A 72,089-nucleotide genomic window follows, 5' to 3' on the forward strand; every position below is an offset into this window, starting at 1 on the left:
TCACTTTGCATCCGTCTGTAGATGACGCAACAAAACCCGAGACTTCCGAGGGCAGAAGCCCCCAACGCGAGCTGTTCGACAACTATCGGTGGCAGACACTGCGTTGCCCGACCACACCCAGAAAAGGCCCGCAAAACACCTACCAACCAAAGAAGATTCGTCAGACGAAGACGATGAAGAGGTTTACGTAGTCTCCTTCGCGAAGGAACTCAAACAACACCGCAGGCCCCAACCCACCTGCGTAGTCCATGTTGCAGGGACCGAAGTGAAAGCGGTCATTGACACAGGAGCAACAGTAAACGTCATGGACCTACAACAATACCGAAGCCTATGCCCTCGTCCTTTGGTGGTGCCATCCAAAACCCGGATATATGCATATGGAGCAGACACGCCCCTGCCATTGAAAGGAAAAATCTCAGTACCCATCAAAGCTGATGACCTTGAGATAATGGCTCCAATCCACGTTATCGACAGGGAGGTGGATACCCTTCTGAGCAGCCACACTGCCGAAGACCTGAAACCAATCACTTTTGCCAGGTGGATCCGGGAGTACCAGGTAGAGGAGCTCCTTGGGCAATTCCCCGAACTGTTCAAAGGCCTCCGGTGCATCAAGGGCAAACCATCAAGCTACATATTGACAAATCTGTTGCCTCGGTCGCCCTGCAACATAGAAGGGTCCCGTTCCACCTGCGACCGCTTGTAGAGAAGGAGTTGGAGACCCTGGAAGAACAAGGGGTTATCGAAAAGGTATCGGGCCGACACCGGGGGTATCCCCGAGGGTCATCGCAGAAAAGCCCAAGCAGCCAGGAGCCATCCGCCTATGCATTGACATGCAGTTGCCCAATAAAGCAATCAAGAGGGAACGCCATATAACGCCAACAATGGATGACATCATCGCAGATGTAAATGGATCCAAGTATTTCTCAAAAATCGATTTAAATGCAGGGTACCACCAACTACCCCTGTTCGAAGATAGCCGGTTTATCACCACTTTCAGCACCCACCAAGGGCTCAGGAGGTACAAGCGGCTACATTTTGGGATATCCTCGGCGGCCGAAGTATTCCAAAACACAATACGGGAACTGCTGTCCGGACTACCAAGAGTGTTGAACGTGAGTGACGATATCCTCATCCACTCCTCGACTGCCGCCGACCACCACAAACACCTCCGGGACACTTTGAAACGCCTCAGCGCACATGGAGCCACTCTCCACAAGGACAAATCCCAGTTTTTCCAACCTTACCCTGAGTTCTTTGGCAATGTCTTGAATCAGGAAGGCATACAAGTAGACCTGAGGAAGTCGCAAGCCATCAAAGACACCCCCGCTCCAACGACACCAACGGAAGTAAGGAGCTTCCTGGAAATGGCCACCTACTGCGGGAGGTTCATACGAGGCTTAGCCACCCGAAGTGAACCACTACGAGCCCCCACGAATGTTGACTCAACCTGGCACTGGGGCAAAAAGGAGGAAGAAGCGTTCCAAGGGATAAAAGATGCCCTCCTAGGAGAGGCCACGCTGGCGTACTTCGAACCTGCGAAGCGGACAGAAGTACTGGTAGACACAAGCCCAGTAGGACTCGGGGCAGTGCTGGCTCAAGAGCGTGAACCAGGCCAGTGGGCCGCCCTAGCATTCACCAGCAAGTCTCTCACCCCGACAGAAGTAAGATATGCCCAGATTGAGCATGAGGCGCTCGCTATCAAGTGGGCCTGTAACCACTTTCATCTGAACCTCCAGGGGCACACGTTCACCATGGTCACTGACCATCAACCACTAGTTCCACTATTCAAAGGGACACTGCCACATCCACCCCCGCGCATCCAACGCTGGGCGGTCCAACTGCAACCGTATGAGATGGAAGTGATCTACCGCCTGGGGTCCAAGAACCCCGCCGACTTCCTTTCAAGATACCCCACTCAGGCAGAGATGCACGAAGAGGACGAAGACAATGAGGAGTTTGCTCACTGGGTGGCTTTTACATCATGCCCCCAGAGCATGACCCTAGACGAGGTGAAAGAAGTGGCCGCCACCGATGTTGTATATATCAAGACGCTGGGAGCTGTCCAAGAAGGCTTGTGGACAAACTATCTCCACCAGGCCAACTCGTGGACCCCGGAGGATCGGGAACTCCTCACAAAAATGTGGCGAGTCTGTCATGAACTGAGCGCCACCGGAGATGGCATCCTGCTAAGAGGACCCCGGCTAGTCATCCCTCAGAGCCTCAAGCAACGGACAGTCCAACTAGCCCACGGGGGACACCAAGGAACCACCACGATGAAGTCGCGAATGAGGGAAAAAGTCTGGTTCCCAGAACTGGAGGACATGGTGGAAGAGTATGTCAGAAGATGCTCATTGTGCCAGCTGACGAGTGGTCCAGAGAAGCCCTTCCCAGTCATCACTGAAGAAGCCTGTACCGTCCTATGCTCCAAAGTAAGCGTGGATTTCGGGAGCTTTCCAGGGGAAAAACACACACTTGTCATTATAGACGCCTACTCCAAGTATCCCGTGGTTGAACCCATTGTGTCGACAGCATTGAACCACGTCGGAACAGTGCTAGAAAAGGTCTTTGCCACATTTGGTTTCCCTCAAGAAGTGCGCAGCGACAATAGTCCCCCGTTTCAAGAGGTGGAGTTCGCCACTTTCCTCTAACAACGAGGCATATCGCATCGCCGCATCACCCCACAGTGACCCCAAGCCAACGGGGACGTAGAACGCTTCATGCGCACACTAAACAAGATGTTCCGCATAGCCGTCGTGGAACAAGAGGACCCAGAACAAAGGCTCCATGAGTTCCTGAGAGTGTATCAAAGTACCCCTCACTGTACGACACAGCGGAACCCGTGGGTCCTGATGCTCCATGGCCCCCGCCAAAACCTGCTCCCTACCTGTCCCGGGTGGTCACCACCTCCGCTAGACGCGGATGGAGTACAAGAGCGGAGAATGCAACAAACCCAGGAAGCGAGCATCCGACGTCGAGCCACCCCAAGAAGGCTCAGCCAGGGAGAGACTGTCATCCTACGAAACCGGTGCCAAGGAGGAAAATTCCAAACACGCTACGAACCTGGTGCCTGGACCGTCACTGCGAACCGTGGCACGATGGTAACTGCACGTAAAGGAACAGAAGAAGTCTCAAGGAACATATTGTGGTTCAAAGAGGTCCCGCCAGAACAATGCCGGGAGGCCTCGAACCAACCCCCAAGCCCTGTGGCCACGACAGTGGCCGATGAAGAAGTGGGAGAATCAGTGAGCAGCGAAGCCAGTGGGACCCCAGAATCATCCTGCTCCCCTCCACCCGAAGCTGACTCTGAGAGCCCGGGCCGGAACAGCATGGGAGGGCGTACCGGCACGCAACGATACAGCCTGAGGCCGAACCCCCACCCGAGCCAGCAGCTGAAAGACTATGCATGCTGACGAGGCCCAAGACTCGCTGACCAGGGCTCACGCAAGTACTGTGTGTTTATGTATGTGAAACTTAGAGACATTATTGAACTGTTTAATTTGTTGAAAGAACCAAGTTGGATAGGGATGTAATGGTGGGTAGTTGTCTGCACCCACGCACGCTGACATCCGCAGGCCAGGTGTGGCCTGCGGGGAGCAAATAAATGAAGGACTGCCGCTCGGGGACGTCACTTCCCATCTAGTAACTGGTGTGGCCTTGCGAGTCTGTGTTGTGCGTTCCTGCCCCCACGCTAGGCCACACGCTGTCTCGAGGTCACCCCACATAAGTAACCTCTATGGGGCACCGGGCAGCCACCAGGCAAGCGAGAACAAAAGACGAAAGTTGGCATGGGCTGCTCCCGGCACCACCGTTAGCCCCGGCAGTACCTCGTCCCGCCTCTCCAGATATGCACTAAGGGTCAGCCGGGCAGCAGCCATGAGGTAAGGTATTGGGTGAAGGCCCAGCGGGGTTTCGCAGCCCAAGTCTCAGGCTCGCACGCTGCCCTGTCGCAGCAGGGCCTCTGGGGCCGGTCGGGTCCGCTACCTCAGCCACAGATTTATGGGGTCGATATGAGCATCCGACGGCCCCAGACAGTCTAGTGGATATCCAGACTCTCAGATCCTCTCTGTGCCCACAAGAGGAGCGAGGATAACTGCCGCAACTAGCAGGATCAGAGCCGTTGGCTCCAGAGCTTCACAGCCACGATCAGCAGCCAAGCCACAGCCCTCCTTGATTTAAATACTTAATTCATTAAAATGTATTATATTAAATTACCTTTATTTTTCCAACATTTATATTACGAAACGTTTTTATTTATTGTGCTTAAAAAAATACAAAAAGTAGGTATAGAGTTAATATTAATTAATGTAATTTTTTTCACAATGAAAGTTACAAGTTTTATTTTTAAATTAAAAAATGGTATTACAATATTTTATCTGTAAGTTATTTGTATTTGTAGAATTTGGTGTCATTGCACTCCTCCTGGAAATCCTTTTGAAGGAGAATCTGCACTCCAGCCCACAGTGGAGAAGTGTGGCTCAATGGTTAGAGCAGCAGACCCTGATGCAGAGGTCTAGCCCAGGACCAGGGTTCCATTCCCTGCCTCGGCGGGTCTTGGGCTCAAAAATTCCATGGACCTGCCAATTCTCGCCTTGGTGCCTATTCCAATCATGGAGTCTCACTCTGTAATTCTGGGCAATAACTTGCTTAATCTCCACAACGCTAAGGATGCCTGGCCTCCACCTTGGGGGTGCCCAGGAGTGGACGCCTCACAGGGAAAGCCAGGATGGGTTCCACAGCAGTATTCGTACAAGCGCCTTGAGACCCTTGTGGGTGAGTAGTGCGCTATACAAGTATCAATTTACAGTGACGCCTGGCTCACAGGAAAATTTCATCAATATTGTTATCCTAATGGAGCATGTGTCAGCTGACCGTTTTCAGTAGGCTGGTCTACACTGATCTAATCTTCCCCAGTTTTGCTGATTTAGTGATGTTGAAAATGCAGCACACAAAGGGAAAGTGAAAGGACTGGCTGTGCTGAAGATGTCCAGAGCAGTCTATAGAATACCTAAGCGTGGTACACACTCCACTGTGCTGCAGGCATCCATAAGCTTTCTATCATGACTTAAAGCGGCCTGGCTGCCACCTAACACGTCTTTTAAATAATTGTTAAATTACTGTAGCAAACCAGAGTGCACGTTTTCTGTAAAATGTCTCTAACACTTGGTAAAAATCTAAAGGTTCTATAGGCAGTCCACGTCTTGACTTGCAACGGACTTAACAGATACTTTTTGCAAGAGCAAAATAAATGTTTCTTTACTGCTACCTGGTACTTTCTTTCACTTCCACAACATGTTCCTTCAAAGTTGATTCATGTTCACATTTTCTGATCAGGGTGGTTCAGTGAACATTTACACAAATCTCATAATCTCAGGAAATAGACAGCAGAGCTATCCTTCTACACTACAGGAAGGAGATGAAACCTAGTGACCACCGAGTAATGTCCACCCTTGAAGATGTCCCGCCCCATTCCCTTTCCATTCAACTTCATCTTCCAACTCGATTTTTGCCTCTTCCTCCTCTACTACTCAACCCATCTGTTACGCCACTCCCCATCACCCAAGCCCTCTCCGCTGTACCACTCTGCTCCTAATGCTTATCCATGTACACCCCTCTCCTCTCGCTCTTTGTCTGCACTACTGTAAACCCTCATCACATTGAGCATTATAGGTAGGTTCACAGTATGTAAACTGCTTTCATGCAACGATAGACTCTTGGAGGTAATCACCAGGTTAAACAGATCTCACAATAACCTAGACACCAGAGTTATCAAAGAGGTTACAATGACCTTTAAAGTTCAGACAACATGCATATCTCTTAGATTACATCGGTATTACACGCTGAGCCGCCTGGCAAGAGTGGTGATGATAAATTATGTCATAAACTGAAATATCAGTATATATCGTGCAGTGCTTCGAGGTGAGTCATTAACTAACAGCTACAGATACAAATGCTCTCGGTCAAAAACGAAATAACCATTGTAGCTAGGGACTTCAAGCAAGCATGAATCACCATGCACACATCAATGTTAAATGTAATAATGGAATTATAATCATTTTATTTTAAGCATCAACGTGCCATTTTGTTAAAATGGACCTATGTTGTCTTTACATTCCAATCTTTCGTTCTTTCTCCCTAGTCAGCTTAACATATGTTGAAAACAGACATTTTGCTCTTAACGAAATAACGGTAAGTAACAATGTATGCCCCCCACATACCAGCTTTTAATTATAAATTTGGTTACAAAGCATCAGCTTGACTCATCAAGTGATCACATGCACATATGCCCTAGTATGGACAAATTCTAACACACTTGCACATGTATGAAAATCTCATGCCAGGGACGCCTACCATGATGCTGAAGCAGCCAATCAAAGTTCATGCTTGCACATATCATGTTGTGCCCCTATGCCAGGGGTACCTTGCAGAATCTTACTGTGGTCATTATATTACATAAGGGCCACAACTATGCCAGGGCCCTCATTATGCCAAAGATAGCAACCAGCATGGCTGAGGTAGATGGCATTGTAATTGAGATGGCAATCATAAATATACAAGGATGCCCACAATATGCCAGGAGGGGCATAATACACCAACGACTGCCACAAAACGCAAGTGGCACCGTTATGCCTGCGGTGACCAACATAAATAGAAGGGCATTAACACAGATTGTGGTAGCACTCAAACAACGCATCTCAGAACTTAACACAAGTGTGTGTCTTCAGTAGGACTGTCTTCAGTAAGGCCCAGAGGATTTTGGTAGATGTAGCCCTGCATTTTTTCATTTCAGTTTTCATCCTTCATTTAATAGTATATTGCTGACCCGTTTTCACAGAGACAATCTCCTTTTATTTTAAAGTAAAAAACATTTTACATGTTATAGTGGGAGGAGGCCTGTCGGATTCCTGTCAGGCAGGTTTTTACCAGGGACAGAGAACTAAATTAATTGCCCCCTTGATGACCTTAGAAGGCTCAATGTCGGCATCGGATTGCGGGTCCTATGACACCATCGGCCACTCCGTCATCTCCAGGATGTCAGACCTCAGCTCAGGGGCGGCTCTAGGCTCATGGCGGCCCTGGGCAGGGAGCGTAGGTAGGGGGCCCCGGTAGAGGGGGTCCAGGTGGGGCGGAGCGCGGAGGCCAGTGAAGAAGGGGGGGGGGGGTCAGGGGGTTTGGAAGTGGAACAGAGCCGGAGGCCGCCAAATCCCTGACAGGGGCCGATACGCAAATATGTATCCATCCTCAGAGGATTAATATATTAAGGATATATATTGGCGCGGTGGCCCCTGGGGTTTGGTGGCCCTGTGGAGGTGCACAGCTTGCACATGCCTAAGGCCACCCCTGCTCAGCTTGGTTGTATGGCTGAAATGCTACATGAAAGAACAATGCCAGTCAGCAACGCCTTCCCCATTCAACTGTGAGCTAAAAATGATTAGCTACACTGCACCTCAGGGGTCCTTACTGTCTCCCCTCATGTTTAACACTTACATACGAGCCCTAAACAAACTGCTTCATCCGGCAGACTTCACTTTTACATGCACAGAGATGATACTTAGGTAAACTTTGGTCGGCAAAGTCACAACGAGCCATTTTGTGGGATATTAGTCCATATAACAATGGCAAACTGTTTCACCCTCAAACACTAGTAGATTGCAGCTGGCGTGTTTAAAGCAAATCCTGCAAGGACTCCGCTCTTTACACCAAGGGTGACCTCGGCTCCTGGAACAAACCCACATGGCCTTTCTTTGCCTTGTAAGGCCCAGATTACAAGCTGTACAGAATAGGGTCAGGCATTCACCACACCTAGTAAATATCCTTAATCTGTTGTGATGTAGTTACCAAGTGTAGTAAAGTCCCCATATTCTGAGTTTTGAATGTGGAGAGGAAGCATAACAGAGAATCGGTATTTAGCATACCTAATTCTGCATGCTTTGACTCTTTTTTTAGGGCCAATTCCACCATTAATGTTTAGAAGGTTTTGAAGTGCAAAGTCCCATCCCATCTGTGCAAAACAGCGGTGGTGTAACGATGATCTGTGTGCAAAAGTCTGTTTGTGCAGGGTTTAGAATTTAACCCCAAGCTTGTAATCAAGGTTTAATAATAGGCACAATCTGCATAGCCACTTTGATGCAATTCTCTCAGGCAAAGTCCAGGTTACCAAGATTTTCAACAGCTGCTTTATGTAAACAAGGTTATATAGAGGACTGGTGCCTTCTGTATAAGACTGCCAGAATGTACCAGTAGATACACTGAAGTGTAGCTGTCAGGGACCAATTTATTAAAAAAAACACCTTGTTGCACTGGGTGGCAGGGAAAGGGCAGCAATGTGCTGTATTTAACCCCTCCCACACTTGTGACGGAACCATTCCGTCATGCCCCTCGGGTGGACTGTGCTGGTGACGGAACAGCTCCGTCACGGCCCGCTCGCCGCGCCTGCCCGGCGCTGATTTTGCGCCTGCGTGGTGCGTTCAATTGAGCGGATCACAGCTCGAGGGGCGTGACGGAGCGGTTCCGTCACCAGCGCGGGAGTGCCGCGCGGCCCCCCGCCCCTTAGCACTGGGGTGGAATAGCCGCCACGGTGAAAGGGTTAACATAATACGATGCATTCCTGCCTTTTTCCAGCGAAGCCAGACAATTTGCTGCCTAGTGCCAACATAGGCCCTCTTCCACCATGGTGCAAGTGTGCCTGTGTTGTATGCAGGATTGAAAAGAAGGGACGATAAACCCCGCCTCTGAATGCACAATTTCCATCTTATTATTATCACAGGATTGGAGGAAGTTCAAGTAATCACATTGAGCCCTCCCAGCCTGTGACAATATGTGACAGAAGCGGCTCCTTATCAGGGGCTAAAGGGCGTTGCTTGCTTCCTCTGAGGCACCACTTTCTGCCCCTACCAGTGTTGCTAAAGATTTCACTGAGCAGTGTTCATAAAAATACAAGTTTTGTGTTTTCATGTACACTGTCCTAGAGTGCAGGTCAGCCCGCTCAGTCTCCTGCCCAGGCGCCAGATGACAGGAAGAGGAGGGGGTGGGGAAGGCTGAGCTGTGATCCTGCTAGAGTGTTGTTTGAGATTTATATACCACAAACTCATCTTGACGGTACTGGAGCGCTCTACATGAGCCCCAGTTATGTTACACAAAGAAACATTCATTTTTTGGTTGGCACAGGAAATTAAGTGATTTGCCCAGAATCACAGGAGGCTGAGCCGACGCCGAGGGTCAAACCTGGTTCCCCAGCTCCAAAGTCGGCAGCTCTTGCAGGAGGTCACATCCTTTCTCCATAGTTCAACTGCAATCCCCTCACACAGAGAAAATACATTTTTTATTTAATAGACTTTGGGCCTGATTGCGGGCAGGTCAGTTAACTCTAACACATGCGTAAACCCCTGTTTAGACACTGGTTGGAATTACGATTTGAAAGATGTTTAATGCATTTGATATTTATCAGCCGCATTTAGTACCTCAAGATTCGTTACATTTTTGTAGGTCAAACCTGCCAAAATTTAACAGGAGAAATGTGTACTGTATTTACCGCACCAAGCGGATTTTGTTGTGTTAAACACCAACATCTACATGTTATTCCATACAAACCCTTAATATGTGCTATTTATTGCACCCAATAAATAACGTACCCCGCATCTGAAACTATTAGTGGTGACTCAAGAAAGGATTTAAGAAAGATCAGGGAATAAAAAGCAAATGGGATGCACACCGCACAGTATGAAGGGTCCTTTAGGATCAAAGGTCACACAAACTGTGGCCAAAAAGCATGAGGATGACAGGAACAAAGGAAACATGATGGAAATGGCAGAGTAGTGCAGGGTAGTCTTGACTTTCATCCTTACACATCCACTTAGGCTGCCTATATGTCACCTATTCTGTGTGTGCGATGGAAACTGTACTGCTGATGCCAATGTGTTATTTTTCCTGAGTGTGCAACAGAAGCTTGCACCCTAATGCAACTGTGGCACAAATTCTCTGTAACAATTTTGGGTGCTTGCACTGTTGGTGCCCATGAGATACCTGCTTTGTGTGTGGAAAGGACACCTGCAGCTCTGACACATCTGTTGCATTGGCTCAGTGCATGTTAATGAAGCTGGCTGTGTGTGTGTGGGTGTGTGTGTGTGTGTGTGCGTCTGTGTGTGTTTGTGTGTCTGTGAACCTTGCACTATTACTTCTTTTGTTGAACTGGCCTGTTCGGGAAAACCTGCACTCCCCAATTGGAACAAGTGTTCCCATTGTTGCATACACTGCATCCCATCCACATCCCGTTGCATACACTGCATCCCATCCACATCCCACCCACCTTTGTGGAAATCAGTCACCTCCCTTCGCTCTAAGCTACCTCTACCTACTTGACAGGTACAACCTATTTGGTTCTCTTACAGTGACAAATGCAAAAAGAACAATTGATGGATAGAATGCAGAACAATGTCTTCCATTCACCCAAGTACAGAGATCTGGGCCTACATCCAGCATTATTTTGCTCACCATGCCATTCCAGTTTGGACCCAGCTATATGCAAATCAGTCTTGACTCTGCGCCCAATGGGAACAGTACAGCCCGAACTGCCAGGACAGGTCCTCCCTCGACTACGACTGGTTTTGGGCTTTCAACCATCATCAGCCAGGATAGCTTGACTCCAGTGGCATAGAGAGCACAGGACCCACGTCTGGGCATACCCGCCTAACTCGGGCTGACAAATGCAAAAAGAACAATTGATGGACAGAATGCAGAACAATGTCATACATTCACCCCAGTACAGAGATCTGGGCCTACATCCATAGTTTTTTTGCTCATCATGCCATTCCAGTTTGGACCCAGCTATATGCAAATCAGTCTTGGCTCTTCTCCCAATGGGAACAGTCCAGCCCTGTGATGACCAGGGCAGAGATGCCGGACACTAGGACCCTGTGGGTCACAGGGCGGTGACCAGGTCACCGGACACCACTTCCTGTGGGTGGACAGGAAAGGGGCATTATGCTGCAGGACGAGGACGAGGGCAGATGTGTGATGGCAGACTGAGAAGCAATTGTAATAAAGAAGAATCTGTTCACATACCCCATTGTGTCCAGAGTGATTATTGATCGTCGGGATCTGACAACTGGCGACGAAGGCGGATCCGGTCCCTGCGTGCAGAAACACAGAAGTCGCGATTTTAAAGCTAGGAGCCCACCCTGGATCGCGTTGCAGCCAAGAAGAAGAGGGAAGAGTGAAGCGCCGTCCAGCATTCAGCGGCGACGTGGGAGCCCATCCCAACCGCCGCAAAAGAAACGAGCAAGAAAGCTGGTAAGCGCTAAGCGCTAGCGCGAAGAGCGCGCGAAGTTTAAAGGAGTCCAGAGCCAGCGCGAGCACTCGCGAGAGTCTCGGCGGCCATCTTAAAGTCAGGCGCGAGAGCCAATAAGAAAGCAGGAAAGTTTGGGCGGCCATTTTAAAGGCAGGAAAAATCGAAAAACCGAAGGAGAAGCGCCGAATACAAAGTAAAGAAGGAATAAACGCAGACAAAGGCAATAACAAAGGGAACAAACACAAATAAAGTGGAAAAAAAGAAAGAAAGACTGTCTGAAATAGAAAGTAATAAAGAAAAGGAAACAATAACAAGGGGGACAAAGTATCACCCCACAAAGAAGAATAATAAAGAAGGAACATACGAGATATCAAACAAATCAATAAGTGACAAAAGAGTCAAAATGCCAGACACGAAATCGCAGAGTCAGAGTGCACAATTCCGCAGACCAGTGCCTTTCGTTGTATCGGAGCCACAGGTGGGCATCCGGTGGGAAAAGTGGATCATAAAATTTGAACGATACCTGAAGGCGACTGACGTTGTACCTGAGAAGAAGCTGGATCTACTGCTAAACTTAGTGGGGGATGAGGTGGAAGACCTCCTCATAACACTCCCACAAAGTGAATTAGAAACTTATGACAAGTTGAAAAAGTGTCTAATGGCTAAGTTTGACCCGAACTTATGCACAGAACTAACAGTAGACGCCAGCCCAGTAGGTTTGGGTGCAATACTCGCACAACACAAACCAGGAAAAGACTCACCTCGACAAGTAGTAGCATACGGAAGCAAAAGCTTGTCAGATGTTGAGAGAGCCTACTCTCAACCAGAGAAAGAGAGCCTGGCGGTGGTATGGGCATGTGAGCACTACCACATGTTCATATATGGAAAACCGTTCACAATAGTGACAGACCACCAAGCGCTAGTGACCATCTATGGCAACCCAAAAGCGAAAATACCGCCGAGAATAGAAAGGTGGGGAATAAGGTTGATGGACTACAACTTTAAGATAATACACAAGCCAGGCAAAGATCAAAATCCAGCAGACTATATGTCGCGACACCCGCTCCCGCACCGGAGTAATAGCACCACAATAGCAGAAGAATACCTCAACTTCATAGTGAAACAAAGCACCCCAGCGTCAATAACAAGTGAAGAACTGGAACTGGAGACAAAAAGAGATCCGACAATGAAGACAATAGGAACAATAGTGAGGCTACAAAGATGGAGACACATTAATAACAACACCATCACAGAAGAAGGAGTTGATAAAGAAGAACTATTGGCGTTCAAAAAGATAGGCGAAGAATTGTCGGAGACAGAAAACGGAGTTCTGATGAGAGGTTCAAGGGTTGTAATACCACTTCGCCTAAGAAAAAGAACAGTCAAAATAGCACACGAGTCACACAGAGGAATAGTAGCGACAAAGAGCCCGAACTGCCAGGCCAGGTCCTCCTTAGACTGGAAACAATCATCCTAGGACCGGTTTCAGTGTTTGAGCCATTATCAGCCAGGATAGCTTGACTCTAAGCACATTTTGGGCGGTCGCCTCGCAGGCACCCAAAGCCAAAACAATTGCCAATGCTTGCTCCCTTTGACACTGTGTTCCGAAGGAGAGTACACTTTGTTCATTGATTTTCAGCTCCACACACTTGTTTTCTCCCAGCAGAGCCCACACCCTTCTCCCTCATTTCTTCTACGTAGATTTCCACTTCAAAACAGCTGGGCTTTTTCTAACACTATCACGTGATCAGCATTACATCAGCCTGCTCCACTTCCTCAGTCTGCCCTGGAGGAAAACACAAGATTTGCCAGTGATAGCATTTTTTTAGCTGTGCAGATTGCTTCACTGCATGGAGAAAAACTTTGCTCAGACACTAGAGGCTGCTCGTGAAACTTGTTTCTATTTAGTCTGTTATTGCAGGAGTTGTTTTGCAAGTCGTCCAGTTGTGGAACCTCTTTATAGGTTATGATTTTCTTTTTACATGCCTTAAGAGCACACAGTGTGCTGAGGAGAGCTGTAAACACGGAAATGGCTTCCTTCCGACTGTGTAGTCATTGCAAGAAAGCAATAGGTACAATGGAGCCTGGGAAGCATGCTGCTGGGAAGTGATCAGAGATAGTGACTAAAATGAGGGCGATTCCTAGATTTTGGGTTTGGGTATTGAGTGCCAAATTTATCATGCATAGTGTGCTGAGGGGAGCTGTAAACACGGAAATGGCTTCTTTCCGTCTGTGTGGTCGTGGCAAGAAAGCAAAAGGTACAATGGAGCCTGGGGAGCATGCTGAGAAGTGATCAGAGATAGTGACTAAATTGAGGGAGACTCCTAGGTGTTGTGTTTGGGCATTAAGTGTCAAACTTATCAAAGACTTGTGTCGCTCTTGAGCCACGTATTGGGGCGGAAAAGTGATGCAACTCTTAAGTCAGATTTATCAAACTACGCAAGCCTGCCTTGCGTGGCCTTGAAAGACTTGATAATTTAGAGTAATGCAGCGCAAATCGCTGTGTTGCGTTAGTCTGCCCATGAAGGCATTCTATGGGTGGACCATTGGTGTTCCCACGCATCCACCATTGAATTTTGGCGAATTCCCAGATATACCATTGCTGGTTGGCCTGGCAATGCATCAGAAGGCTACGCCTCCATAGGTGAGGCGTAACGAGTAGAAATATCTTTATTTCTCCTTGTTACTTCCTCTATCCATGTGTTCTGCATGCCGCACACAGAGAAAGAGGAAAATACCTCTCAGAATTGTTTTTGTGCAGGAAGGTGTCCCTTTCTGCACAAAAACAATCCTGCTTAAAACTCAGGCACCCTTGCACCATGGTCCTGCCTTTTGCCTTTCATGCACCTTACTGTGCTGCATGATTATTTTAATAAATATGTACCTTAATTTAAAACAATTAGGCTCACATTCATAGTTACACTGTTACAGATTCCTGCACTTCTCCGTTTCATATGAGAAAACTCAAAGAGGCATATTTACAAGGCCCCTGCACCACCGGAGCGTCACTTTATTTGACGCTCTGGTGGCGCACAATGCTGAGCTATATTTACAAGGCCATGCAAAGCCACCCTGCATGGCTCTGCATGGCCTTGTAAATATGGCCCCCTTTCATGCATTATTCTGTGTGAAAGGGGCGTTCCGTGGGTGTTGCTGTAGGTGTTCCCATGCAGCACCCATGGATTCTGAAGCATTCCCAGATTTACAGGTTTTGTGAACATGGGAATGTATCAGATTCTAAAACCTCCACTGGGGAGGCATTAAAGTGGGGCAACGAGGAGAAATACCAATTAGGGTAAGAAAAAAGCTATTCACAAGATCTACAATAGTTAATTAATACAGAACATCAGGCCTAAATCTATATGAAAACAATGCATATCAGATAAACATGTACATATAACTGGAAGCAATTCCTTTTGATACAAAATTGTGTTTCTTTATTTTTATATATCAGTATTTTTCAATTATATCTTCTTTCATTTTCTTTTTTATGTTTTGATATTTTTGTTAATTATTTTTACACACAGATAGTACAATATTCATATTTCATAAACACAAACACATAAGTACAAAATGCACAAAGAAGATTTTCCCAGACAAAACATTACAGTGCTATACATAAAAAATTACAATATTTTAAAACCAAGAGGAGTTATGGTATGTTATGTTATGTTATAGATGATTTGTAGCATGCACTGATACTTAGGAGTGTCCTGGCGCGTAGGTAGGCCGAGGCTGTAAAAAAGGACGAGAGTGCTTAAGGAAGCTGGTTAAAAAGATGAGTTTTGAGCAATTTCTTAAAGATGCGGAGGTCCTGTGCATGACGCAGACTGTCAGGGAGGTTGTTCCAGAGATTAGGGGCTTTGGCCTAGAGAGACTGGCCCCCCCATCCTAGTGTGACAGAAGCGAGGCGTGACCATCCAACAATGAGAAGCTGAGCGTAGAGTGCGGCTGGCTTTATAGAAAGCGAAACGCTTCCTAATGTAAGAAGATCCCTGGTCGTGCAATGCTTTATGAGCTAAGGTGAGGACCTTGAACTGAACCCTCTGGGCCACGGGGAGCCAGTGCAGATCAGGGAGATGCGCTCTCACACTAGATCTCTTGGCGATATTAAATCAGAGCCTGGCCGCCGCATTCTGAATCAGCTGAAGTTTGTTCAGCAGATAGCCGGGGATGCCGATGAAAAGGGCATTGGCATAGTCCAGCCAAGAGAGAATGAGGACCCGCGCGACCATTTCCTTGGCGGGCATAGGAAGCAAAGGGAAGAATTTTCTTAGTGACTTCAGGGTGGCAAAACAGACGCCTGTAAGTTTATTTATGTGCTCGGAGAACCGGAGTTCTTCTCCGAACAGCACACCTAAGTTCTTTGCTGGGCCACCCTCAGAGGAGGGCTGTGGATAGAGTTGTTAAGTTGACAAACAATTCAAAGGCAGGGGGTCAATGAAAAACACAACGCGCGTTTCGGCGTTTAAGCCTTCGTCAGGAAAACCGTCTCAAATGTCTCTGTAACAAAGTGCAAAATAAACATAATAAGAAACACAAAAGCACTCTGGGCCTGGAACTTTGATACTGATATAAATATGAACACTTAGTGCTTCTTTCACTTTAATGTCTGTGCCCTTGTTAACAGAAGAACATCTATTACTCTAGATAAGTTCATGACAAAATTATGTCTAAAGACACATGTTCTTTATATCGTGAAGCTAACACCCCAAATATCTTCTAAAAAAGATAAAAGAGACGGGCATAGCGTTATGGCTCCTTAGAAAGAAAAGATTCCAGTGAGCTAAAAAACGGTGATGGATCAAGCCCTGATCTGTTGACTGGGTACGAGTGTTCTGTTTAATTCAGATACTCTGTCCATCACCACCCCCTTTTCTGAATCGTTTTGTCCACCATAAGCGTGGATGGGTATACTCAGAGGTGAGTCCCTGGCTCACTGCACCATCAGGATTCAAGCAAGCCGGGCCGAAGACGGCTGTAATGCCAGAAACCAGTCCCCGGAAGCTTGTTTCCTTTCCAGTATAAGAATTGGCTTGGTAGTTTGGTCTGCCCTGTTCCCATGATGCACTGGGCCAGGGACAGACTAGTTTGCATGTAGCCAGGTTCTGAGCTGGGATGGTGCAGTGAGCTAAAAAACGGTGATGGATCAAGCCCTGATCTGTTGACTGGGTACGAGTGTTCTGTTTTATTCAGATACTCTGTCCATCACCACCCCCTTTTCTGAATCGTTTTGTCCACCATAAGCGTGGAAGGGTATACTCAGATGTGAGTCCCTTGCTCACTGCACCATCAGGATTCAAGCAAGCCGGGCCGAAGACGGCTGTAATGCCAGAAACCGGTCCCCGGAAGCTTGTTTCCTTTCCAGTATAAGAATTGGCTTGGTAGTTTGGTCTGCCTTGTTCCCATGATGCACTGGGCCAGGGACAGACTAGTTTGCATGTAGCCAGGTTCTGAGCTGGGATGGTGCAGTGAGCTAAAAAACGGTGATGGATCAAGCCCTGATCTGTTGACTGGGTACAAGTGTTCTGTTTAATTCAGATACTCTGTCCATCACCACCCCCTTTTCTGAATCGTTTTGTCCACCACAAGCGTGGAAGGGTATACTCAGATGTGAGTCCCTTGCTCACTGCACCATCAGGATTCAAGCAAGCCGGGCCGAAGACGGCTGTAATGCCAGAAACCGGTCCCCGGAAGCTTGTTTCCTTTCCAGTATAAGAATTGGCTTGGTAGTTTGGTCTGCCCTGTTCCCATGATGCACTGGGCCAGGGACAGACTAATTTGCATGTAGCCAGGTTCTGAGCTGGGATGGTGCAGTGAGCTAAAAAACAGTGATGGATCAAGCCCTAATCTGTTGACTGGGTACGAGTGTACTGTTTAATTCAGATACTCTGTCCATCACCACCCCCTTTTCTGAATTGCAATGTTAAAAATGCGGGATGCAGCCGCCACTGTGGTGGGTGCATCCTAATTGAGGGCACGGTTCCTCCGCCCTTGTGGCGGACGGTACCGGCCCCCGACAGGATGGCGTACGGACTTTGTCCGTCCGCCATCCTAATGGAGCCCCTTGTCTATCCATAGTTTGATTGCAATAGTGGTACATTTAGAAGATACATAAGGGTAATTTCCTGTTATCTACCTTGATTCTAAAGGACCGCTGTATGTCACAAAATAGATACAAATATGATTTGTGCCTCCCAAAGGCTACTCAGTCTGTGAAGGCAAATAAGAAGTTTTTTAGTTGAAGCTAGAAAACAATACGTATTCCTATTTAGTTTTTTTTTTCATTTAATTTGTCAAGAAAATTCTACTCTGACTAACCATACAGAATGAAGATGGATTCATCAAGCTATAATACTTACAATTCATTTAAGTGGTGGCGTTCATTCTTTTTTTTAAGGTTTTAAAGTAAAATGTATTTAGTAGTCATCTTCACAGAAAAAGCAGCTGCCATATAGCGCTGTAAAAAATGAAAAATTGTGTACCTGTTTTTATTTGAGTGTTGACAAATGATATTCTATGTTGTCAGTCATCTGTGGCTGCTCACTTGTTACTTACTTGATGTTTATTGGAGGTGCACACACCGTCAGTAAAAGGTTATGAGGTGAATCAATGATATTTATTCTCTTTTCACCAATTGTGGCTGGGGGTATGAATATATACAGATGCAAATTAGTTTATACATTGCACCATCATATTCGTAAATTGTATCGACATTCTCGTATTGTACAAAATGGCAAAAAGAGCAATAGTGCATCAAAATGTTTGATGTTTCGAAACTTCAATGCCTGTAGTTCTATTGTGTATTGGGTGGGGTAACCGATTTGTTAAGGGGGGAAACAACATAGGGGGGAAACAACATTTCCCCTTAATCGTATGTACACCAAATATCAGTATAACTATCCCTTGTAAGGGATGCTGTTAAAAATTAATACTAATACAGTATAACACAATGAGCTTATAGTCAGTGGTAATTGTTTTGTTTTGTGATGGTGTCACCGTAATGGTAGCAGAATCTACCAACTGGCTATAGGTGCTGATAAAAGGTATTGGTTCTCACATTTCTTTAGATTGGGTGTTCACTTTATCCCCTTAATCTTAAACTGATCAGTTTTCCTATGTAGGTCGTTATCTATATGGACATAAGTTTTGGTGGGGTGCTATATCGACAACCTTCCCAGAATATTTTTATAAAGTAAAATTATATAAGGAAAGTAAGTTAATGTACGCCTATAGTTTAGTCTGGAGATCGCAGCTTCACTAACCGATAAAGAGGGATGAATCGCCAAAACGATCACTCGTCCTCTGTGCAAACCGCAGAGAAAAGTATGTGCAATGCTGAGTATTTTTACAGAGCCGGTTGCCGTGTGGCAATGGCATCTGACATCATCAAAGATGAGCCGATCATAGACCTGAACGTTACTTACTCGAGTCTGTTCATAAAGATAGAGGAGAGACTCAGTAGTAACTTGTAAACTGAATCCATCTTAAAGTGGATGGTTAATATACATGTCATTGCAAATCTATCGATATCAGAATAGTGACCAATATATGTAATGCGGTCACCCTCATTTAGAAGTAGAACATACTAGCTCGGCATTGCAGTTAAAGGGATTATGTTAATTCTCATTTACCGACGAAACATGATCAGTCCCATTGTGGTGTAGGGTATCATTAAGGGAATTAAATCTTATAGCTCATTTATTTATCCGTGAAGCCACACAATAGTCCATGATAGATTATATATGTTAGCAAATACACAAGGACAACATTTTCATAGTTCATTGTGATTGATATTATCAGGAGATCTGGATATAGTGTAATATTATAGGTTGGCTGTCCTATGATATTTTACTGATTGTATTCAATCACTTGAGCCCACGGTATATCCTGATTTAATCCTTTCTTGAAATTGTCCAGCGTGAATATCCAATATACCTCACGTTTTTTTCTTATTGGTTCACTGCTTTGGTTATTTTTAGGGAAAATCGTTTCAAAGATGAACCATTTAATATCATCCTCAGTGTGGTTTAATGTTACATAATGTTCCACTATTGGTGCTGACATCTTTTTGGTTAGAATCGCTGAGCGATGCTCACTGAGTCGTATGTTGAAGCTTTGTGATGTTTCATCGATATACCCTAATCCACAAGGACAGAATAGATGGTAGATAACATTTTTGGTTTTACAGTTCATCATATTTTTTACCTTTAGAGTTTGGCCAGTCAATTGTATTCTGTCAGTTTCTATTGCAGGAGGGCAGATTTTACAAGTGCCACATCTGAAATTGCCTACTTCCGGTGAAGCCCCCACATTACTTTTCTGTATTGGTTGTTTTGCTTGGGGTAACCGTGATCTTACAATTAGATCTTTCAGATTTTTGTTCTTAAGGTAGGCAAATAAAGGTTTAGGAATTTTCTCTTTCGGTTCTTTGTCAACATTCAAGATATGCCAACTTGAGGAAATAATTTGTCTTATTTGTGCATTCCTCATAGAGTGTCTGGTAACAAATACTAGTGCTGTGGTATTTTGTTTGTTGTTATTAGTAAATAAATGTTGTCTGTCATAAAACCTCCATCTCTTATATGAGTCTTTCACCAGTTTTCGTGGGTATCCTCGTGCTAAAAATGGGGATGTTGCTATAGAGGCTTTCTATATCTAGAGTTACTAGCCATTGTTGTTGTGAGTTAAATGGAACCTCCTCTATGAGATTTATTAAATGTTGCGTGTCTTAGACATATGCTGGAGTTTTGTTAACATGGGGGCGTAAGATTGCATCCAAATATTTAGACAATGGCTCTGTAACAGAGCCTATTGTCGAAACAATAGGTCTGTATGGTGGATCCTTCTCATTTTTGTGTATTTTGGGTACACCATACAAACAGGACATCTTTGGATTTTCCACATTAAGGTAGGCATATTCCTAGTCACAGATGTCACCATCTCTTAGTGCTTTGCTGGTAATGCGTTGAATTTTGCTTTTTATTTTGTCATTTTGATTTCAGCATAGAAGTTGGTATCTTTTAACATTTCCTCAATTATTTTTAAACATAGTTGGTAGTATTCATACTTGCAATACCCCCACCCTTATCACAACTTTTGATGGTAATTGCAAAATTATTTTTCAGGTTTAACAAAGCCTGATGTTCTTCCGGATGGATATTATAGGGGGTTTGCACATATTTGGGGCCGCTATCATTTTTTGATGTACCACCTGTTCAAATACAATAGCTTCTGGTGGTACTTGTTCAGCAGTAGGTGTGAAGTTGGATTTAGGCATTAAACCAGATTTATTAATTTCCGTCATGGAAGTGATTTGTTCTGCAAAGAACAGTTTTATTCGAATTTTCCGAGCAAATGCTGTTAAATCACTGAACTGTTCAAATTTATTCAGACCAGAATGTGGGACGAATGTAAGGCCTTTACAGAACAACAAATACATTGCAGGTGTCAAATCAGAGGTGCTTGAATTAAATACTGGAATTTCTTCTACTCTCTCCAGTATTGGGCATTGCGCTTTACCAGAAATTGATTCTGGTTTGTCTGATGATTTCCCCGGTAACAGGGTCGATATTGGGTCCGCCAAGTGCCTCTGTGTTGGTTGCGCCTCCCTAAAAAAGAAGACTGGGTAGCTTGATAAGGTCTAGGGGGCAGATTTACAAGTCCCTTGCACCACTTTTACGTCACTTTTCCAATGTTAAAAGTGATGCAAAAGTGGCGCAAGGGGCTTGTAAATCTGCCCCTAGATGTATACCGATTGTTTAAATTTTTGAACCGATTGGATGTACTGTCAATCTCCGAATCAGACGTCTCTGAAAAGGTTGTTTCTTTTCTGTTATATCGTCTGTAATCTTGTTAGTCTTGTGGCATGCCTTCCTGTTGTGTACAGTAATGTTCTGACATGTATTCACTGTCGGTGCCCATGAGATACATGCTTTGTGTGATCGCAAAGCACACTTGCAGCTCTGACACATCTGTTGCATTGGCTCAGTGCATGTTAATGAAGCTGGCCATGTGTGTGTGTGCGTGTGGGTGTGTGTGTGTATGTGAAGCTTGCACTATTGCTTCTTTTGCTGAGCTGGCCTGTTCGGAAAACCTGCACTCCCCAATTGGACCAAGTGTTCCCATTGTTGCATACAATGCATCCTCTCCCCATCCCACGCAATTTGCACTCTGTGAACTCACCTGTGCAGCCATCAGGTTCCTACCTTCGCCCTAAGCTACCTCCACCTACTTGACAGGGACAACCTCTTTGGTTCTCTTACAGTGAAGCATTAACACATCTGCGGTCCCCTCGCAGGCACCCTGTAAAACTAAGATCAGTTACAGGGCAGGTGACAGCAGCATATGGTTTGTCACCCACACATAACACATAAGAGATACATGTAAAGCAGTAGTGCAGGATTTCCTGTGTGTGGGAAATAAGTATTTGCTACTGCAATCCATGTGCTACCTCTTCTTTGCATTACTCTGGGTTTTAAGCAATCTTTCAACATACAAAGCCTAACGATTGCCAATGCTTGTTCCCTTTGACACTGTGTTCCGAAGGAGAGTACACTTTGTTCATTGATTTTCAGCTCCAGACACACTAGTTTTCTCCCAGCAGAGCACACACCCTCCCTCATTCCTGCTATGTAGATTTCCACTTCAAAACAGCTGGGCTTTTTCTAACACTATCACGTGATCAGCATTACACCAGCCTGCTCCACTTCCTCAGTCTGCACTGGAGGAAAACACAAGATTTGCCAGTGAAAGCATTTTTTTAGCTGTGCAGATTGCTTCACTGCATGGAGAAAAACTTTGCTCAAACACTGGAGGCTTCTCGTGGAACTTGTTTCCATTTAATCTCAGTTGTTACAGTTGTTTTGTAATTCGTTCAGTTGTGGAACGTCTTTATAAGTTATGATTTGCTTTTTACATGCATAGTGTGCTGAGGGGAGCTGTAAACACGGAAATGGCTTCTTTTCCGCCTGTGTGGTCGTGGCAAGAAAGCAGTAGGTACAATGGAGCCTGGGGAGCATGCTGCTGGGAAGTGATCAGAGATAGTGACTAAAATGAGGGAGATTCCTAGATTTTGGGTCTGGTATTAAGTGCCAAACTTATCAAAGACTTGTGTCGCCCTTGTGTCACGCAATGGGGCGGAAGAGCAATGCAACTCTTAAGTCAGATGTTCAAGCCACACAGGCCTAAGGCCATGCACGGAATGCATCAAAAAGCATAAAAATGCCATGCCTCCCCAGGAGGGCGTAACGAGGAGAAATATCTTTATTTCCCCTCGTTACTTCCTCTTTCCATGTGTGCTGCCTCCCCAGGTGAGGAATAACGAGGAGAAATATCTTTATTTCCCCTCGGTACTTCCTCTTTCCATGTGAGCTGCCTCCCCAGGTGAGGAATAACGAGGAGAAATATCTTTATTTCCCCTCGTTACTTCCTCTTTCCATGTGTGCTGCCTCCCCAGGTGAGGCATAACGAGGAGAAATATCTTTATTTCCCCTCGTTACTTCCTCTTTCCAAGTGAGCTGCCTCCCCAGGTGAGGAATAACGAGGAGAAATATCTTTATTTCCCCTTGTTACTTCCTCTTTCCATGTGAGCTGCCTCCCCAGGTGAGGAATAACGAGGAGAAATATCTTTATTTCCCCTCGTTACTTCCTCTTTCCATGTGTGCTGCCTCCCCAGGTGAGGAATAACGAGGAGAAATATCTTTATTTCCCCTCGTTACTTCCTCTTTCCATGTGAGCTGCCTCCCCAGGTGAGGAATAACGAGGAGAAATATCTTTATTTCCCCTCGTTACTTCCTCTTTCCATGTGTGCTGCCTCCCCAGGTGAGGAATAACGAGGAGAAATATCTTTATTTCCCCTCGTTACTTCCTCTTTCCATGTGTTCTTCATTCTGCCGCACACATAAAAAGAGGAAAATACCTCTCAGAATTGTTTTTCAGGAAGATGGCGGTTTGTGCACAAAAAACAATCCTGCCTAAAACTCAGGCACACAAAAAACAATCCTGCCTAAAACTCAGGCACCCTTGCACCATGGTCCTGCCTTTTGCCTTTCATGCACCATGCTGCGCTGCATGATTACTTAATGAATATGCACCTTACTTTAAAACAATTAGGCTCATATTCATAGTTACACTGTAACCGATTGGGTGGAAAATAGAGTTTCTGTCCAAATCAATATTACTAAAAAAACATTAGCATGGGTCATTACCACACCCTTCTTTCCAGAGTGCCGATTTCACCTGGGCAGATCTGGGGAAAAAACTTCACAGAAAAAAGCTCAGAGGTAGTGAAATGCTGGCAGAAATGTGTGCAGTAACCCCAATTTTTCCTGCACTTCTCCGTTTCATATGAGAAAACTCAGAGGGGCATATTTACAAGGCCCCTGCACCACCGGAGCGCCACTTTATTTGACTCTCTGGTGGCGCACAATGCTGAGTCATATTTACGAGGCCATGCAAGGCCACCCTGCATGGCTCTGCATGGCCTTGTAAATGCCCCCTTTCACGCATTATTCTGCGTGAAAGTGGCGTTCCATGGGTGTTGCTGTAGGTGTTCCCATGCAGCACCCATGGATTCTGACGCACTCCCAGATTTACAAAGTTTTGTAAACATGGGAATGTGTCAGATTCTAACGCTTCCACTGGGGAGGCATTAAAGTGGGGCAACGAGGAGAAATACCTTTATTCCTCCTTGTTTGGTGCTTTTTCTGCAGCATACATAAAAGGAAGAACATGCCATCAATAGTTGTTTTTGTGCAGGAAGGTGTCACAAATCTGCACAAAAACAATCATCCCTGCAGTGCAGACACCCTGGCACCTTAGTACAAAGGTGACTCTTTGGGCTGTAGGCAGCCAACTGTGCACTAGCACAGGGATGTCTTGTATTGCTGTAAATGCGACGCATCCCTGCACTTTCCTAATGATGCAGCTCCCCGCACCAAGATGGTTTGCAGCTGCATCATTTTCTAGTAAATATTCCCCATCATTTGAAGGTAATTTCTGGGTGCAAAATTACAGAATTATGCTTCCCAATATAATCAGGAGGATGATCTTCGTTTGAAAAGCATTTAAGGTAACACTTTTAGTTCGAAAAATGTGTGTTTTGAATACATATAGTTTGAGCAAACTAATAAATCTGATCTTTGACTTTTGCAACAATTAACCATCACGGCAACTGTACTAGCATCACACTGACTATTTTATATAATCTAAAATACATTCCTCGAATAAGTTAACTCTTGAATTATAATCTAAAATGTTGATCTAAGAAGCTGTGTTATTGAACAAACTCATCACAGCATCTAAGATAGTTAAGTATTATACCTTTTTGCCATCTTAGTTCATTTATTTTTCAAATTCGAAAAAACAATGCTTTTTCCTAGATGGTATTGGGGTAGATGTATCAACATACCCTTTTGCGATTTCTAAATAGCGATTTTTAAGGAATCACTATTTAGAAAACGCAAAATAGGATATATGTAGAAAATCGTTATTTTTTATCGATTTCTTATTCTTCCTATTTGCGAATTCGCAATTTGCGAATTGGCAATTAAGGAATATTTTCCCATTCATTCCTATGGGCCAGTAGGCCCATAGGAATGATTGTTAAATAATTCTCAATTTGCGATTCGCAATTTGCTAATCACAAATTGAGAATAATTTCAAGGGTGCAGGGGTGTCTCAAGGACACCCTGTTGCACCCCTGAAATTTACATGTGTGTGCATATGGCGCACATACCTGCCCTATGGGGAGGTATGTGCGTTACATGCCACCTTCACAAATGCCAAATTGTGCATTTTTAAAAGAATTTGCAAATTGCCACCAACTACAAGTTGGTGGTAATTTGCAATTTCTTAAGCTAAATTCGCAATTCCAAAATGCTACATACATAGCATTTAAGGAATCGCAAAATTGCGATTCCTTAAATGCTTAAGCAAAATAAGGAATCGCAGATTTTTGCCAGTCCTTATTTTGCGAATTTTTGTTACATGGCAAAACATGCAAAAAGACTGTTTGCGATTGCCCATTGTCTTTTTTTAATAACATATAGCCCTGTATATTTGACAACAGCACTTATTGTTGAATTGCTAAGCTCAAAATAAGACAGAGAGGTTACCTCTGCAACAAGCTTGCAAAAATGTTCTCTAAAGATTGGTCACAACATTATAGTCTGTAGGAAAATGTCTGTCCTGTTTGTGTGACACCCCCACTTTTGGCTTGATTATTCAGCTGCTCTGTGGACTATGAACAGTGCCCTGTTCTCACATCTAAAACATGTTGAAATTTACTAGATTCCAGATTGGCAAATGTAACTTACTTATAGGTCCCTATACATGGTACAAAGGTGTACCCAGGGTCTGTAAGTTAAGTGTCACTAGTGGACAGGGGCACATATAGTGCCACAAATAAAGTGATAATGCAAAACATGTCTGCAGACCTACAGCCTGGGTGTTAAGTTTTTAAACTTCCAATTTAAACTGCAAAATAAACCTTTTGCCTGACCTAAACCTTCCTTTTTAATACTCATACGTCACTTTTATGGTAGCCCCTAAATGCCAATAGGGCAGGATCATGGTATTTAAAAAGTAGGGCAGCAATATTTTATGCTTCACATGTCCTGGCTGTGGAAAATTTCCAGAGACGTTTTTAACTTGGCAGGCTCTCCCCATAGGGAAGCACTGAGTTATATTACAACTCCTTATAATTCCTAACTTCAGTTTGGGTGTAGCTAAAAAATGATTGTAGGGCTAATTTTTCAAGAAATTTCAAATCCACCGTAATGGTCAAGTCAAATTTACTTAAATATTCTGCTTGAACCAAATGTGCCTTTCTACAAGTGTTGAGTATTAACTAGGAGCTGAATGGCTCCTTGGCATAGGTGTAAAGTGCACCCCAGAGCTGAGGCAAAGGGAGAAGTGTTGACCTTTCCTCAACAGGATAAACACCACAGGAAGTGTTGCAAAAGTGAGTAAGTTCACCACAATGCTCCTTTACTCGATTGGTTAGGGAATAGTAAGGAATTTCCCTCAACCACAGCCTGACACTGGGCATTATGGTGGCATTGAAGTACCCTCTTCAGAAGACTGCTGAGCCTGTGGAAAATAGAAGGAGTGCATCTGCTTTTCGGAGGAGAACCACAAAGGCTAGATCTGCTCCCACTCGTACCCAGGACCAATAAGTGGACTCAAAAGGTCATTTAGCTGACCTCCTGTTAAGTAAGCTACATTGACACAAAAGCTGCATGAAGCTCACTTTCAGGGAGAAACCAGCTGACCAGTTTTGAGTGGACCAGCCCCAGACCCTGCTGATTGCTTCGACTGGAGTGAGTCCTTACCCTAATTAGTGTCCCCAAGGTCATGGTGCCCTTAGATAAGTGTCAAAGTATACTCCTCCTGTCACAAACACCTTGCTGCAAATATTAAAACAAGTATTTAAAGTCAGTCTCATCATCATGGTTGTACCAATAATGTCCCAATGCTTAAACAACAACATATGTTGTATTACTGTAATGTCTTTATTGTTATTGTTTTGTGTGCTTTAAAACTCAGGCCAGCAAGGGGCTTCACTATGTGACTCATTTGTTTGTGCTGTCCCTGATGACTTATTTGTTTGTGCTGACTCTGGTGACGTCCTTGTTTTTTCCCTTTAGGAGCAGTTGTTCATCTGGAACATGCACAAATGACCTGTTGATCCTGATGACTCATCTGTTTGTGCCGACTCTGATGACTTCATTGCAGTTTTCTTTTGGCAGCAAGTTCTGGAACATGCTTCAAGGCACTGCCTTCTGAGATGGAACCTCTATTTAAAAAGGTTGTGTCCTTTCAGCTGCGCTTACTGGTCATGCTTGATTTTAAAAGGAGCTGCCACATCGAGGAGCCAAGCACCCAAGAGGTTTCCTTGATTTCAGAGAGCTGTTCCGGTTTTCCTACAGAACAAGTCTGCACATGTTTGCTGACACAGTGCTCTCTAACTGCTGCTTTCAGTGTCCGCTCACCTTCTTCAGACGTTCAGATGAGGTACTACCTTCTGGTGCTTGAGCAGAAATTCTTCTGAAAAATTAAGTAAGAAGCACTCATGTAAGGACGTGAGTTGGAAGGCATGTTTAGGGCTGCAATAAGGGTTGGTGAAAGGAGATCACCAACCATAGCATGAGAGACACATTGAGAACTAAATCCTAGTTCCACATAGTGGGAATTTGTCTTTGCTATAAAGGCATGTTCTGGAAACTCACAATGAACCTTGAAAAGAATTGTTACAGCTTTTATTTCAGGACCATCAAGAACTTTTTGTTATTTAACATAAGGTACTGTAATTCTGAATGTTGGTCTCTTAGTGGAAACCACCAGTGTTTTCTTGTGTGAAATGTAAAAATAGTTCTTCATGAAAGTAGAACTAAGAATTATTGCCTAACCTTTTTCCTTCCAGGTCTCCTTCCCTGTACTACCCACCTAAAATTCTCTTTCCCTAATTTGGCCATATCACACTCTGGTGAAACATAAAACTCAGAGTTGGTGCTTCCAGTAGGAGGGCATCTTGAGAGCAACGCATCTGAGGAACTTTTTTCTCTTTTGTCTGGAGAACCGACTGAGGAACCAGACAAACCTGCCAAGCCAATCCAGTGAAGGTGCATTGCTGCAGAGCCAAGGTACCTTTTCACAGCAGCAAATCTGTTTCAGTAGGATGTCGCAAAGAAGGTTTTCGGCCTTGTGGAACTCTGTTCAGCTTCAGCTTGCAGTCTTTCCCCACTGGATGTATCCAAACTCCAAAAAAGTGACTAAGTCTGAAGGTAGAAATCTTCACCAGACAAAGGCATCAAAAGTATCTAGTCAGCAAGGGACCTGTCCTTTTGAGTACATTTTGAATTTGTCCCACTCAGAGTTTCCTGCCAAAGTCAATGGCTTCACCCAAACTTCGTCTCATGGCTATCTGGCCTCGTAGAACTCATCCTGGCCACATCCCGCTGGCTTGCCTGCTGAAGATATTTGACTCCCATTTCAGAGACTAAGAGCCTGATTACAAGTCTGATGGTCCAAGGACTGTCAGACTCCTGGAGGTGCAGCAGTGGTGGTCTTCCGATTGCCCTATTACAACTAGGGTGGCCAGGCAGCCATTGCACTGCCGCAACCGCCAAGGATCAGAGATCCCTGGCTGTGGCGCGGAGATCTTGAGGCCGCAATATGCTTGGAGGGACAGCCGCGGTCCGCAAAGCATATTACAAGTTTCCTCTCTACCACAGTTTTCATGGTGGTTCTGACACCATGAAAACCATGGCAGAGAGGAAACAAAGGGGGCCTTAGATGGCCTCCTGTTGACACTGGGCCATGAGATGCATGTAGCAGTGAACATGTTGTGCCCCCACTGTGTCCATGCACCCAAGCACCTGCACAGCATGAACTACACCAGTCCATTCCTTGCAGGTACTGCCTTTGAGGTTCCCAAGGCGGTACCTATTTAATAGGCACCACCATGGGAATGCCAAAGAACCACCTGGCAGTGACTAAAAAAGTAATAATCTGGCAGACATTGTGTACACGGGTTCGGCGGTGCGGAGCAGGGGGGGCCCACTCGCACACCACCAAAATCATAATCAGGCTTTAAGTCTGAGAAAGTAAAACTCCGGACAGAAACAAATATGGACTCTGTATCTGACCTGAGCTCCACCACAATTGGCCTGAAACCTTATAACCTTGTCCTGGTCTAGCCCGACCAGTTGTCAGCAGTTGGCACTTTGCGCTTTTTGATTCTATTTATATCTAAAAATTGTAAACATTTTTTTTGTTGTTTTCATGTCGTTTTGTTCATTAAAATATTCTATATTTTTTATAAATTGGAGTTGGATTTTTATTATGTTGTCTTTTTGACTTTCAAACCATTTTGGTACATACTAAATATTTTATACTTTTTCTTAAGATAGGACTGCCTGCTTTGTGCCTTAGTTGCCAGGGGTTGGGTGTAGTGTTAAATTAGGGAATGTCTTACTGGACCTAATAAGGATAGCGTGATTATTACATGTGGTGAACTACTATCCATCCTGCAGGAGAGTATGATCGGCTTCTTATAGTTTCCCCCACTTTTTGCTGATGTATCACTGTTTTCGACTTCGACTGACTGGGATCTTGCTATCCAGGACCCCAGTCTATCTGCTTTCTCCTTTAAATTGATTGCATGTACTTTAAGTACACTCCAGATTGGATACTGGGGTGCCCTTATCAGTCCCCTATATAGGGCTGCAGCATGTATTGTGCCACCCCTGAGAGACCATTCAAAATGGCACCACAGGTCTGCTACTGCAGCCTGTATAAGGTGGTACATGCACCCCTTACTTAGATATAAGTTACTTATATCTATTCTAAATCACTCCACATATAAACCTATCAGTCACCCCTCTCGCAAGCCTTATCAATCCTGAAGGCAGGGTGCTGGGTTTTATGTGAGAGGGTGCACCTACATGAGCAGAGTCCCTCTGCAGCCTTCTGAACCTATTTTCAGGGTTGTCTGTGATGCAGCCAACCATATATATTCAAGTGCATTATAACCTCGCCGTAAATGCTAACTTTAAAACTGCTGCTGAGAAACATGCTGACCAGCTGACCCAGTCCTGAGGCGGAAGCCGGGGCTGGAGGTATGAGAACGGAAACTCTTGGCTAATCCAAGATTTTTAACCTGTGTGGTGTCACCTGTAATCTGTTTTTTAAAAAAACTATTGATCCGCCATATCACCCCCTGAAGCACTCAGCGGTGCATACGCTGTAGCGCCTCCTAGCACAACAAGCGGCCGCCATTAGAGCAGGCGCGCTCGCCGGACACGCCCACCAGAGGCCACGCCCCCCTTGAGTATAAAACGCTGCTCCACAGCGCAACGATAGACCAGCTGACCCAGTCCTGAGGCGGAAGCCGGGGCTGGAGGTACGAGAACGGAAACTCTTGGCTAATCCAAGATTTTTAACCTGTGTGGTGTCACCTGTAATCTGTTTTTTAAAAAAACTATTGATCCGCCATATCACCCCCTGAAGCACTCAGCGGTGCATACGCTGTAGCGCCTCCTAGCACAACAAAGCGGCCGCCATTAGAGCAGGCGCGCTCGCCGGACACGCCCACCAGAGGCCACGCCCCCCTTGAGTATAAAACGCTGCTCCACAGCGCAACGATAGACCAGCTGACCCAGTCCTGAGGCGGAAGCCGGGGCTGGAGGTACGAGAACGGAAACTCTTGGCTAATCCAAGATTTTTAACCTGTGTGGTGTCACCTGTAATCTGTTTTTTAAAAAAACTATTGATCCGCCATATCACCCCCTGAAGCACTCAGAGGTGCATACGCTGTAGCGCCTCCTAGCACAACAAAGCGGCCGCCATTAGAGCAGGCGCGCTCGCCGGACACGCCCACCAGAGGCCACGCCCCCCTTGAGTATAAACGCTGCTCCACAGCGCAACGATAGACCAGCTGACCCAGTCCTGAGGCGGAAGCCGGGGCTGGAGGTACGAGAACGGAAACTCTTGGCTAATCCAAGATTTTTAACCTGTGTGGTGTCACCTGTAATCTGTTTTTTAAAAAAACTATTGATCCGCCATATCACCCCCTGAAGCACTCAGCGGTGCATACGCTGTAGCGCCTCCTAGCACAACAAAGCGGCCGCCATTAGAGCAGGCGCGCTCGCCGGACACGCCCACCAGAGGCCACGCCCCCCTTGAGTATAAAACGCTGCTCCACAGCGCAACGATAGACCAGCTGACCCAGTCCTGAGGCGGAAGCCGGGGCTGGAGGTACGAGAACGGAAACTCTTGGCTAATCCAAGATTTTTAACCTGTGTGGTGTCACCTGTAATCTGTTTTTTAAAAAAAACTATTGATCCGCCATATCACCCCCTGAAGCACTCAGAGGTGCATACGCTGTAGCGCCTCCTAGCACAACAAAGCGGCCGCCATTAGAGCAGGCGCGCTCGCCGGACACGCCCACCAGAGGCCATGCCCCATCGCTCTACAAATGTGCATCTACAGAAAGCGCAGCGGACGAGCGCAGCGGGAGCGCCGTTTGCGCGCCGAAGGCGCGCCTAAGGCAAGCCCGTCTGCGCCCGTCCGCGACCAGCCGGGACCCAGGGCCATAACCCCTGGCCCCTTCTCTACTCAGAGCAGGACGTACAGCTCGGCGGCCCTACACAAAATAGGTAGGAATTGTACTCCCCATTGCCCTCATATATATACCCCCACCGAACTACCCGGTTCATGTCAGGGTTGCAAGCACCCCTTCCGCATTATTCCATCGGCTAAAGCACAAGTATTCCATTTGCTGACACTAAACTGCCGCTCCCTACCGAAACACCACACGGAGATAGCCATATTGCTCGAGGAGAAAAAACCTGATGCAATCTTCCTGACAGAAACATGGCTCACTGCCCACTCCGACCCAGACGTGGTGCGAGCACTTCCTACAGGCTACCACATCCTCAGAGTAGATAGACCGGCCGGCAGAGGCGGAGGACTGGCGATAATTCTGAAAAACCAGTACCAATGCCGCTTCTCGGCAGACAACATCCCTGACTGTGAAAGCGCAGCTTTCTGCTTAGAGTTCGATGCTAACAACTCTTTCTCAGGTACCCTGATCTACCGCCCCCGGAACCTACAAAACTGTTCCACAGGTCCCTGCCAGAAATCATTGCACAAAGAATCCTCACATCAGCCAACCACACGATTTTGGGGGACCTCAATCTTCATTTTAATTCCTCTGCTGATCACATCGCTCAGGACCTACTAGAAGATTTGGAGGCCCTCCAACTCACCCAGCTAGTGGCGGCTCCGACCCACGAAAAAGGCAATTTGCTATACCCCATTTTTAGTAATTGCCCGGACCTAACGGTTGATCAACCCTCTCCCCTTCCGTGGTCAGACCACTTTCTGATCCCCTTCTCGTGGGCTATTCACAAAAATCCCCAAGCACCCCCCCAAGCGACCATCAAGAGGAATTGGTCAAAACTCCCGCTGGAATCCTGGCTGTCCCAACTAGACTCTACCCGCCCCATACCCTGCCCGGATCCCAATGTGGGAAATGACATTTACAGAGACTGGATCACCTGCTCACTAGACTCCACTCTACCGATGCGAAAATCCTCCGTCAAAAGACTTCACGGATCTGCCCCCTGGTTTTCTGACTCTCTAAAACAACTTAAACGCACCTGCAGACAAAGAGAGAGAGCCTGGCGCCTAGATTTCCTCCCAGAAAAGAAGACCTCCTACAAAGAAGCCATTAAGATATATAAAGAAGGGATTAGAGCAGCTCAGGCTACCTATTTCTCTGAGAAAATAATGGAAGCGAAGTCAAAACCCAGGGAAATCTTCCAAACCATAAAACAATGCTCCAGCGCCACTACGGCCCCCCCCCCTATCAAATCCCAGGAGCAATGCAATGAGCTTGCAGATTTTTTCTATAACAAAGTCCTAAAAATCTATTCCACCTTCCCATCTGTAGTCACTCCCCCGGAAACGTGCAAACCATCTCTCCTTAGACCACCTCCCCGTCCAGGCCAACCATCGCTCGAGCACTTTCTCCCTCTTGACCTCGACACCTTAAGCAAAGTGGCCCGTACGGTCAAATCAGGATCTCCTCGTGACCCCGCCCCTCCAGACATCCTGATGCAGGCAAGCGAAGCCACCCTGCCTGTAATCTTGGACCTCTTGAACTCGTCCATCTCTGCATGCTCTGTCCCCACAGCCTGGAAACAGGCCATGGTACGGGCATTGCTAAAGAAACCTAGCCTAGACCCAAACGACCTGTCAAATTACCGTCCCATTTCACTCCTTCCCTGGACGAGCAAGGTGCTAGAGAAGCACATAAATGCACAGCTGGTACAGTTCCTAGAGGATCACTCGCTGTTGCACACATCCCAGACGGGTTTTAGACCACAACATGGGACTGAAACCGCCTTATTAGCAGTCACCGAAGACACGAGAAGGATTCTGGACCAGGGAGGATCAGTGGCAGTGATCCTCCTTGATCTAAGTGCCGCATTCGATACGGTCAGCTACGCCACCTTGCTAGACCGTCTCCATAACATCGGAGTTTCGGGTGACGCTTTAAGGTGGTTTGGATCCTTCCTGTCTGGGAGGTCGTTCCAGATCTTCGACGGTGCAACAGTATCCTCTAGCAAACCCCTGAGCTGCGGAGTTCCACAGGGCTCCTCCCTGAGCCCTGTGCTGTTTAACGTCTACATGAGGCCGCTGGCAAGTGTCGTCGAACCATATGGCATTAAAATCGTATCTTACGCCGACGACACTCAGCTGGTGGTCTCACTGGCCACCGAGAACAGCAAGCGCTCCCCAGCCGATCTGTTACACTGCCTAGAGGACATAAAGGGATGGATGACCAACTCCTCCCTTAAATTAAATGGAGACAAAACGGAGCTCATGCTCCTAGGCCCACCCTCGCCAGTACCATTCACCTCTCTGTGGCCCAATGCACTGGGTCCCCCTCCTACCCCAAAGGAGAGCGTGAAGAGCCTGGGAGTGTGGTTGGATAACAAACTCTCCTTTTCCATCCAGGCTACAAAATTATCTGCCACATGCTTCGGCCTTCTGAGAACCTTGAGGAAGGTTCTTCCGCTGCTGCCGCTAGAAGCCAAAAAAGTTGCGGTCCAAGGGCTAATTCAGTCTCGCCTTGATTCGAACAACGCCCTGTACATGGGGGCACCTGAGTTTACACTTCGAAAACTACAGGTTGTCCAAAACTGTGCAGCGCGTGCCTTGCTACAAATTCCGCGCACTCAGTCTGCTAAACCTGCCCTAAAAACTCTCCACTGGTTGCCAGTGAGGCAGAGGATAGCTTTTAAGGCACTATGCCTAGCGCACCGCTCCTTCTGGAACACAAGCCCAGCGATCAACAGAAACCTTGTCACCCCCTACCATCCCAACAGGAACCTACGATCAAAGGAGGCCTTCCTTGCCGTCACTCCGAGAATAAAGCGAGCCAGAGCAGGGGGAAGAATGTTCTCGCTGAACACCGCCAGACTCTGGAACGACCTTCCCCTTTCTCTCCGATCCAACTCAAATCTCCTTTCATTCCGTAAGGACTTAAAAACATGGTTGTTTGACAAACCCACTGCACCATAAACACCTCTTCCGTCACGTTCTGGTCAGCTCAGCGCTTGGACGCCCACGGGCAGCAATCGCGCTCTACAAAAACCTTTACAATACAATACAATACAGTCTGGTGTCAAACACCTTGGAATCATACCTCCACGCCAGTACCTAGCGGGGAGGTATGATTCACCCTTCTAGAGGGACGTATGTGAAACACCGGTACACCAGGTTCCAGATTCTCGACCTGGGCATCACAAAATGGATGCTTCCAGCCACAGACACGAGTCTGCCCTCCTGCTACTGAGCCAAATCGAGCCAAGGAAGGCCTGACAATAGGTTTCCTGTCACAGGCTTTAGTGTATTGGGGCTGGGTGGGTGCACTTTGAGAGTGCCAGAAAGTCTGCAATAGGGGCACATTTGGTGTCCCGTTGCATAGTCCAGCTCAAACTGGTTGCAAGAGCCATTTGCTCCTGCTCTGGTGTGAAACCGGACAAAGGACATGGGTGTAGCCACCCCTCAGTCCTGACCCTCCCCTACCTTGGTCCTCAGAGTTAGTCAACCCCTTCCTTGGGTATAAAGTAGGAAACCTGACCACAGGACTTTAGATTTTACATGGACTAAACTCTGCAAGAGGAAACCAAGTACTTTGACGGTCTACACTTTGCTGGACTACAGAAGAATCTCCCTTGGAGTAAAGGAGTTAGTCCCGTGCAGCAGCAGGAACCTTAACACATCTGACTGGTTTGTATCCCCCGAGCTCCTGAGGACTCCAAAATTTCTGCAACACAGGAGGTCAGTTCCTGAGCATCTCTGCGGTCAATCTGCTTGCTCAGCAATCAAAAGGTTTTGATCTGGTAGAACAAGCTGCTTTCCATTCCTTCAAGACTTAGCCTGAAAGCTGCTCTCCATAGCTACCACTAGGATAGGTTTCATAAACATTATCTTTAACCTAATCACCATAAGAGTCATTTGGACCTGTACAAAGTGCCCACGTTAATTAGTGGATAGCATATACCAGGCCAACTTCTCACACACCCCAACTAATAATCCACTTTCTTGCAGTCTCTCCATGATTTTATTTGGACAAACATATAAAATGTCCATGGTAGTTTCACAAGGAACATAGTTCATTTTCACAGCATGAGTTGACTAATCTCCCTAAAACTGAAGAAGAGGTCATATTTTTAAAGTCACATAAAAATTAACTTTCACACATAAAAATTAGGTTAGAATCTAGATCTATTTACCTACCTATGAAAAGAGACAGACAAAAGCAAGGGCCAATGCAGTTCTGTCTTTTAGTAGGATCACGTACAACAGCTGTCTTTCTGATTTTCTGCCTTAATTCTGCTTTGAATGACCTTTCCTCATCAACTATCGCTTCAAACACAGCCCTAAGTGGAACACATCCAACACATTTTGAAATTATACGTGCAGACCATATCAATGTTTGCATTGTGATCACAATGGGTGCTTCACAAGCATCTCCCTTAAATTAACCAGATCATTTTTAAGGGATGAAATGAGACAGCTGCAAGCAACCAGTCACACCATTTTACATTAAAAATGTGTTTCTTCCAGGTCAAATTAGAATTCACAACATTTCTAAAAAAGAATAAACATTTAGTACTCCATGCTCGGTGTTATTGATGGGCCATGCAACTTTTTGAAGTATTCAGATTCAAATGATAATTTAGCTTTTTGCAATATTGTCAACAGAAATTGTCTTGATCATATTCTGTAAGAATATTAAACCTGCCTTCTTGCTATATTGGTAAGTCAAAAACATGAACAAAGTCAAGCTTGTAGTCAGTTTGTGTTTGGAAAAAAAACACATTTTTAAACTTTTATTTTCTAACTTGTGGAAAAGTTGTTTTAAAATATGTTTTATTGTTGCAAAAATAAAAGTCAAATATTGACTTTTTCAAAAAAGTGTTTTGGGGAATTTAAAAGTGTGGCATTTTCAAACAATGTAAAGCAAGAATTACTGTCACAGGAGTCATTTGAAAGATAACTAACACTGAACAAAGAATGTGGGGACAATAGACACATTAAAATCACATATGGAGGGGGCGTGGCTTGGATGCCGCGCAAGATGGCCGGCTAGATATGGAGCTCCGCCGCATCAACAAGCCTCACAGCGTGTTTCCCGATGTGAACGGGACCGTCCTTGAGCCCCGTCGCTGAATTTGGCTGGCGGAACATCAGCGGAGTCGGCGGAGCGGCTTTGCGGCTCTTGTGGTGCCGTTTTCGCTCTTCTCCGCGATGTCTCTGCAGCCCCTCACGGAGCCGCCATTTTGAGGCTCTCTCGAATCCCGGAGCCTCTGCCGTCGAGCTTTGCCACCACACGACGTGTCACCAGACACCAACGACCCTCACAGCGCTGATTTTAGGGGTGAGCAAATTTGTAATGTGAAAGACTCTCTGCTACGTTTTTCTTCTTTTTTCTTCTACATTGAGGGAAACAGCTCAAACGCACTTTACATAGCGCTTCACCTCTGAGAACGGTTTTTCATATCTCAACGCACTCAAATCTCTGCGCTTTTTTCTAAATGCTCCTCCTCATGGCGTTTTGCTAAAATTTTGGGACTTCCTGGCCATTTTTCCTACGCCTCAGCTACTTCATGACGCACTTCCAGTTGCTCCCATTTTAGTCACCCTCTCTCTTTTAGTCACTAGTATATTTTCACTCTAATTCCCTGACGCTCTCTCCTACAAATTACAAGCGTTTCTTCAGGAGATAGCTTCATTTTCTCCTTTGCATCTACTTTTTGGAACGTCTTGTACTTTATGGTGCTTCACCTTATATTCAGATGTTTTTCTGGAACATTTTAACCGCACCTTTATATGCCTCTCAGGGAATTGAGATTACTTATTGGCACAAGGAATCATTTCTATGGTGAGACTACGTAAACCTCAATTTGTCTTTACGCCCTCGGTGAATACTTCGGTGGGTTCTTCATCTGGTACAAATAAATCGAATTCCTCTACAAAAATGTCTTCTCAAAAATCATCTTTGGCTCATACACCTGCCAGTAAGCATTCTCCACCTGCTCCATCGGGCAAACGCCTTAAACAAAATTCTCCTACACCAGAAGATAATCCTTCAACCTCTTCTACTGATCAAATTTTGGAGGAGCTGCGAGCAATGCGTCCCTTTGTTGAAAAAACAAGTACGGATATGCAGCTTTTGAAGGACAAATGGGAGAATATGGATGCCCGACTTTCTACTGTTGAACAACACATCCCTGAGCTTCAGTCCAACACGCAACGTATTGTTGCATTAGAAAAGACTGTCCTCTCTCTACAAAAGCACACAGAAGATTTGGAAAATCGCAATAGGAGGAACAACCTCCGTATTTACAATTTGCCGGAAAATCTTGAGGGTGACAATCCAGTGTCTTTCTTTACCACTTTTCTGCCGAAACTTCTGGACTTACCACCTTCTACCTCCATTAGTATACAGAGGGCTCATAGATTAGGCGCAAGAACAGATTCTTCTTCGAAACCTCGTGGAGTCATCATCCTATTTTTGAAATACACGGATCTCCTTTTGATTCTTTAAGCAGCGAGGAATAAGAAACAAGTGACTTGGCAAGGTCAACGAGTCTATTTATCTCAAGATGTCTCTAATGTAACTGCCTCCAGACGTAAAGAATTTCTGGCTATGCGTCCTTCTCTACGCTCCATGGGAGCAAGATATGGCCTGTTTCACCCTTGTACTCTCAGAGTCACTTATCGGAATAAGACTTGGTCATTTCAGGAGCCTGGAGAACTAAGGAACTTTCTCCTTCTGCAGAGTGAAGAAGGGATGGACGCCTCCTCCTCTGCTTCAAACAGTGGCTGAAACTTGGCTTTTGTTGTCTCCATGTCTTGTTCTTCTAGTAGTCTGTCTCCGACTTCATGTACCTCTCTATATTCCCTATCTCAGTTTTAACCCTCTCATCTTACTTCTCTTCTCTCTGAATATCTCTCTCTTGCGTATCTTATATATATCTACTTTCTCTTTCTAACTTCTGGATCTATACTTTACGTCACATGTTCTGTATGTTAACAATTTTTCCTTTTTCCCCAGACGGATATGTATCGGACGTTCCTTTCAGCATTTTGTTCCATCCTGTGTTCCTTTTTGTGCGGTCTCGGTGTGGTTCTGCTCCTGATCCTGGTCCGTCCGTCTTGTAACGCATCACCACCTCCCCACCTTCCCCCTGTGTGTACTTCCCCTTCCAGGTATGTTCAATACAGTCATCCTTTTGGATTTGTACTGTCTTCTATGCCTTCTCTCTTTTCTCCCTTCTCCCTCCTTCGCTGATCTTCTTTCCCTGTTCCTGCCCCTCTCCCTTTCCCCTTTTCTTTTTCTTCTTCATCCTCTACCTATCCTTCCTTCTACCTTTTTGATGATCTTTATGGTTATTATCTCTCTAAAGTTTGAATTACTAAATGTACAGTATGTTTTTGCATTTTTCAATTTTGATCAGTTTAATAATCTTTCACCTTCAAAGTTGTTTCATGGAATGTGAAAGGATTTAATCACCCTATCAAAAGGCAAAGAGTACTCTCACACCTCTCCTCTTACAATCCAGGTATTGTTCTTATTCAAGAAACCCACCTCTCAGATATTGAATCCTTAAAACTAAAACGATTGTGGGTTGGAACTGTTTTATTCTCTCCTGCTTCTCAAAAAAAGAACGGGGGGGTAATTTGATTCATAAACGCCTCCGGTGTAAAGTATTACTAGAAGAAAAGGATGATGAGGGGCGTTGGATTTTGGATAAACAACTCATTAATGCTATCCCAATTACGGTGTTCAATGTTTATGGCCCTACATGTTTTGACTCCTCTTTTTGGCCCTCCATTACAGCAAAATGTGTTCAATATAAGGATGATTCTTTCCTATTAGGTGGAGACTGTAATCAGATCATTGACCCCTTTTTAGACCGTAGATCTTCTGTTCGTTTTTCCCCTCACAAACCACATAAGCAATTCCTTGACACTATCACTCAAACTCATCTTGTGGACTCATGGAGACTCACTCACCCAGATGTTATGGATTTTTCCTTTTTCTCTCCTCCTCATGCTTCTTTTTCTCGTTTGGACTACATTTTTCTATCTTCATCTCTATCTCAACACCTTATATCCTCCTCTATTGAGCCTATTGTTATCTCTGACCATGCTCCTATTATTACTGTTTTTGACCTTCTTCCTCCTACTCCTAAATCTTCTCGTTGGCGTTTTAACTCTTCTCTTCTTGCTGATCCTCTTTTTTCTTCCTCTTTTCGTTCTTTCGCTTCTGAATTTTTTCACCTTAACTCTACACCTGATACCCCCCTCATATTCTTTGGGATTCCTTCAAGGCCACAGCTCGAGGTTTTATTATTGATTTTGTCTCTAGAAAGAAGAAAAAATTCCTTCAAAAACGTAAAATTACCCTTGCACACATTAAATCGCTGGAACATCAATTCTATACTTCCTCTACTAAGCATATGTCTCCTGAACTACTTAAGGCTAAGATTGCTTTTAACAAGCTTACTACAGACTCAGCCTCCTCTTTTCTCCTCCGGAGCAGCGCACAATACTATGGAGGTCGCAATAAATCAGGTAAATTATTGGCTAACTATCTAAAATCGCGTAAAGAACGAACCAATATTGATTCTATCTATTCCCCCTCTAATATTCTTCTTCATACAGATGCGGAAATTTTGGAACAATTTCACTCTTTTTATGAATCTTTATATACTCCTGAGAACCCCCCCACCCCAGAGCTTATTCAATCTTATTTTGATAACATACCTCAACCAGATACCTCCCACCTTAATTTTTCGGCCGTTGATTCTGATCTCACTATTTTAGAGTTATCCACTGCTTTATCCTCTCTCACTAAAGGCAAGACTCCAGGACCCGACGGCTTTCCAGTTGAATTTTACCTACATTTTTCAGATCTCCTCTTACCTAAACTTCTATCTCTTTTTCAGTCTTTTTGTTCTACTGGATCAGCCCAAGGCTCATTTCAGGACGCTACCATATGCCTTATCCCTAAAGACGGTAGAGACCCTAAGTTTTGTAAAAATTATCGACCTATATCTTTAGTTAATGTGGACTATAAGATTTTTGCAAAATTACTAGCTCTTCGCCTCGACCCGCTCCTACCACATCTTATAGGGAAAGAGCAATGTGGTTTTGTTAAGGGCCGCCTTACATCGGATAACTCCAGACTCTTCCTTAATGTTTTAAGTAAAGCCCCCTCACTATCAATTCCCATTGCAGCCATTTCAGTAGACGCTGAGAAAGCCTTTGATCGGGTTGACTGGTCCTTCCTCATGGCTTCCTTAAAATGGCATGGCTTCAATCCTAAGTTTATATCTTATATCTCTTTGATATATTCTATGCCCAAAGCCTCTGTTCTCGTCAATGGTCAACTCACTTCCCCATTCACGCTTCAACGTGGAGTTCGTCAGGGCTGTCCTTTGTCACCTCTTTTATTTATTTTGGCGCTTGAACCCTTCCTTACTTCCATACGTAATAATCCCTCCATTTCTGGACTCCCGTATGGTAAACAACATCTTAAATTATCTGCATATGCTGACGATATCCTTTTATTTATTTCAGACCCGGTCACCTCTGTTCCCTCTTTATTAAATGAATTTGGAAAATTCTCTTTGGTTTCAGGTTATAAAATAAATTCTGACAAAACAGAAATTCTTCCCTTAACCAAATTTTGCCTTCCCCACTTCTTCACAGCCACCGGCTTTGCTTGGAATTCTACGAAAATTAAATATCTTGGTGTTCTTTTTTCTAACTCTATTTCCTCTTCTATTCAACTTAACATGAATGCGGTCATCTCTAGAATAGACTCACTACTCGCTTCTTGGAATCCTCTATTTCTTTCCTGGTGGGGTCGTCTTGACTCCATCAGGATGATGATTGCCCCGATTTTGATCTACTTATTATCCATGCTTCCAATTCGCATCCCAAATTCATATTTCCGCCGCATTGATTCTGTTTTGTCCAAATTTCTCTGGAAACAGAAAAAGGCTCGGATATCTCTCTTACACCTTCGTAAATCTAAACTTAATGGTGGAACCAACTTTCCAGACTTTCGCCTTTACCACAAGTCCGTCTCACTTCGACAAGCTTCCCGCTGGTTATCTCAGGAAACCTCCCCTTTTTCTCCCCTCTGGCTTTCTGTTGAACAGGAGTTATTGCTTCCATACTCTTTACAAGAGGTAATTCGCTTCACTTCTAAAGCCCCATGTCTTAACCCCCTTTTATTCAAACATACCTCCTCTCTTCTACGGCCTTTAGTCTCTTCTACCTCGGTCTCTCAGGAATCCTTCCTACTATTACCTATATGGTACAACTCACTCCTATTAATAAATAACAGACCTATTGCATGGCCCTCATGGAGAGCGAAAGGTATCATCTGGGTACGTCATCTTTTTGATGGTTCATCCCCCTGCTCGTTTCCTAAATTTCAATCTCAATTCCACTGCCCTCCTTCTTTTGCAAAGAAATTCCTCATCCTTATGGAAACAATTCTAGAGTGTTAGTATTCTCTTCCTTCTGAAAGTCTACCACCTTCGTCTTCCTCTCTACTCACCGTCCTCTCTACTATTCCTAAAGCTTCCCTCATTTATCGATATTTCTCAGCCCCCGACCCGGACCCTCTCAAATCGAAATTGGAATTGTCTTGGGAGACGGATTTAGGTTCCTCATGGTCAACTTCTCTTTGGGACAAAATATGGGCCAGATCTTTGAAGATTTCCCGTACTGCCTCTCTTACTCAATCCCTATTTTTCTTCTACCACAGACTCTACCTTTCTCCTCTTTCTATTTCTCGCTTTCAACCCAATTCTGTATCTAATTGTTGGACCTGTAATGCTCCCAATGCAGATCTTCTACACCTTTTCTTCCTCTGTCCTTCAGCTCGCATTTTTTGGTCTCAGGTATGCTCTCGCCTCTCCCGTATTTTCAACATCTCTATTCACTTTTCCACCTCTTTTGTATTTCTCGGTAGCCTTTCAGATGATTTGGATCTCCCTCCACATTCTCACGGTCTTTTTGACCTTATGCTAGCCCTTGCACTGCAGCACATTGTTTCTAACTGGAAATCCTTGAACACTTTGTCTCTAAATTGTTGGTGGAATTTAGTATGTCAATCACACAGACTTGATGTTGCCTTTGCCTCCTCCTGCAAACCCTCCCGAAATGTTGAACTTTACTGGTTACCTCTCACTTTATATTTAGATCAATCTGCCAAAAAGACATACTCTCCACTTTCCTCGGATAATTTCAAACCCCCTTGAACACATGTACTCTTGCCTGTAGTTTATGATATTTTTCAACTTCACTATTGTGATTTTTTTAGCTTTATACATGTTTCCTTTTTGCTATACGTTCTTATTTCAAGTAATTGCTAAATATGATGTTTTCTACTGTACTTTCTGACTGACATCCATTGTATTTTCTATTTTTATTCATTCTCTATGATATTACCATGTTTTATCTCCCTCCCTCCCCTCCCCCCCCCCTCCTCCCCGTAAAATAATTCAAAATGCTTTGCTTTTCATTGTGATATTGGTTACTTATGTTTAGTTTATCCCATCCTTTATCCTTTTTCTTATATTTTGCTGATGTCACCTTATTGTAATATCTGATTTTACTCTAATAAAGCTTTCAAACATAAAAAAAAAATCACATATGGACTTCATTGGCATATAAATAAAGAGAGGTTACAAAGGTGTTCCAAACAATTCTTATAATCCATACAAAGCATCTGTATGTCATTGCAAAATAACAGATCACATAATATCATTCAAACAGTTATATTTACACAGACAGAATAAAACTCGAAAAAGTAAAGATAATGAACAAAGAGGTATTAAGAGAAAATCAAAGGATCACAATAAATCATACATAACAACAAAAGCACAAGACTGAACACATAGCATAGAGCATATACATAATCGTGAATAAAGCTCACAGAAAATCTACAATGAATAGATGAAGCAGCATGAATAGATCAATCTTTCAGTACCTTCCATAGTATCTGCAATCATCATCATCAAGAGCCGTGTGAACACCTAATCAGTTATTACTTAATGTTACATGACAAGCATATAATGGAAAATTACAAAGCCCTGTTATAAATGGCAGTGTTACCAAATCTAATTTTGTTATCAAGCCAAACAGCAAGCTGGAAGACAGCCTAGAGGCTAAAGCATAGAGATGGCTGGAAATCACTCTCATAGTAACAGCATTCAAAATTTTCAAATGAAATTTAACAAACTTTAAAACTTATTCCACTCTACTTTTGTAGAATGAGCTATAAGTACATACATTTACTAAGAATCCCCAAAAGGATTCCTGTGATGCTTATCTAGATATACTGCTGCAGATTTCTCCTCCATGGATCACCTTCTTCTAATTTAAGCCTGTTACCAAGTAAATGGCAAAATGCCATAATAAATAAACAAGCTTTGACTTTAAGGTGCCAGGAAATATTGGCGACCATTGCAATTTAAAAACCAGTTCCCATAATGGTATGTTGATCTATCCCCGCGTCCTCAACAATACCTTGTCTTGTTAACAAACCACAGAGAAAGAAGACTCATAGCCATGGAGGGAGGATTGGGGGTGCCTGCTACAAAATACACTTAGGAGCATTTGCAACCCTGAGGTTTCTGATAAATGCCTATGCTGTGAAAAAGAGGACATGGAACACTTTATGTTGGTTTTCAGCTTCTATCGTAAGGCCAGGTCCAAAAGCGATAGCGAAGAGCAGCCTGGCAATAGAGCAGACCAAATCTTCTTCTTACTAAGTGACCTTATGATATATGCAGCCAGGGCAACAGGCTAACATCTAAGGCTCAGCTGGGATATCCATACAAAGCTTCAGAATGTTTAATGAGGTTATTTTTTGTGTTCATCTTGCTTTATTATAGTTCTGCGAATTGTCTGCCTGTTTGCCCTGAACACCTGCTTTACACCTCTCTGACCCGTCTCTTATATCTAGATGACCCCCATGATACATCAGCTAATAACTTACGGGTTAACATGCAAGCGTTAGACCTTTGCCAGAGAGGCCACCAGGCGACCCACAAGAAGGGACATCTTCTTGATCATATATATAGCAACACCAACCTTAATGTAGAGTCCCCTGTTCCACTACCCTGGACCGATCACCTTCTGATACCTTTTACCTGGCTTTCCAATTCTTCCTCCTCTCGTGATGTTCCTACCAAGTATCTGGGCAGGAAATGGTCCTCTCTCCCACTCACCGACTGGACAACTGCTCTCCTCCAAAACCCCCCGAGGAAGGCTATGACTCCTGCCTCTGCTTCCAACGATTTTGACCACTGGATTTCCAGTACCCTAGACCGAGTTCTTCCCAAACGCCCTTGTAAACTTATTAGAAGACCTAAAGTTGCACCTTGGTACACTCCTGCTCTAAGGTTATTGAAGCTTGACTGCCGTTAACTTGAGAGAGCATGGAGGAAGGACCATTCTCCGTCGAGGAAAGATGATTATAGGTCTGCAATGAAGCTCTACAAATTAGAGATTAAAAAGGCGCAAGCCTTCTTTTATGAAGGGAAAATTAATGAAGCAGCCAATGCGCCCAGGGAAATCTTTAGGATAGCTAAGTCCCTTATTTCACCTCCGGCTGAGCGTCCCACTGCCGAAGGTGCACAAGACCGCTGCAGTGAGCTGGCCGCCTTCTTCTCTAAGAAAATTTTGACCATCTACTCCTCCTTTAGCAACTCTATGGTCAACGCTCGCTCTGCCCCACATAAACCAGCTGACTCTCTGGCTCTCTGTAAGCTGGATACAATTCCGCTTCTTGATGCCTGTAGTCTGGATAGATTAATCTCCAAAGTTACTTCCGGGTCACCCAATGACCCGGCACCCCCCCGGATCCTTGTCAAGGCCTTGGACGTTATTCGTCCTGTCATCTTGGAAACCTTAAACACTTCCATTGTGTCCAAATCGGTCCCACTCTCCTGGAAATGTGCTATGGTGAGGGCACTTCTCAAAAAGCCCACCCTAGATCAGAGCAACCTGTCCAACTACCGCCCCATTTCGTTGCTCCCCTGGTTGAGTAAACTCCTGGAGAGGCACGTTAACAACATCTTAACAGACTATCTGGAGTCCAACCGTCTGTTGCGTGCCTCCCAGACAGGATTTCGTCCTCAACATGGTACTGAAACCGCTATATTAGCGGTTACTGAAGAAGCAAGAGCTATTCTTGATCAGGGAGAAAAGGTGGCCATTATCTTGTTAGATCTTAGCGCCGCGTTCGACACAGTGAACCATGCCACGCTATTACATCGACTGGCTGGCATGGGCGTGTCGGGCGCGGCCCTAGATTGGCTTGCCTCCTTTTTGAGCGAGCGTTTTTACCAGGTCTTCGAGGGTGAGACAGTCTCTCCCAAACATCCTCTCAGGTGTGGGGTCCCTCAGGGCTCCTCCCTGAGTCCGACCCTTTTTAACGCCTACATGGAACCCCTGGACAGGATAGTCCATCCCTTTGGTGTGCGTATTGTCACCTACGCAGATGATACGCAGCTGATGGTCTCGCTAGACCACGCAGATGGATCATCCAACACCTTAGGTCCCTGTCTAGAGGCTGTTGCCAAATGGATGCAAGCTTCTTGTCTGAAACTTAACGGGGAGAAGACAGACATCATTCTCCTCAGAAATTCCTCCCCGTCTGTTCTTGCACCCGTCTGGCCACCATGTCTTGGCGCTCCCCCCGCCCCTAGGTCCCAGATAAAGAGCCTCGGGATCTGGCTTGACACCGCCCTTGATTTCTCGGTCCAGGCTACTAATACCGCCGCCACTTGCTTTGGACTAATGAGGATGCTCCGGCGGGTGCTCCCTTTGCTCTCTTTCCAGGCGAGGAGGATCATGGTTCAGGCCCTGATTCTCTCTCGCCTGGACTACGGGAATGCTCTCTATCTGGGAGCACCGGCCTCGGTACTTCAGAAGCCTCAGGTCACACAAAATAGTGCGGCCCGCCTACTGTTTAATCTGCCCCGTCAGCAGTCGGCGAGGAAGGCTCTGAAAGACCTCCACTGGCTCCCAATGGCTGCCAGAGTGCAGTTCAAGGCTTTGTGCATTCTGCACAAATCCTACCATCGTGTAGACCCAGCGATTCTGCACCCTCTGGTTACGCCCTATGTTCCAGCCCGCTCCCTTCAGTCTGGCACCCTGCAGCTGGCTACCTCCTCTAAAATCAACAAAGCCCGTTGGGGTGGCCGCTCTTTTTCCCACTCGGCGGCCAGACTCTGGAACGCCCTTCCTTTCGCCATCCGAGAAAATAGCAACCTCCTGTCTTTTAGAAAGGCTTTGAAAACGCATTTGTTTGCAAAATCCTGCTGATCTGCCCGGAGCCTGCGCTAAACCATTTAATCTTCAAGCGCTGCGAGGCCTCATGGCGGTTATGCGCTATACAAATGCAATTTTTCATTTCATTTCATATGTCTGATCCTATACATCTAGGAGCTGATTATGATGTCTGTGATTCAGACACCGGTGGCACTTTGGTGTTAGACCCACCGACATCTAAGATTGCGGTCCGCCCCCCTGATTATAATGGGGCGGGTGGAGGCATCGGGTGGAGGGATCAACCCCGGTGATTCCGCTGCTATTCCACTTCCGATCCCACCAGAATCCCCTAATGACAGTGAAGACAAGCTCGGCTTCGCCATCGGGATTATGATGGCACTCTCTGACAGCCTTTTCATGTCAGGTTTTCCGACATGAAGCAGGCTGAGAGAAAGTGGCCTTGTTGGGCCCTAACTGGGTGCCTCTAGCCCTCCGCTATGGGGCTTGGGGGGCACATTTGGGTGCTGGTGCCTGCCACACGGTGCAGGGAGGTTTACAAACATCCACTCTACAATAGAAGCTAGTACTGTGGGCCTACTCCACCCGCAGCACTATCTTCCATTGTAGAATGGAGGTTTGCGAACACCGTATTGGTGTTTGCTTCCTAATACTACTGTAGGAATACCGACATAAGGTTGGGCATTTCCAATCCGCAACGCATCTTCCCAACATTGTAATAAGGCCCATAGTGTTTTCGTTTTGTTTTTAATCTATTTGGATTTGTATATTGTGTTTTTAACTTGTTTGTGCAAAAGGCAACTATGTTTTACACTATGGGCCAAAACTACTTTAATAAAAAAATATTAGTATCCTGCATGAGTGCTGAAATACCTGCAGTAGTAAATCCCACCAAAGGGGTGCAAAGTGTGAGTAACAAGGTGTGGTTTGCCATGTAAGCTTGTAAACATTCACAAACGTACATCTGTGGCATTCACAAACTTCAATCTAACAATTACCCACCCTGGCTAGAGAAAATCCTCTTCCAGGATGCAAAGGGAACTGGATCACCTACATAATGTGAGTGTCGAGGAAGAGCATTTTCCACAGAGAACAAAAAACAGAAAGAAGATTCCCCCATGCAGAACGCTATGCTAAATAAATGTTTGTTCAGGGGAAATAGGAGGCTACGGGGATGTCAGACAACATTCCCTATGATCATCAACCAGGTGGCCAGCCTGGTTGAAGGACCAATGAGAGCTCTATTAAATGCAGTACTTAGCTCGGGGTACTATCCAAATATTTGGAAAAAAGCCTCTTTTCTACCCTTGATGGAAAAACTCTTTCTTGAACCCATGTCTGTGAAAATTACAGACCTATCTCCAGACTTCTTTTTCCTGCTAAACTGCTAGAAAAGGCCATGAATGATGAAACTCAGTTTTTTCTTGACACACATCAGCTGCTTGACGCTGCCCAATATGGTTTCAGAGAAGGCCATTGTATGGAGTCAGCTCTTGCAGCAGCAACAGAGGAAGTCAGAATTAGGGTGGACAAAGGCGGCAGAGCAGCACTAATCCTATTTACCCCTCCGCCGCCTTTGATACGGTTCACCATGCGCTACTTATTAAGCGTCTGTGTGCCTTAGGCTTCAGGGGCACTGCACTAACATAGCTGAGGTCCTTTCTGGACAACAGGACACAGTGGCTGGTGTTGGGGGACGTACAGTCTCATCATTTGTCGCTCCCCTGTGGGGTGTCGCAGGGCTCTGCACTTAGTCCCACTCTTTTTAATGTGTATGTTACCCCCCTGGTGCAGCTCATCTACAGCTTTGGTCTGACTGTATTGTCATTTGTGGACGATACACAGATTGTGGTATCCATCTCATCTCAGGTTGAAAAAGATGCAGATAACGTATGTAGATGTATGACGGCAATGGCAGGTTACTAATAACTGCCTTAAGTTAAACTCAGATAAAACGGAGGTATTACTCTTTGGGAAAGCTACATCCTTTTGGAATGCGTCCTGGTGGTCGGCAAAATTAGCCACATGGTAAATGCACATCATCCAAAGTTCCTGGTAGTTATTGGTGCTTTCTGTCACACTCCTGCTGCTGTGAAAGTGTCAGTATATATGTTTGTAAAAACAGTATCTACAATTATATACCCTCCTTTAGGCAAAACACTAGGCCCTCAGTCTCTGGCCCTCTTTACAACTGAAGGGCTAACTTTCAATGCCTGTGCAAATGCTTGTTTGCACTGCCATCAGAATTATGATTTGTGTGATAATTATCATCATCTCTTTGTATTTGCTTTGTTCACCCTAAGTTGGCAGGGTATGCCCAGACGTGAGTGCCTTGCTCACCTTTACACTGGATTCAAGCTAACCTGGCTGATGAGGGATGTTATCCTGAAACTGGTCCCAGGATGCTTTGTCCAGGGAAGACGTGGCTTGACAGTTCGGGCTGGGCTGTTCCCTAAAGGAACAGGGCCAAGACTGATTTGCATATGTGGGTCTGAACTGAGGTGGCGAGGTGATGGATTCAGCTCAGATCTGTGACTGGGGGTGAGGGTCTGAAAAGTGTCAGCGTTCCGTCCATCATCTCTTTGCGTTTGCTTTGATAATTATCGCACCCTCGCAGTTTTCCTCTGATTGATTCTGGCAGGTTAAACCTGCCGAAAATTATTTTAAGAAAAGGGCTGTAAAAAAGGCAAAACATGGAAACTTTGGTGTGCTAAATGCCTATTGTGCCTCGTTTGCAAGTTAAAAAGTCGTCATGTGAGGGAATTACCACATGTGATAAATTCCTCGCTGTGGAAATGACCCTTACCACTTGTGAGAAATACTTCACCCTATTCTGTCTAGCTCGGAATCAGGGCTTTTGTCTTCCGAGTCCTCTCTTCCACTCAAAGGAGTTCGGCCCTGCTTAAAGGCTTGTATTATTTAACAGATGCTAGGAAAATGCCTCATATGAAATTTCATTAGACTGAAGTGACAGGGAGAGACTCTTGGGCCAGAGAATTGATACAATTTTTAATTATTTTTAACAGGGACAGAATTTCATAAGAATGCATGTAATTTGCATTTATTTTAAATGTACAATGTCAGAACGTGTCTTTCGAGCTCTACTGAGGCCATACCAGTAGTGGTGCACTTTGAACTAAAGTGACTAGATGTCAAATGATGGTATTTAAGCAATAATGCCGCTGTATTGGGTTCATTAATTCATAATGCTATCTGTTGCAATGAATCATCCCCAGCATCATGTAAAGGGAAGGCAATAGTGAGTGGGGAATCAGCATTCATTTTCAAGCAATTACTCCAACGAAATGGCATGTTTCTGTTTACCAGGCTGCAAATAATAAAGCCTCTTTGAATTCTAGAAATAAGAAAAAAACAATATGCATCATCAGACGCAAATATCATTGTTTATAGGCAACACTTTCAGGTCAGGTCGGGAACAAAAGGAAAAAAGAAAATATAAGGAAGTTGCATCGAGTTTAAAAGCACTTGCTGAAAATTGGTGAAAGTCGACAGATAAGAGTCAATAATTGGTATTTCTTTACAGATCCTTGGAACAGTGTGCGAGGTTGCAAAGATGGTTTTGTAGCACCGACCGATAATAAAAAACAATTTGGACCTTCACAAAGTGTCAAAGAGCTCTGGGACATGTGTATAGACATAGAAACATCGGGGACAGACCCACAGGTAAGTCCCACAGGTAAGTGTTTACACTTGTGATGACTCAATATGATGTAGCAGTGTACAGACATCCAATGGATTTGTGAAAAGGCCATTCGCCCACCATCCTAGTTGGTGGCATACTTCATCTTTGGGGTCCCAACTGGGCAGCCGAATGCAATCCAGCTGTGCTTCGACGCCTGACTACAGTGGAGTGGGTTTTGTTGTTCAGTGAGGTGTGTGTCCAGAGGGTGGTGACGTTAAAAATGTCTCTAAGGAATGCCCAAGCGGGAAAACTTTTTTTTAGGGCCTTAGGACATGATTAACACCTTAAGAGCGTCGAACGTTCAGCGCCCAGTGCTGAACGTTCGAAGAATGAATGCTGGCCCGTCGGCCAAAGGTCGTGCGCAGCACTGGCAAGGCAGTGCTCGCGACGACCGTTGGCCGACGGCAGCACTTAAGGTGTTAAAAACTAAGGCAAGGATTAAGTGAAGATAAAAATGGTACTTCAATATCCTAACATATAGGCTATGGCAATGGTTTTTAATCGATGGTCATTGATGATGCTGAACATCATGAATGTAGAAATAGCAGAATGATGCCACCATGCATGCAAATGTATGGGTCTTAACGCAACAGTGGACGCAGAGTCCCCACCATGCATTACGATGTGGCGACTATTTATTTTTTTGTTTTTCAGTATTCCAGATGGCAGATGCCGATCTTGGAACGTTAAACAAAACACAGACAAATAGTGTGTCAAAGTGCATTTTTTTCTGGAAAGGAGCAGCCTGGCAGCGAAATTCAGCTCCTGGGCTATCAGAAATTAATATTGAAAAAAGAGACAGGGAGGGCAAGCAACAGAGTAAGCCACTGAATTAGAAGCAAGCAAATGAGACTCTCAAGAAAATCAACCAGTAGTAAACAATCAGCTAATCCTAAGCCCACTTTCAGTATTGGTACTGTCCACAATAGGTCTTTCCCAAAACATAGTTAAAAGCTGTTTGTAGGAAAGACCTAAAACATTATTCTTTACGTAGTCCTTAATGTAAGCACCTGGCAAAGCAGTTAACCATTCCTATAGCCTGGGGGCACCTATGACCCTGGTGGGAAAACTGCAACGTGTACAGAACTTTGCCGCCAAAATGTCCCTTTCGCCCCGACGATCTGATTCATCTACCATAGCACTCAGGGATCTTCACTGGCTGCCAATCCCGCAGCGGATTGACTTCAAAGCCCTTTGTCTGGTACATAAAGCCCTTCATGGACAGGGCCCTTCTTCTTTGCAGGAATTGTTTTCCTGGTATGTACCGTCCAGATCTCTCCGCTCGGCCTCAGCTTGTCTGGTGGTAGTTCCCAGGATGCTGAGGACCCGGATTGGAGGTCGATCTTTCAGGTTCTCCGCAGCGAGACTGTGGAATTCCTTACCACTATGCTTACGAAGCATGGGAGATGTTAGTTCCTTCAAGAAAGCTCTGAAAACATATCTTTTTCCAAGAATTATGTAAGCTGTGCAGCTGCTTAAACACCGTGTATGTTTCATCAAAGTCTAAGCGCCAGGATACCCGTTGGGTGACAGTCATTGCGCTATATAAATATACCAATACATACATACATACATACATACATAGCTACCTAGCATTACTTTTGATACATTGGACTTTTTTATATTTGAGCAGAATGTCTCTCGTACATTCGGTATAAGCTACCATATAACACTCCCTAAAACCCTACTGCATGTTGGGAAAAATGTAGTGACTACAAAACAATATGTATATATAAGTTTGTCCGTCTGTAACGTAACTGGTGCTCATGTAAAGCGCTTTGATACCTTCGGGTCAAGTTTGCGTTATATAAAACTCCCCCCAAAAAGGGCTAGCACCAGTGCTTTCACACAGGTGCCTCTCATGGGAACCAAGTCTGCAGTCTACATTTCCTTAAGCATATCAAGTGATTTACTTTGGATTAGGCAAAATATAACCAGGCTTCATATTTCAGCCCACAAACTTACCCCTTAAGCGGTCAGGTGTCAGAAAACGCGCAGAAGACCTACACCTGGCTTGTGACTATTAATCAAGCGTAGCTGTCAATATTTGTTAACACCCTTATGTCCAATAACAAAATTGTAGGGGACGTGCTACACTTTACATGGAAGGTCATTACTCTTGTGATGGAAAAATCAATTGTTCAGCATGTGCTAGCACATTAGAGACTGAGTTATGGGTTTTCCAAGGGCCTGCCGCTACGGCTACAGGATCGGCGGCTTGTGCCGAAATGTCATGTTTACAACCTGTCGCAAAAGCATTCCAACTGGTTTTGTAACACAACATCTTGCAGTATTTGGGAAAACATGCTTTCAACTCAGCTTCTTAAAGAAACGACACTGAAAAGTAGCATCTTTTTCTAATAGCACATTCAGGTTAATATTATTGTCCATTCGTTATGGACAGTGTAGCTGTTGCCAGAGAATTATGTGAGAAACACAAAGAAAGGGTCTTTGACTTCACCCACATGTGTGGAGCCAGGAGCATATTTTTAATTGTACAAAAGCTGTATGCTTCTATAAGTGCCTTAGATACAACCGTGATCATTTTATTTATTTATCCAGCTGCCTAAGCTTGAACTTTCAGGGGCTTACACATGCCATGGTAATGCTATTAAAGTGTCTTAGAAAACTAGACAATTCCTGGCGTTTTTCTCTGGCAGCAGCACAGTTGGGAGGAGGGCAGTTATTAAGATGCATGGATTTTTTTGTTTTAGGTCTTACTTAACAGTCCATTCATAAGCCGGAACTATTGGCATTGCCAGTGCTTGTTTTGCAATATAATTGAAGCTCACTGCCCTCCGACCAAACTAGTTAATAGACACGATCCCAATGTAGCTATCTGTTCTGATGCATGAGAGTACTTAGGGTATGAGCAATGGTGCTTTCTGTGGTGTTTTGGTAGTGTGTGGTGTCTGTTTCAATGTCTTAAATCTGCCTACAGAAAAGGCAGATGGGAAACCATTCAGCAACACATACCACTTTGACAGCACACCAAAAAGCCCCAGTGACATGAATTATTAAATTGCTCATTCTTTTCCGTCTTTCATTTGCGATTGGAATAGTCTCATCAGCATTCAATGCCAGGGAGATGACATTTAAGGGGATAGGGTGAATTTAGAGCGTAGACCAAAGATAGAAAGATTGTTTTTCACTGTCAGTGGTGGGTCAGAGTCAGCCTGCTGAAGACTGAGCAGGTACGTTGATCCACGGTGCTGTACTTCCACAGTTTCATGGCGCAAAGATTGCAGAGTTTTACATTTTGTCACAACTTTTGTTAATTAGAGACAGAAAACTGATTTCCTTTCTAAATCAGATTGTCAGGATCCTCCAAAAGCGCCTACCCTACCAATGAACTACATCTCCCAGAATCCTTAGAAGGGGCGTGGTTCTATATAGGTAGGGAGGACCATCCCCATTTTGTTCGTGATTTTGTAACCACAGTACTTTGGAACCACCTCTGTGAGATACGGTGCTGGATTATTCGGGGAGTCAAAGAGAGAGTTTATAGAGAGTTTGTTTTTTCCCTTGCGTTATCGTTTGCCTGCGCCAGAGGAGAAAGCTTGGGATTTTGTTTACTCGAATTTTGATCGAGTAGCGCGTTGGACGCGCATCTGGAGTATTCCTTTTTGGTTTCCTTGGAGTTTCAGAGGTTTGCCCGCAACGGAGACGAGAAAGAAGAGCATTTCGCTAAGAGCGGACAACGGACAGAGACGCCAAAAAAGCGGCTTCGTAACTGTGAGTTAACGAGCGGCGTGTGTGAAAACAACGCGCAGCTCGAACAATTGAGCAGACTTTCCTAAAGGGACATTTGTGCACGGCGAATCGTGTTTGGGATTAAAAGTGAGAGCGGGGTGTAGTGGGAGTTTCTCCTGCTCGCTGCCGTTACGAAGAGTAACACTAGTGTTTATTTGTGCAAGTGCCAAAGCGGAGGGCAGTGGGATAAGCCTACACCTTGCCGTGTTTGGAGCTGGTTATCCAAGGAGAGTGATATTATAATTAAGATCGGAAGTCAGTAGTAGGAAGCTGCAACTTACCGCTTTTACTTAAGGATTATAGTTTGGGCATTCCTGAAGGAAGGAATCATCCTTAAAGAGACAGACATTGGTTTTTGATTCACAATTTTGGAACTTGACACTTGTTTTTCTTTGAGCACTGAAACACACAAGGCGGGGTAGGTGTATATAATACTAGAGGGCTTTAACCTCATGATCTTATGAGTAACTGTGAGTAACGGGTGTTATTTGTTTCATAGGGACTATCATTGCTGTTCTTCATATCAGAAAACACAGGGGAAGGTGGAGCGCATAGCTTCAGGAAAGGTGAAACTCTTTTTACCAGTTGTGATAAGGCATACAAGAGTAGGGATTTTCAGTGAGCATTTATAACCGGTGTGCCTGCTGTTTTTTGTCTTTCAGCCATCCCTTCCCTGCAGTCCCCTTCCGTCCCCTCCTTGTTTTGTTTTCTTATTTATTCCCTCGCTCTATCACTCGAACCCGCTGTGTTATATGTACTGGCGTGTTGGTGAGATAGGGAGGTGGAGTTATATGTGCTACAACCGGATCCTGCAGCGTGAGGTCTGACAGAATCACGAACCCACGAATTGCATTCTGCCTGGTCCGGTTGGGGTACATATGGCCACCTTGGATGATGTGTTGAGGGCTCTGGTTGTGGTCCAACAAGAATTGGCTGCGTCCAAGGCGGAGGCTGTGCTCCTTAAGGATAGGGTAGAACAGCTATCCAAGAACCCTTTTTCTACCGGCCCTTCACAGATTCAGGTTACAGTTCCTCCCCCTATTCCCTTAGCCACTCCTGAACGGTATGGGGGGGATCCACGCAAAACGCAAGCCTTTATGACTCAAATCTTACTTCATTTCTCCTGTAAACCCGCCTCCTTTCCTACTAACCATTCTAGGGTGGCGTTTGCTATCTCCTATCTGGTGGGAGACGCCGCCAATTGGGCAGTACCTTTGGTGAAAAGAGATGATGCAATGTTGTCTAACTGGACTGCGTTCAGGGACGAGTTTGAGAAAGTCTTTGACAGGAGGGCCACCAACTTCAGCGCAGATAAGGAGCTATTATCTCTGCGTCAGGGTAGGAGTGACTTGATAACTTACCTAACTACGTTTAATAGGCTGATAGCTGAAACAGATTGGCCAGAGAGTAAGAGGATGTCTTTATTTTATCAGGGATTGAGGGAGGAATTGAAGAACGCTGTGGCCTACATAGATCCTCAACCCACCACTTGTGTAGATATGGTGAACTTGGTCCTGAGATTGGATGGTAGACTGACTGAGCTGAGTGGGGATAGAAGAAAATGGGACAGGGGTTACAATAGTATAGTGAGTTCCCCTCCTAGAGCTCTAGAGGCATCGGCAGACGGGACAGAACCTATGGAAATAGGAGCTATTAGATCCCCTCTGTCCAATGAAGAGAAAGAAAGCAGAAGAGTACACGGTCTTTGTATGTACTGTGGCAAAAAAGGGCATTACGTGCGTGAATGCCCTTCTAAGCCCCAAAACCCCTCTAGTTGGAACAAGAATAAAAGAATAGCTGTTTCCACTATGGGAAGGGAGACAGACAACTTGTTAGCACCTTCATCCCGAGATGAAGTGATACCTGATTGGAGACTCACTTCCCTATCTTCACCTGGTATAGGAGTGAATGAGTCTCACCTGGTTCTTAACATGTCCTTAGAGTATGAGCAAAAAAGTCACCAAGTTAGGGTTATGCTGGACACAGGAGCCACAGGTAATTTTATTGATAATGGGTTAGTGTCTCGCTTAGCGATACCTAGAGTACCTAGAGATATACCAGAGGAGGTTTTGGCAGTAGATGGACAGCCTATAAAATCAGGTTTAATAGTTGAGAAGACAGCTGAGGTAAAGTTGTCAATAGATGTGTCAGAAGGGAGACATGAGGAAAAGATCACTTTGAACATCATCGAAGCTCCCCAATACGAGATCATATTGGGGATGCCGTGGTTTACGTACCACAACCCTTCCATAGACTGGAGAACTCGAACAGTACATTTTTTGTCTGGGTATTGTCAGGAACATCTGGTGTCTGATGCATCCTCACCTTTAGCGGTAGTTGCATGTCAGTTCAGGGTGGCCACATTGGCAAAGAAAGAGGTGGTCGCCGTCCGCCCTGGGTTGAGTAGTCAGAAGACAGAAACATTAACCCGACAGATACTGCCAATCAAGGAGGGAGGGGATGATAAACAGTCTATCATTCCTACAGGGAAGGTTAATTGCATGAGGTGGGCAGAGAGGTCTAGTACAAATGCGTGGCATAGCCCCCCTGGAAGGTTCCCCTTCCTAGCTAATTCCGGAATTGACGCCAACACTTTGCCGGTTGGTATTCCTTTTGATCTCCAGTTCCAGCCATCAGTTGAGGAAAAGGAATTAATACTGCAGATGGCTCACAACGGGGTGCAGGGGTGTTTGAACAAGGTCAAGGAGGAGTTCATGCAAGGGGTGTGCTGTTCCGAGGTGCCTGCTCCCGGGAAGGTGCTGTCTTTTCGTCAGAGGTTTCCTGCTACGCCTGGCCCTAGAAGGCGCTAGGGACGGGGACATACTGTCAGGATCCTCCAAAAGCGCCTACCCTACCAATGAACTACATCTCCCAGAATCCTTAGAAGGGGCGTGGTTCTATATAGGTAGGGAGGACCATCCCCATTTTGTTCGTGATTTTGTAACCACAGTACTTTGAAACCACCTCTGTGAGATACGGTGCTGGATTATTCGGGGAGTCAAAGAGAGAGTTTATAGAGAGTTTGTTTTTTCCCTTGCGTTATCGTTTGCCTGCGCCAGAGGAGAAAGCTTGGGATTTTGTTTACTCGAATTTTGATCGAGTAGCGCGTTGGACGCGCATCTGGAGTATTCCTTTTTGGTTTCCTTGGAGTTTCAGAGGTTTGCCCGCAACGGAGACGAGAAAGAAGAGCATTTCGCTAAGAGCGGACAACGGACAGAGACGCCAAAAAAGCGGCTTCGTAACTGTGAGTTAACGAGCGGCGTGTGTGAAAACAACGCGCAGCTCGAACAATTGAGCAGACTTTCCTAAAGGGACATTTGTGCACGGCGAATCGTGTTTGGGATTAAAAGTGAGAGCGGGGTGTAGTGGGAGTTTCTCCTGCTCGCTGCCGTTACGAAGAGTAACACTAGTGTTTATTTGTGCAAGTGCCAAAGCGGAGGGCAGTGGGATAAGCCTACACCTTGCCGTGTTTGGAGCTGGTTATCCAAGGAGAGTGATATTATAATTAAGATCGGAAGTCAGTAGTAGGAAGCTGCAACTTACCGCTTTTACTTAAGGATTATAGTTTGGGCATTCCTGAAGGAAGGAATCATCCTTAAAGAGACAGACATTGGTTTTTGATTCACAATTTTGGAACTTGACACTTGTTTTTCTTTGAGCACTGAAACACACAAGGCGGGGTAGGTGTATATAATACTAGAGGGCTTTAACCTCATGATCTTATGAGTAACTGTGAGTAACGGGTGTTATTTGTTTCATAGGGACTATCATTGCTGTTCTTCATATCAGAAAACACAGGGGAAGGTGGAGCGCATAGCTTCAGGAAAGGTGAAACTCTTTTTACCAGTTGTGATAAGGCATACAAGAGTAGGGATTTTCAGTGAGCATTTATAACCGGTGTGCCTGTTGTTTTTTGTCTTTCAGCCATCCCTTCCCTGCAGTCCCCTTCCGTCCCCTCCTTGTTTTGTTTTCTTATTTATTCCCTCGCTCTATCACTCGAACCCGCTGTGTTATATGTACTGGCGTGTTGGTGAGATAGGGAGGTGGAGTTATATGTGCTACAACCGGATCCTGCAGCGTGAGGTCTGACACAGATAGCACAGCTTAGGTCAAGAGAGTAGACAGAAAATTATAATACTACCCCCGCCCCCCCCCCCACCCCCCCCCCCACACACACACACAACAAAACAAATCTTTCATGGACTGAGTGCGTGAATCAAGTAAGGCCGACGTTTCCCAGAATTGTTCCCTTCACATGTACACCCTCCTATACATCCTTTCATTGTCCCAATCTTGCATTCTTCCATTCTTTGATCCTTCACCCTATCCTTTAGTTATTCCAGTGATCTATTGAAATTCCATCCATCCATCATTTTACTGATTCATTCCTCTATCCTTTCACTCATAAACCCACCCTTTCGCCTTTCCATCCATCCATCCATCCATCCATCCATCCATCCATCCTTTCATCATTCCATCCATCCAATGGCCATTTCCTTCACACACCGAACCAATCTTTCACACGTCCATCCATTTGTCCTTACACACTCTCAGTCAACCTTTCATTCACCCTTCCAACCTTTCACTAATTGATTCCTTCACCTCTCCATCCAAACGTTCGTCCTTCCAGTCCCCCATCCATTTCATTTCATAAGGCTTTATTCGGAACAAAGAAGCAATGTCCATAAAAGCACATAAAATTTCATAACAGTATTACATCAACCAATAAAAATCATGGTAGAGATTTACAAGAACAGAATAAATAATTTAAAAAACATACTTTTCCTTGCCTTGATTGCTTTAAGAAGGAATGTGGCAGTAAAAAAACAGACATCGGGATGGTACATGTTAAAAAGCAGCTTCCAGTCCCCCATCCTTTCAACGATAATTTGTTGTTTTCAATCTTCCTTCCTTTCCCTTCTGTTTTACAATTCTATCTACAATGGATTTTTTTATTATATATTTTTTTTTACTCTCATTATCTTTCATCACCCACTCACACTATTTGCTGCTCTATCTATTCTTTTTAAACGCGTTCCTCATTTCTTTTACATTTCCTGTGGATCACTTAGCAGCACTTCCCACCCACCTCTTAGCCTTGTCCTGCTCTTACCATGCAATGTTTTATGGCATGTTGTCTGCAGGCCTGCAGACAGAATACACCAAATATAATAAGAATCAACCTTTACTGGGACATAGATTACTGTGCCATCATGTGCAGTGGCTACCCCAACTTAAGCTGCTAAAGCTGGGGTTCACTACGCCACCGGCTTAGGTTATTGACATGAGATGCCCCTGATGCTGAGTTCTATGCTTTTGAAACCAGTAGTGCATAATACCTGGAGGGTTGTTGAAGGATGCTGCTTCCTTCTGATCTGTACATTTGAAGTAAGGACTCATCTTTTGTGGAACTTGGATTGAGCATGTTGCCACAGCTGTAGGTCCCCACATCTGCATCACTGGTGTAGAAGTGCCCATAATTGCAGAGGATCACTGTAGCTGGACAGTTTGAGTTCTTGTGTGGGATATTAAGCACTATGGGCCCGATGTAGGTAATTAGTATTTACCGATTGGTAAATACCGAATTTTACCGATTCGGTATTTACAAATCGGTAAATGCTATGTAGGTATATTTACCGAATAAATTAACGATTCGTCAATATTCGGTAATTACCGAATCGGTAAAATTATCAAATTGACAAGGGGGACAGGGTGTCACTTTGACACCCTCTTGCACCCCTGATTCAGGCTTGTGTGCCATGCGGCACACATACATGCCCTAAGGGCATGTATGTGTGTCACATGGCACAGGTGTACATGCACAGATGTGCATGTGCACAGGAATTCGTTATTTACCATCAAATAGCATTTGATGGTAAATAACGAATTCTAAATGGCCTGTGGCACTGTTTTCAGTGCCACCTACATGTAGATTTACCGATTCGGTAAATTTACCGATTCGGTATTTTTACTGAATCAGTAGATTTACCGAATCGGTACATTCATGCCTCTTAGATGTCACAAACCATATACCGGTCGGTAACGGCCGAAATCGGCCGTTACCAACTGGTATTTGGTGAGCTACATCTGGCCCTATATATGCTATAGTGCTATACAGTTCCATGCCTGTGCACGTTAGTGAAGTAAGGGTTGCCAAGGAGGCTATGCACTGCACTTCATCTGTTGCAACAGTCCTCTCAGTCAGCTTACTGCAGAGGGGGTTTGCGTGAAAACCACTCCAGAGACACCATCCTGAGCTTCCTCCTTTTGTCCTAATGATTAAAGCTAACGCATATCTAAAACACATCACTTAGGAGTGCAGCCTCTTTATTACCTGACTCAGCGCATCTAGGGGCCAGATGTAGGTAAATCACATTTACCGATTTTGAAATACCGAATTTTACCGAATTGGTATTTCAAAATCGGTAAATGGGATGCAGGTACCAACATCTGGATTTGTTACCGATTCCTTAAAAATTCGGTATTTACCGATTCGGTAAATACCGAATCGGTATTTGCTATTGAATCCTATGGGCCTTGAAGCCCATAGGATTCAATTCAAATACCGATTCGGTATTTACCGAATCGGTAAATACCGATTTTGTCAAGGGTGCAGGGGGTGTCACTTTGACACCCTCTTGCACCCCCAAAACGGGCATGTGTGCAATGTGGCACACAGACATGCCCTAAGGGCACGTCTGTCTGTCACACGGCACATGTGTACATGCACAGATGTGCATGTACGCAGGAATCAGTATTTTACCATGGATTTGTATTCCATGGTAAAATACCGATTCTGAAAGCCATGTGCCAATGGAAAATTGGCTACCCACATATCAATCTAGCATTTTCGGTAATTTTACCGAATCGGTAAATATTACCGAATCGGTAAAATTACCGATTCGGTAATAATACCGATTCAGTAAAATTACCGAATATGTGCACCTACATCTCCATAGCCCTTTACCGATCGGAAACGGCCGAAAATCTGTATTTTCGGCCGATTCCGATCGGTAAAGGGCTACCTACATCTGGCCCCTAGTGGCTTATTAAAAAGCCTGTTGCGTCGCCGGTGCGCCACTTTTAATATGGGAAAAATGTATTTACAAACCCTTTGCGCCGCCGTGATGAGTCACTTTTAATATGGGAAAAAGTGACGCACCGGTGGAGCTTGTAAATATGCCCCTAGGGGGCATATTTACAAGCCCCTTGCGCCGCTGGTGCATCACTTTTTCCCATATTAAAAGTGACACACCAGCAGCGCAAGGGGCTTGTAAATATGCCCCCTAATGTTCTGGACATTGAAAGGCAATGAACGTACCTACTGTAAAAATGTTTAAAAAAATACACATGGGCTTACAAGCCCCACCATTGCGTACTTTTTCATGTTGGAAAAAGGGACCTTCCTGGCAGCGCAAGGGGCTTGTAAATATGCCCCCTAATGTTCTGGATTATGAAAACAGTGGACGTACCTACTGTAAAAATGTAAATAAAAAAACCATATGGGCTTATTTACAAGCCCCGCCATTGCGTACCTTTTAATGTGGGAAAAGGTGACCTTCCTGGCAGCGCAAGGGGCTTGTAAATAAGTCCCTTAACGTGAGAGTCTCTTTCTGGTATTCAGGGATTTGCACATTCTGACTGAGCTGGTGGTAGGAGGGAGGAAGTGTCTTCGAAGTGCTTTGTACTGCATTGAAGAATTCTGCCGCATTGTGGACCTTTTGTATTGGGACACGTTACTTTTGATTTAATTATTTGCCATGTGTGATGTGGCTATTTGATTCCTTAAAGGCACATTGCATTATTGCATTTATTAATGAACTGGCTTTTGATTCAACAAACTATTGCTTTGTATGATGATAACATTGACGATTGAATAAATATACTAAATTGCAAACTGGAAAAAGACCATTTATCCAATTTTGTTCTTTAATAGTCTTGGCTGAGCATTTACATTGAGGATTCTCTCTTTTCTGTGAATTTCCTATTATTAGGTTTGGAGCATCAGCACCACCATCCGCCCATTATCTGACTACAGCACCTGGCTGTGCAGTGCCATTTTTGGTCATCCTGCATTTTGGTGCAGTGCCTATACATGGATTGCTTGCAGAGTAGTAGTGTCTCATATCATTGCTCTGGAGCAGCTGCAGGGTGGACTCTCTCGAAGGGACTTGGGCTTATTTACAAGCCGCTTGCGCCACTTTTGCATCATTTTTAACACCGGAAAAGTGGCATACGGGTGGCGCAAGGAGCTTCTAAATTAGCCCTGTAGTATGCAGACTTAGTGGCGCATCATTCTTGCCGACGGGCTTTAAACCGCCTACACTGTTGTGCTTACTTAAACAGTACTACAGTTGTAGGTATTGAAATGCCGGTGGCAGGGTGGGAAGGGCAACAGGAGCACACAAGGTGGGGGGCATACCCGTAAAAAATATATATCTAAATAAAAAAACGAGAAAGTAGCCATCACTGCGGAGCAAACGCAGTCATCAAGTGAGTGGGTTTTTGCCACATGGTGAAATGTCTGCAAATCGTCACCAGTGATCAGCTTTTCTGGGTGGGAGGGATATAGGTATTTTAACACTGCTCTCTTCTTGACCACGCTTCCCCGCACAGATAAGTTTGCTCTTTGTCTGCTGTCCATGCTTATATGTTTAAAGAAGTATGGGGCATATTAACAAGGGCCTTATCGCCCTATCTACAAGGGGATGCCAACATGCATTAGCGCATGTTAGCACCCGTTTTCCCGGCGCCTCGCTTTGCATCTCTAATAACATGCAAAGTAGTCGTCACAGGGCAGTACTGCTTGTAAATTATCGCTGATGTGCACATCGCGATATTTACAAGGAGGCCCACGCATTTTAGCAGACATTAGTTTTTGGCGAAACCGCGGTTTTCGCCGAAAACTAACGTCTGCTAAAATGCTGACTTAGGTATACTTACCATTGGGGGTGGATTATCCTGATGCCACCACAGGGTTGTATCAGCAAGGTTATCGCCGTTTTCCATGGAACATCGCTAAAAAACCAGCGATGTTCCATGGAAAACATCACTATCGCTGGAATAATTATCGCCATTGCGTTATGCGTTGTTAATACAGCGCTAGCATGGCGATAATTATCAGCAATAGCCGGCGATAAACATTTTCACGCTGAGGGTGGCCAGCAATAATTATCGCTGCCGCTTGATAATATGCCCCTAACAACTTTGGCATATATTGGAGGTGACAAGCAAAGGACGTAACGGGTCAGCAATCCATGGATAAAATGCATTACTATTCCCTAATATACCCATACCCATTCCATTTATCTCGGAGCACAGATATAAGTTTACTTGCCTTTGCCACAATTGAAATGTGTGACCTATAACTCATGTCAGAAGAGCAGTAAGCATCAACCCGCTGAGCTCTTTAGTGATCATTAACAATGACTGATATAGAGTTATGCACTTGGGGCCTCAATTATGAAATGTGACGCATCGCTGCATGAAAACAGCGATTCGTCACTTTTCATTGTGCCCGCCTTGCGACATGCTGGATGTGTCATCTTTACAATATGACGCATCATGTCACAAGGATATGTCAGATACGTCAGTATTTCTGACTTATCTGTAGGCGCAAAAATAACGCATTGCTGGAGTGTGTCACAAAAGTGACGCAACTCTAGCAATAGGTAAATTCAAATGGGCAAGTCCCATTTCAAATGTGCCTGCGTCAGTCTTACGCCTGCTGTGAGGCAGGCGTAAGATATTAAGGCATTTGCGTCCTAGAAGTGGCGCAGTGAAATCTCATAATTTCACTGCGTCACTTCTACGAGGCTTACTTACAAGAGAACGCCCACCCTACATACATTATACCTGGCGCAGGTATAATGTGGCGCAGGGATTTACAAAGTGATGCATCATACATTTTTACGCCGCTGGTGTGTCACAAAAAGTGACGCTCCGGCAGCGCAAAAGTGACGCAAGGGCTCATAAATAAACCCCTCAGTTCCCAAGAGGATCACAGGTCACTGTCCATGAATCATACAAATATTAACTCTGTGTTTCACACACGAGAATCCCTAAATTCCTCAAACAATACATGGCATGCATGTTCCTCAAATCGTCCTCAACTTAGGAGTTCATGGTTAGTGTAGTGTGTGGGTGACATCACAGCTGCACAGAAAAGAGTCACACACAGCAATATGATTGTGCAGCCCTGAAGTTGACCATACCCATTTTCACAGGCTTATTATTCACGCTCTGATGTGCACTTCAGATTAAACCAACTGTGCTTACTTCCTTGGGGATTCCTCCTGTTTCCCCCTCCCCCGGGCTTCCCACTTGGTGTTGCATTGGATGATGCAACACTACAATCCTCCTTTACCATAGAAACGAAAAAACAGATAACAACTATCAAAAACATTGCAGCAAAGTCAGATGAGATCCAGACTTACACTAGAGTCCTCAGGGTTATTTACTGGATTCCCAATAGGGCTGGTGTGGACTCAGTCAATCACAAAGTCGGCATAGAGCCGGTATGGTTCAGGCTTGGGTCTTAGGTGATACTGCCTAAGATCACTCCAGGAAGAGAGTTAGGGAGTGGATCACCCAATATCAGGCAGACAGGCTGTAGCTTGGCTCAATTCACTGTATGCGGTGGCTGGACTCGGTGAAGGTACGGCTATCTGAGGTGGGGGACATCTCCTGAGGAACAGCAGTGCCTCCGCAGTCTTGGTCACCTTCATCTTTGCTGTGATGTGAGCTCCATTGGATCATCTTCCCACGAGTCCATCATAGCTCACTGGGGAGCTGTCTTGAATTGGGACACATTCCTGGTGCCGCTCTTTGTCCCTCTTTGGGCAGGCACCATAGTATATTTGATCTTGGTTAACAGTCCACGGAGCGATCTCAAAAGGTAGGCAGAACATGCCATACAGGATGGTGGCTGATTGTGCTAGTCATTGTCCTTCTAAACCATAACTTGCTTGGGGCAATGCCTGTCGCAGAGTGAGGCATGAGTCCATATTCTCACAAGAAATTGGATAGAGCTCACTCAATGTTGGTGTTCTCTGCTACTGCAATTCCGATAACTTTCTTCAAGGTTCTCATCAAGCGGTCAACCTCCAAAATGGCCTGGGGCCATCGGGACATGATGCTGAAGTGCGTTGGTGTACCTTGCAAGCAGATACTCAGCCCATTTGTGGCCTCTGAAGGGGGGGCTGTTGTCACTATGGATTTCCTCAGACAAGCCATGGGTGGCCATTAGCGTTTCGACTTTCGAGATGAATCCAGAGGCTAAGATGGTTGAGACAATTTCGACCTCTGGATACCGGGAGAAATCATCTACAACAACAAGCATGTGGAAACTATTTAGGAGGCTACCAAAGTCTGCCCTGACCCATACCCACAGAGTAACAGGGCCTTCTTCTGTGATGATCCATGCTGAGAGATCGGGCTGGCTGGTGACCTGAGAGGCTCGGGAATTCTGCACAGCCTATTCTACCCTCTGGTATAGGTCAGGAAACCAGACCTTACTCTTCAGCCTATTCTTTGACTTGATGACACACTGGTGCTCTCTGTGTGCCAAAAGAACAGCCTTTTGTCTCAGGATTTCCGAAAGAAGCAGGCATGGGCCTCTCAACAGGCAGCCTTCGTCTGTGACAGATTGTTCTTGACCAACAGTGCGTTGATTTAGCTTTGTCAGTGCAGTAGTGGGCACTGAGAGGTTTGAGGAGGAGCCTTAGAACAGGGCAATTAGTGGTTTGTGATCAGTGAAGATGGTGATCTGGTGTCCCTATAAGTATATATAGAAATGTCTGCCTTCCCATAGTATGGCGGTTGCTTACCGTTCAATTTGGGAGAAGCATTGCGCAGTTGATGTGAGAGTTCAGCTGGCATAAGCGACCGGTGCCCATTCTCTGCACTCTTGCTGTTGGGCCGGCACGGCTCCTAGCCCAATGGTGTTGGCATCCACGACCAGTTGAGAGTCTTTCTTGGGATCAAAATATACCAGCATTATGTTAGCTGATGATGCTGCCTTGGTCTGCTTAAAGGCTTCCTCTTGTTCATCACCCTACACCCAAGGACTGGTGGACTTGGTGAGTCCTCTGAAGAGGCCAGTGTTGTCTGATAAGTTTTGCATGAAGTGTCAGCAGTACGTTATCATGCAGAGAAAACTGCAGACGCCAGATACAGAGGAGGAAGCTGGTGTGTTCTGGATGTCCTTCGCCTTGTCCGGGTCTGTACCAATTCCTCTGTCCAAGTACTGTTAACCAAAGAAACTGATGTTTTTTAAAAAGGTCATATTTCCTCCTATGGAAGGTTAAAACACAAACTTTCAGTATGGTGAAGATGGCTCTGAGGAGAGTGAGGTGTTCCTCGAGGGTTGGGGCATTTATCAGAATATCACCACTCACCTTCAGTACACCCAGACACCACGTAGAACCTCTTGGAATATTTGTTGAAATACTTCAGCCACACTGGCAATTCCGAAGTTCAATTGGGTGTACCTCCAGAGGCCAGCATGCATGGAGAATGTGGTGATCTACCATTCTTTCCATATTGGATTATTACAACTCTCTGTATCTGGGCGCAAATAAATTTTGACACAACAACTGCAGAGGGTTCAAAATGCTGCAGCTCTCACTCTTTTTGCACTCCATAAATTCTGTTCAGTGTCAAAACTCATTCCCAAATCACACTGGTTTCCAGTGGACAAGAGAATCCACTTGAAGACTTTGTGCATCGTGCACAAAATCCTTACCTCACAAGCGCCCCCTATTCTGTCCAACCTACTATTGCTTTATGTTCCACGCTGTAAGTAGTGTTCTTCGGACCTTCACATGGCTTGCTTTCCCCGAGTCAGATGAGTAAGAGCTGGAGGGCGCTCATTCCGGACGATAGCGTCTGCCCTTTGGAACAACCTCACAGTGTCCATCAGGAACATTCAGAACCACATGGTCTTTAGTAAGGTCATAAAGACTTGGCTCTTTCCAGTTTAATCCCCAGCCCCCCTTTCTCTTCTGCAATCTGTCTGTGGTACTAGCATTGGGACGCCCCGTTGCTGGGGTAGCCATGCACTTTACACATCAAGTAACATAACATTGGTAGGGAATCCGGATGCAGAAGTATCTGATGGTAGCCAGACCCGAGGTTCATTTTAAATAAACTCTTTTAACCAGATAGTTCTCCAATAATGTCATTAATGGTTGGGATTAGATGATGTTCCCGTTTGATCGCCAGCGAAGGTATCCTCATATCTATGCAGATGCATACAGCTTCAGGCTGCTTGGGTTTTTCAACACTACAATGGGCGAGACCCACGGGTCAGGCGTCATACTCGTCCGACGATGCCAGCCCTTTCTAAGAGTTTCAGTTCTTTCTCCTTTATGAGGCGAATGCTGAAGGGGATCGTCCCCTGTTAAAGTTGGCACTGGAGCAACAGATTTATCATTATGTAGGTGGGTGGCTGGGACTACCAGGCCACCTATGCTGTCTAAGAGGGGAGCAAAGACTCGGAGAAGCTCAAAAGGTCCGGGCATGCACGTCAGTCCGTATACAGAAATATATTTATTGAGGGGCATGACCCTCAGCTATGAACACACATTAAAGTTGTACTCTAGTGTAGAATACTTTCCCAAACACTGGTTGACCTATGAAATATTGGCCCCCAGAATATTGTGGTATAAGAATTGAAAGGTAAATGCATAAATAGGATGTATAGATTTACTATTCCGAACTCCAAATCTATATACCTTGAAGATATATATATATATATATGCAAACACAACAGGTGATGGACCGAATGTGGATCAATGTCACACACTCACCCCAGTCCAAAGATCTGGGCCCAAATCCATCGTTTTTTTGCACTCCACACCACCCTGGGTTAGACAATGGCGATATGCAAATCAGCTCTGACCCTGTGCCCCATGGGAACAGTCCAGTTCAAACTACAAAAGCCATGTCCTTCCCAGAACGGAATCAAGCATCCGAGGACCGGTCCGGTTTCGAGGTAACACCTCTCATCAGCCCGGCTAGCTTGACTCCAGTGGTATATATATATTCTAGTGCAATAGCTATGGTGGCGTGGTTTTATTAAATTATTACAACTGGTTGCTAGACATTTTTGCACATCATGAATGCATTAAGTTGTAATAACTTCAATGCTGCTGTGAATTTGTTTAATACCGTGTTTACATATCATTTGCGAAATTTGCACATAACAGTTTACAATTGGCTGTAAGACAATTTTTGCACATTCAATATGTATTATGCTGCTATAATTCAAATGCTGCTGTTATATTGCTTATAGACCTTGTTTATACTGCATTATGCTGCTATATTTCAATGCTGCTACTATAATGTTTACAGATCAGGTTTACATTGCATTTTCTGAAATTTGCACACGTAATACTGTTTTAGACTTATATATATGTCTACATGTTTTTTAAGCCAGAAGGATTATTTATTTGGCATAATTAAATTATATCCTGTACTGTTTTTCGCGTAATTTTACACATGCATTAACTTGCATTGTGACAAGCATAGTAATTCCTTGCTGTCTATGATCCATAGGGTCAAATGTCAATTCCTGTGTTAGTTGCACTTTAAATAGCCTCCTCCTCCTCCTTGACAATGCGTCATGTGATCAAGACCCAGTGGGGGTGGAAACGCGCCATGGCGGACTGGCTGGTCGGTGATATGCAATAATAAAGACTTGATTGGCACAAATGTTGCGGGTCCACTTTTCGTTTCTTGCCTGAACAACGGCGATTGAAAGTGACGATTTCGAATACATATATATATACTGTCATGTGAACAAGGCTCCTTGGAGCCGAAACGTCATGCGATGTGCTTGCACTAATTAATAAATTGCACGAACTTGAACCGTGTCTGCGTCGTTCTATGGAGTGTGTGGGACGCCTTACCCTATGGAGTTTGAGCGCTGATTCTTGGATATATATATATATATATATATATATATATATATATATATATATATATATATATATATATATATATATATATATATATATATATATATATATATATATATATATATATATATATATATATCGTGTAGGTACATGTATGTGGAGTAAGGCATAGAAAATCTTACTTACCGGTCAATATTTTTGATACAATGTTGTGTGCCTTTTATATTCTTTTGGTATTCTGGTGCACACCATGTGATTCTGTCAGAAGAAATAACGTTTTTTTTAAGGCAGATATTAAAGCATGCTTAATCAACTTTCCACAATTCAACTTTAAATCCTATTAATTAGATGGGGTTTAAAGTAGAAGGATGTAAAGTCTGACTTGCAACGTTGTGTATTTCTAAACTGTTCACACTTTGTCCAATGCAAAACTCATCAAGTTATTTAAAAATACAGATAAGCTGGCCTCAGCTTAGAGCCATCCTTTCCACACTTCTTACCTCAGGTGGTGGATGTCCAGACTCCGCACTCAAAATAGTTTTTCTTGAGGATGTCCTTCCTAGGACATTCTGCATAAGGAAATCATCACACCTGGAATCCCGAAAGGATAAACCTCACATAAATGTAAGAAACTTCATCTGCTTCATAAAGTGTAGAGTTTCCTAATACCAACCATCTTCGTTAGTGAAGTTTTAATTTATTTTGCCACTAATTTAAAATAACTTTTTGGGAAATGAGTTGCAAACGGTGTTTTTTTGAGCATTTTACAAGTGCAGCAAGGGTGAAAAATAGATGCCCTGACTATGGTTTCCACAATATTTTGTCCAAGGGGATGGATTTTCAGCTTGTTGACACTGGTGAGGTTATCTAGGTATTAAACTGTTGTTGAAAGATTAATATTCCATTATAGCAGCTGTCTGTGACATGGTAGGTTATATTGGACCATTTCAGACTCACAGTACTCCTGGTTGGGGTATTTGCAGCCCTCTAAAACAAGCAGATTAACCTAAAAAAATATCTGGCTTTCACAAATAAAATATAGTTCCCTTGAGCATTAGTTATCTCACCAGGCTATATTTCACAGCAGGCCAGTGGAGGCTGAAACAATGTCAATAAAACATAAGTTGTACCTGACTTGTAATGACTCTGCCCTAGCATAACAGGTTAATCAAAGCACTATGGGCCCCATGCATCAAACTAAATACCGGTCGCAAACGGGCAGAGTCTCAGAATCCGCCCCTTTTCCACCGGTATTTTTGCATTTGGGATACATCATCCCAAATGCACAAATTGCAATTTAAGGAATCTCTAAATTGCAATTCCTTAAATTGCAATTGCATTTAAGGAATCCCAAATTGAGATTCCTTAAATGCAATGCATGGAAGTTAAAAAATTAGCGATTTCGCTAATAGGAGTAGCAAATTACCATGAAGTTGAACATCATGGTAATTTGCAAAAAATTAGAAAAATGCACTTTTGTAAATTTATCAAAGTTTCATGTTGCGCACACACATGCCCTTAGGGCATGTGTGTGTGCAACATATATACAGAGATCAATTTCAGGGGGTGCAACAGGGTGTCATTTTGACACCTCTGCACCCTTGAAATTGCATGAGCAATTTGCGAGTACCTACTGGTACTCGCAAATTGCTCATGCAATCTCCAATTCCTTCCTATGGGCCTGTAGGCCCATAGGAATGAATGGGACAGCATTCCTTAATTGCGACTAGCAATTTGCGAGTAGCAATTAAGGAATGTTTAGGAATCGCTATTTTTATAGCGATTCCTAAACAGCGATTTCTTAAATATCGTTATTTAGGAATCGCAAAAGCCTACGTTGTTGTATGTGCCAGTATGTCATGTTGGAATCTGGGATTTCATGTTTGGGCATTGCTTCTGAATGACTGGTAAGTTTAGGTAGAGGCAACCACGTATGTATTCTGAATAGGAAAGGTCATGAAAGTTACTGACTTGAGAAAAACATGAGTCAATGCCCTACACAGTTGTGCAATCCTTTCACACTGCAACTTCCTGTTTGATATACCATGTACGATAGGTGTTGGACTTGGCCCTTTCTGAAGGGCCATCACCAAACTTTTTGCCCTCACCCTTCTGTCTTCTGACCCCGTTTTTCTTGACTTCTAGGACTCTGTGCAATTTACCACTGCTAACCCAGTGCTAAAGTGTTTTGATCTCTCCTTTAAACATGGTGAAATTGGCTTACACCCAGTTGCCACATATAATTTAGTTGTACATCCCTAGAAGAATGGTACTACATGTACCTAGAGCCTGTAAGTAAAATGCAACTAGTATGCCTGCAGCACTGATTGTGTCACTCACTTAACTATCCTTCTAAACATGCCTCAGGGCTGCCATTGCAGGCTGTGTGTGCAGTTTAAAACTGTCATTTCTATCTAGCAGGATAGCCACCTCTGACTTGATGATGCGAGGGAGGATCTGACACCCACCACACTTGCATATCACAAAAGTGCTGCCCGGCACTCTCACAAAAGGGTTTGACACTATTCCTTTTTTACCCCAGATTAGCAGAAGCCAGGGCAGGAAGGCAGAAAATTCCAAACACCTTTCTTGGTGGAAAACTCCAGATCCTTCTCCTACTTAAGAGCTGCCACCAGGCATAACAAAGGGACCTTCAGACCCAACTCTTCAGTAGACCTCTGAACCTGTGGAAGACTCTGAAGAACTTCTGTACTGCTTTGCAAAAAGGACTCCCAATCTGATGACCTGCTACCCTGGTGCCTGGGAAATGGACTAGACCTGTATCTTGATCCCAGGACCACCAGAGTGACTCTAAGGGCTAATTGGCTGGCCTCCTGATCAGAGCCTCAGGGACATAAACAGCTCGAACCATCTTAAACCCAGCAACTCAAACAAGCAACTCAGCTTGTTGTGATTCTTGACCCCCAAGAGATGTTATCACAGCCCTGGAACATTGGAAGTAGGCCGGAATGTGCTCTGCCAGCCCAGCTGTGGTCCTGTAAGCAGAACAATGAGGCAT

The sequence above is a fragment of the Lissotriton vulgaris genome, chromosome 8 (assembly GCF_964263255.1).
Source record: "Lissotriton vulgaris chromosome 8, aLisVul1.2, whole genome shotgun sequence".
Taxonomy (NCBI): Eukaryota; Metazoa; Chordata; class Amphibia; order Caudata; family Salamandridae; genus Lissotriton; species Lissotriton vulgaris.